Source organism: Dipteris shenzhenensis, chromosome 31 (assembly GCF_047967505.1).
Source record: "Dipteris shenzhenensis isolate YYH24624 ecotype China chromosome 31, Dip_SZ_1.0, whole genome shotgun sequence".
Lineage (NCBI taxonomy): Eukaryota > Viridiplantae > Streptophyta > Polypodiopsida > Gleicheniales > Dipteridaceae > Dipteris > Dipteris shenzhenensis.
This window is the reverse complement of record NC_141626.1, coordinates 49,788,529-49,850,636: the sequence shown is the minus strand read 5'-3', so window position 1 is coordinate 49,850,636 and position 62,108 is coordinate 49,788,529. Positions and strand designations below refer to the sequence as shown.

The 62,108-nt window shown below is 41.9% G+C and overlaps 1 protein-coding gene and 1 long non-coding RNA gene across 2 annotated transcripts; both read right to left on the bottom strand.

The window, feature by feature from the left end:
• Positions 1-14,550: 14,550 nt before the first annotated feature.
• Positions 14,551-15,366, bottom strand: LOC147881581 (uncharacterized). The gene has a single exon (XM_087402419.1). It carries the CDS (start codon positions 15,364-15,366, stop codon positions 14,551-14,553), a length of 816 nt encoding a protein of 271 aa, XP_087258545.1.
• Positions 15,367-15,393: 27 nt separating this feature from the next.
• On the bottom strand, positions 15,394-47,184 carry LOC147881580 (uncharacterized). Its single transcript, XR_015544011.1, has 4 exons — positions 47,147-47,184; positions 46,918-47,049; positions 46,678-46,705; positions 15,394-15,473 (listed from the first exon to the last, which is right to left on the bottom strand). It is a non-coding gene; the product is annotated as an uncharacterized LOC147881580 (long non-coding RNA).
• Positions 47,185-62,108: the final 14,924 nt, after the last annotated feature.

The window sequence follows — 62,108 nt, the reverse complement described above, 5'->3', positions numbered from 1 at the left end:
GAACACAAATTTCAATAAGAAATTAATTCAAATAGATTTCAAAAACTTTAACAATAAACTAATTGAAAAAGAATTGTAAGTAAAGAAAAAGAATTACAAGACGAATGAAAAAGAATGCAAGTACCTAGAAAAAGTGAAAAAAGTAAGGCTCCGCTTATCCTTTCTCTTCCGCTCTTGGTTGCTTCAATGAAATGAGGAGAGAATGAGAATGAATGAATGGAAAGAAGAGTATATATAACAAAAACTAGCCCACTCCTCCCACGCATAAATTTAAATTTTTAAAAAAGAGAGGGAAATTTGAATTCATTATAAATTTGAATTCAAATTTGTGTTCAACATTCTTCTTATACTTTCTTCTCGTATGTTCCTTTTGAATTCAAATTTGTGTTCAACATTCTTCTTGATACTTTCTTCTCGTAAGTCCCTTTCATTCTTCTCGTAAGTCAAATCTTATTTGTTGCTCTTGCTCTTGCTCGTGATAGTAAGTCAAATCTTATTTGTCACTCTTGCTCGTGATAGTAAGTCAAATCTTATTTGAGCAAGAATCTTATTTGTCGCTCTTTTCTCGTGATAGTTCTACTTTTAGTTGTAAGAATTCAAATTTGTGTTGAAGAGCTCGTGATAGTTCTACTTTTAGTTGTAAGAATTCAAATTTGTGTTTAACATTCTTCTTGATACTTTCTTCTCGTAAGTCCCTTTCATTCTTTTCCTAAGTCAAATCTTATTTGTCGCTCTTGTAAGAATTCAACCTCTCTCCCTCTACTCCCTCTATTCCCTCGCTTTCTCTCTCCCTCACTCTCTCTCTCTCTCCCATACCTTCCCCCCTCACTCTCTCTCTCGCTTTCTCTCTCCCTCCCCTCACTCTCTCTCTCCCTCCCCTCCCTCCTCTCCCCTCTCTCTCCTTCCGCTCCCTCCTCTCCCCTCCCTCTCTCTCTCTCTCTCTCCCTCCCCTCCCTCACCTTCCCCCCCTCACTCTCTCTCTCGCTTTCTCTCTCCCTCCCCTCACTCTCTCTCTCCATCCCCTCCCTCCTCTCCCCTCTCTCTCCTTCCGCTCCCTCCTCTCCCCTCCCTCTCTCTCTCTCCTCTCCCTCCCCTCCCTCCTCTCCCCTCTCTCTCCTTCCACTCCCTCCTCTCCCCTCCCTCCTCTCCCTTTCTGTCTCCCTCCCCTCCCCTCTCTCTCTCCCTTGCCTCCCCTCCCTCCCGTTCTGGCGGTCATGGCCACCAGGACACCTCCCCCCCTCCATCCCCTCCATCCCTCCCCTCCATCCCCTCCCTCCCTCGACCCCCCCTGCCCTCCCTCCCTCCATCCCCCCCTCCCTCCCATCCTGGCGGCTGCGGCCGCTAGGATCCCCCCCCCCCATCCCCTCCCTCCCTCTACCCCCCCCTTCCCTCATTCCCTCACTCCCCTCCTTGGGGTCTTGGCGACCGCAGCCACCAGAACCTCCCCCGCCCCCTCCCTCCCCTCCCCCCCCTCCATCCCCTCCTTCCCCTCCCTGGGGTCCTAGCGGCCGTGGCTGCTAGAACCACCCCTCCCTCCCTCGACCCCGCCCCCCGCCCCTCCCCCCCCTCCATCCCCTCCCTGGGGTCCTGGCCGCCGCCGCCAGAAACCCCCCCTCCATCCCCTCCATCCCCCCCGCCCCTCCCTCCCCTCCCCCCCCTCCATCCCCTCCTTGGGTTCCTGGCGGCCGCGGCTGCCAGAACCCCCCCTCCCTCCCTCGACCTTCCCCCCCGCCCCTCCCTCCCCCCCCTCCATCCCCTCTTTGGGGTCCTGGCGGTCGCGATCGCCAGAACCCCCCTCCCTCCCTCGACCCTGCCCCCGACCCCTCCCTCCCTCCCCTCCATCCCCTCCTTGGGGTCCTGGCGGCCCCCCTCCCTCCCTCGACCCCCCTCCCCTCCCCCCCCCATCCCCTCCTTGGGGTCCTGGTAGCCGCAGCCACTAGAACCCCCCCTCCCTCCCTCAACCACACCCCTGCCCCTCCCTCCCCTCCCCCCCCCTCCATCCCCTCCTTGGGGTCCTGGCGGCCATGGCCGCCAAATACCCCCCCTTCCTCCCTCGACCCCGTCCCCACCCCTCCCTCCCCTCCCCCCCTCCATCCCCTCCTTGGGGTCTTGGCGACCGCGACCGCCAGAACCCCCCCTCCCTCCCTCGACCCCGCTCCCCTCCCCCCCCTCCCCTCCCCCCCTCCATCCCCTCCTTGGGGTCCTGGCGGCCGCAGCTGCCAAAACCCCCCCTCCCTCCCTCGACCCCGCTTCCCTCCCCCCCCTCCCTTCCCCCCCCTCCATCCCCTCCTTGGGGTCTTGGCGGCTGCGGCTGCCAGAAACCCCCCCTCCCTCCCTCGACCCTGCCCCCGCCCCTCCCCCCCCTCCATCCCCTCCTTGGGGTCCTGGCGGCCGCGGCCGCCAGAACCCCCCCTCCCTCCCTCGACCCCGCCCCTGCCCCTCCCCCCCTCCATCCCCTCCTTAGGTTCCTGGTGGCTGCGGCCGCTAGAATCCCCCCCTCCCTCCCTCGACCCTGCTCCCCTCCCCCCTCCCCTCCCCCCCCTCCATCCCCTCCTTGGGGTCTTGGCAGCTACGGCAGCCAAAACCCCCCCTCCCTCCCTCGACCCCGCCCCCCACCCCTCCATCCCTCCCCCCCCTCCATCCCCTCCATCCCCCCTGCCCCTCCCTGTGAAGATAGTGGTAGAGAGGGAAGGAGTGTCACTTGCGGCTTTCTCACATGCACAATGGGGGAATACACACAAAGGTGGAGGCTGAAAACATTTTTCCTCTTCTTAGTTGTGAAAGCCAAAAGAACTCTTGTACAAAGAAAATAGAAGAACCCTATATGTGGGTCTCAAACCAAACTCAACTAACTAAGGTGGCATACTAACTGAGCCACAAACTAGAGTAGATAAGGATAGCTATCATCTAGCTATTATTCGTGGGCGGTGTACCAACCGCATCTCCAGCTAATAAGTCGGTGACATAAATGCACAACAATCACCCTGGCATATCGCGAGTGGAGCTCGATATCTCAACACTCCCTCCCCTCCCCCCCCTCCATCCCCTCCTTGGGGTCCTGGCGGCCGTGGCCGCTAGAACCCCCCCTCCCTCCCTCGAACCTGCCCCTCGCCCCTCCCTCCCCTCCCCCCCTCCATCCCCTCCTTCCCCGCCCCCCCTCCATCCCCTCCCTCCCTTGACCCCCCCTCCCTCTCGTCCTAGTGGCCGCTAGGAACCCCCCCCATCCCCTCCCTCCCTCCCTCGACCCCCCTCGGGCTCCTCCCTCCCTCCTTGGCTCCTCTTTCTCGTCCCCCTCCACTTCCCTCTTCCTCTTGGAGGCCGCGGCCTCCAAGGCTTCTCTCCTTCTCCTCTCTAAACTTTCTCTCTCTCTCGAGTTCCTCTCTCTCTTTCTTTCTCTCTCTTCAAATTAAAAAAAAAAACTCTAGATAAAGAATTCATCAAAAAAATTTGCAAGTACCTGGAAAAAGTTTGTAAGTTTGCTCTTTCTTGCTTTCTTGCTCTTCCTTCCTTGCTTTCTTGCTCGTCCTTGCTTTCTTGCTTCAATGAATGAAATGAGGGGAGAATGAATGAAGAAGGAAGACTATATATAAGAAAAATTAGGTTTTCCTCCTCCTCTCCTATTGGCTTTCCATTCCTCCCCTCTCTCCTATTGGCTTTTCATTTCTCCCCTCTCCCATTGGCTCCCATTACTCCCCCTCTCCCATTGGACCCCCATCCCTCATCCCAATCTTCCATTGGCCCTCCCCCCATCCATTTCTTCTTCCTCCCCCATTGCCACCACTCCCATCCCACATTCCCACCACGTCCCATACTCCTCCCATTTCCCAAAATCCCATATTTCCCCATCTCACCCTCCTCTTTTTCATCCCCTATTAACTCCCCTCACTCATTTCACTCCCTTATTATCCTACTCCCCTATTACCTCCCCCTCTCCCATTCCATTCTTCCCTCCCCACTCTCACTTCCACTTCCCATTACTCACTTGCCATTTGAAAACTATTAATATATTATTATACTATTTTTTATACTTATTATCATACACCCCTATTACTTCCCTCTCTCATTCCACTCCTCCCTCCTCACTCCCACTTCCACTTCCGATTACTCACTTGCTATACACATTTGCAAACTATTAATATATTATTATATGATTTTTTATACTATTTGCAAACTTACATGTGGGCAAAATCACAGGTGTCAAAGCGATCCTATTGTGGTCATACAACAACTGTACTTTTATTCAAGGGTGTAACTACAAGGGCGTATTTATCCTCATCAACAAGCTTATTTCAGCTTTTATTTTGACACAATACTCAAGGTATGAAGTGCATAATTTGTGCACTAGGTGTTTACTTTGTTGTATCAAAATTGTTTGCCACAGACACACATATACACATACCAAGAATTTTCTAATATTATCGCATCTACATTTCTCCGATGGGCACAAAGCTTTGTACACGCCTAAACCTAGGTCGTATTGACTTGCATACAAAGTGGTGCACCCATCCCATAAGTACTTGTTCAGATAACACACCTCCAAATGTATTTTATGATGATTGTGCATAACACTAGGAACAAAATGGTGTATAATGTGCGATCGACTATGCAAAGCATATCCAATGGACACAATACTTTGCACGTTTCTCAACCTAGGCAGTATTGACTTGTGTGCAAAGTGGCATCCCCATCCGATAAGTACTTGTTTGAAAAATACACCTAGGATCGTGTTTTTTGATGGTTGTACATGACACCAAGGCCAAAACAGTATTTAATACTCAATCTACCATGTAAAGCATATCCGATGGGCACAATACTTTGCACATGCCTCAAAAGCAGTGGTATGGTATTCCATGCAAAGTGGAACGCCCATTCAATAAGTACTTGGTATGATATTACACCTAAGAGCGTGTTCTTTGACGGATGTGCATATAACATTAGGGGGAAAACGGTGTATAATGTGTGATCCCCCATGCAAAGCATAATCAATAGACACAATACTATGCACGCACATCAACCTAATTGAAATTGACTTTCTTGCAAAGTGGCTCCCCCATCTGACAAGTACTTTTTAGAATATCACATCTAGGACCATGTTTTTTATTGGTTGTTGTCCATGACACTAAGGCAAAAATGCTATTTTATGCTTAATCGACAATGCAACACATATTCGATTGTCACAATACTTTGCACACATCTCAACCTAGGTATTATTGACTTACATGCAAAGTGGCGTGCCCATCCCATAAGTACTTAGTTGAATAACACATCTAGGACCCTGTTTTTTGACGGTTGTGCATGACACTAAGGCCAAAATAGTGTTCAATGCTTGTTCGACAATGCAAAGCATATTCGATGGGCACAATACTTTGCATGAGTCTCAACAATTCTCGTATTGCATTGCATGCAAAGTGGTACACCCATCTGATAAGCAGTTGGTCGGATAACACACCTAAAAGCATGTTTTTTTATGGTTGTGCATGACATTGAGGCACAAACGGAGTTTAATACATGATATACCATGCAAAGTACATCCGATGGGCACAATACTTTGCACCCACCTCAAACTAGGTGTTATTTAGTTGCATGAAAAGTGGCGTGTCGGTTAGATAAGTACTTGATCCGATAACACACATAGGACCGTGTTTTTTTACAAATGTGCTTGACACTAAGGCAAAAACGGTGTTTTATGCTTGATCAACAATGCAAAGCATATCCGATGGGCACAATACTCTGTACACACCTTCAAATAGGTGGAATTGATGTACATGCAAAGTGGCATGCCCATCCCATAAGTGCTTGATCAGATAACATACCTAGCAACGTGTTTTTTTACGGATGTCAAGACACGAGCAAAAATAGTATTTAATGGTCGATCGACCATGCAAAGGATATCCGATGGGCACAACACTTTTCCTACACTACAAGCTAGGTGGTATTGAAATGTTCTCAAAGAGGCACATCCATCCGATAAGTACTTGGTCAGATAACACACCTAAGGGCGTGTTTTTTTGCAGATGTGCATATCACTAGGAAAAAAACAGTGTATAATGCGTGATCGACCATGCAAAGCATATCCGATGCTGACAATACTTTGCACGCACATCAACGTAGTTGAAACAAACTTTCGTGCAAAGTGGAGCCCCCATCCGATAAGTACTTGTTTGATTAACACACCTAGGACCGTGTTTTTTCATGGTTGTGCATGACATAAAGGCATGCTTGATCGACAATGCAAAGCACATTCGATGGGCACAATACTTTGCACACACCTTCAACTACATGGAATTGACTTACATGCAAAGTGGCATTCCCATCGCATAAGTACTTGATCGGATAACACACCTAGCAGCATGTTTTTTGACAGATGTGCATGACACCAAGGCAAAAATGGTATTTAATGCTCGATCGACCATGAAAAGCATATCCGATGGTCACAATACTTTTCCTTCACCTTAACCTAGGTTGTATTGAAATGTTCTCAAAGAGGCACACCCATCCGATAAGTACTTGGTCAGATAGCATACCTAAGGGCGTGTTTTTTTGCGGATGTGCATATTACTAGGGAAAAAATGGTGTATAATGCGTGATCGACCATGCAAAGCATATCCGATGGTGACAATACTTTGCACGCACCTCAATGTAGTTGAAACGGTCTTGCGTGCAAAGTGGAGCCCCCATCCAATAAGTACTTGTTTGAATAACACACCTACGGCCGTGTTTTTATATAGTTGTGCATGACACTAAGACAAAAACGGTGTTTTATGCTTGATCGACAATGCAAAGCATATCCGATGGGCACAATACTTTGCACACACCTTCAACTACATGGAATTGACTTACATGCAAAGTGGATTTCCCATCGCATAAGTACTTGATCGGATAACACACCTAGTAGCGTGTTTTTTTACGGATATGCATGACACTAAGGCAAAAATGGTATTTAATGCTCGATCGACCATGCAAAGCATATCCGATGGGCACACTACTTTTCCTATGCCTTAACCTAGGTGATATTGAAATGTTCTCAAAGAGGCACACCCATCCGATAAGTACTTGATCAGATAACATACCTAAGGGCATGTTTTTTTGCGGATGTGCATATCACTATAGGAAAAACGTTGTATAATGCGTAATCGACCATGCAGAGCATATCTGATGGTGACAGTACTTTGCATGCATCTCAACCTAGTTGAAATAGACTTGCATACAAACTGGAGCCCCCATCCGATAAGTACTTGTTTGATTAACACACCTAGGACCGTGTTTTTTCATGGTTGTGCATGACACTAAGGCAAAAACGGTGTTTTATGCTTGATCGAGAATGCAAAGCATATTCGATGGGCACAATACTTTTCACACACCTTCAACTAGGTGGAATTGACTTATGTGCAAAGTGGCAGTCCCATCGCATACGTACTTGATCGGATAACACACCTAGTAGCGTGTTTTTTAACGGATGTGCATGACACTAAGGCAAAAATGGTATTTAATGCTCGATCGACCATGAAAAGCATATCCGATGGGCACAATACTTTTCCTACGCCTTAACCTAGGTGGTATTGAAATTTTCTCAAAGAGGCACACCCATCCGATAAGTACTTGGTCAGATAACATACCAAAGGGCGTGTTTTTTTGTGGATGTGCATATCACTACGGGAAAAACATTGTATAATGCGTAATTGACCATGTAGAGATCATTCGATGGTGACAATACTTTGCACGCATCTCAACCTAGTGGAAACAGACTTGCGTACAAACTGGAGCCCCCATCCAATAAGTACTTGTTTGATTAACACACCTGGGACCGTGTTTTTTCATGGTTGTGCATGACACTAAGGCAAAAACGGTGTTTTATGCTTGATCGACAATGCAAAGCATATTCGATGGGCACAATACTTTTCACACACCTTCAACTAGGTGGAATTGACTTACATGCAAAGTGGAAGTCCCATCGCATAAGTACTTGATCGGATAACACACCTAGCAGCGTGTTTTCTTACGGATGTGCATGACACTAAGGCAAAAATGGTATTTAATGCTCGATCGACCATGCAAAGCATATTCAATGGGCACAATACTTTTCACACACCTTCAACTATGTGGAATTGACTTACATGCAAAGTGGAAGTCCCATCGCATAAGTACTTGATCGGATAACACACCTAGTAGTGTGTTTTTTTACGGATGTGCATGACACTAAGGCAAAAATGGTATTTAATGCTCGATTGACCATGCAAAGCATATCCGATGGGCACAATACTTTTTGTACACCTTAACCTAGGTTCTCAAATAGGCACACCCATCCGATAAGTACTTGGTCAGATAACATACCTAAGGGCATGTTTTTTTGCAGATGTGCATATCACTACAGGAAAAACGTTGTATAATGCATAATCGACCATGCAGAGCATATCCGATGGTGACAATACTTTGCATGCATCTCAACCTAGTTGAAACGGACTTGCGTACAAACTAGAGCCCCCATCCGATAAGTACTTGTTTGATTAACACACCTAGGACCGTGTTTTTTCATGGTTGTGCATGATACTAAGCCAAAAACAGTGTTTTATGCTTGATCGATAATGCAAAGCATATCCGATGGGCACAATACTTTGCACACACCTTCAAATAGGTGTATTTGATCTACATGCAAAGTGGCACACCCATCCCATAAGTACTTGATCGGATAACATACCTAGCAGCGTGTTTTTTTTACAAATGTGCATGACACTAGAGCAAAAATAGTATTTAATGCTCGATCGACCATGCAAAGGATATTCGATGGGCACAACACTTTTCCTATGCCTCAACCTAGGTGGTATTGAAATGTTCTCAAAGAGGTACACCCATCCGATAAGTACTTGATCAGATAACACACGTAAGGGCATGTTTTTTTGCGGATGTGCATATCACTAGGGAAAAAACAGTGTATAATGTGTGATCGACCATGGAAATCATATCCGATGGTGACAATACTTTGCACGCACCTCAGCGTAGTTGAAATGGACTTGCGTGCAAAGTGTAGCTCCTATCCAATAAGTACTTGTTTAGTTAACACAGCTAGGACCATGTTTTTTCATGGTTGTGCATGACACTAAGCCAAAAACGGTGTTTTATGCTTGATCAACAATGCAAAGCATATTCGATGGCATAATACTTTGCACACACCTTCAACTAGTTGGAATTGACTTACATGCAAAGTGGCACATCCATCCCATAAGTGCATGACTGGATAACATACCTAGCAGCATGTTTTTTTACGGATGTGCATGACACAAGCAAAAATAGTGTTTAATGCTCGATCGACCATGCAAAGGATATCCGATGGGCACAACACTTTCCGTACACCTCAACCTAGGTGGTATTGAAATGTTCTCAAAGAGGCTTACCCATTCGATAAGTACTTGGTTAGATAACACACCTAAGGCCATGTTTTTTTGTGGATGTGCATATCACTAGGGAAAAAATGGTGTATAATGCGTGATCGACCATGCAAAGCATATCCGATGGTGACAATACTTTGCACACACCTCAACGTAGTTGAAATAGACTTACGTGCAAAGTGGATCCCCCATCCCATAAGTACTTGTTTGAATAACACACCTACAACCGTGTTTTTATATGGTTGTGCATGACACTAAGGCAAATATATGCTTCACCACATTATAGTCAATGTTACAATGAGTAAGTGGAATTTGTTTCTCGGACAGCAAATACTTAATGTCACTATGCACTGCATCATGCCTCACCTGTACATTGATGCATTCTTCCATGCAGTGGTCTTTGTCTTTTTTTCCAAAAAACCATTCTTTCTTTAAAATTTTTTGTGCTGCCATGATGCATACTTGTCAGCTAAGTACTTTATAGGCCTCCACATCCTTGCCGTCAACTCCTTCTTATCCATTATCTTTGACTTTTCGGAGATAAACAAAGGAGCTTCATAGGTCAACTGTCCACGCTCACAAGCAATGCACGTTTCAAGCATCTCATTGAACACTTCAATAGGACGAAATATGATAGAAGTATAGTCGGCATATCTGTCCCTCACCACCTTGAGGCTTATCATATTTTCTTCTCTCTCTTGAGTTCCCCTAGGCACAACTGCACTCAAAGAAGTATAGAATTTCGTGAGTGTGTCGGCGTCTGCTTTTATGACCTTTTGCTTCAAATCAGGATTTGGAGAACCAAATGTTGTCCATATAACCCTTGCCTTCTGTAAGACCTCTGATGTTGAGGATATCTTACGCCTTCCATGGACATAATGATTAAGTCTTTCGGACTCAATCAAATACTTGATCTCATGCTTGAATATACAGATTGTTGCAAGATAATAATGGAATGAACTTATCTTTGCAAATTGTTCTGAAGTGCATCTTTTGACCTCCTTTGCTTCCTTTGTGATCTAATTACAAGCATAAGCCCAATGTTGACCATCAATGGGCTGGAATCTACAATAAAGGAGGAATTCCTTCTTTGCTGTCAACACCCAAGGTAAAGCTATGGGCAAACAGGTGGATTAAAAAGGATGAAGATGGGTCAGAAATAGTAACCTCTTACATGAGAAAAGAAATCCCACAACAGGTGGTTGCATATGTGGAAAGATTAATCAGCGAGATAAGGATGCCAACAGATATGCACCAAAGCTTTCAATTCAATGTAGAGGTTACGGCAAAGTCTGGAAAGCTTGTGAACTTGAGGGGAGTCTCAGAAGATGACTTCATCAAGAATGAGTCAGCATGGGATAAGCCACAACTATTCTTTATCAATGAAGTTTCTAGCAATGATATCCATAACTTGATTGATAGAATAGTATATACCACCATTAGCAAAGTGGCAATTTGCAACATTGTCATTTTTGTTGATAAAAAAGACAAAGAAGCCATGCAGGTTACTCTAGAGCGAGCATATTCATCAGATTTGAAGATCTATAGTAGTGTTTATGCAGCAAAGAGAGGCAAGAGAGAATGTGGCATAGCGATTCAATCTCTTGAATCATTCTTTTTGTGTATGCAGAGTCCCAACCCTGATCACTCCTTACAAAAGAACATAAGAGGGAATTCAAATAATTTGAGATTGATGCTAGAAGAGCAAAATATTCCTAGGTCCATACACTATCAAAAAAACAACTATGGAAGTCCTGCAAAAAGTGGGAGTCTCTTGCATACCATGATGGAGAATTTGCTACCGGCAGGTTGGAAGGTCACCTTGTGCAGGATGGGATATTTATTTGAGGATCTCCTTAGAAAAGGCAACTCCATAAATATTATTGAAAACAAGCATTTCATGGCTTATTTTCAGCTTCAAGCAGATCTAACCATAGGCTATGAAAAAGAGATAGACCACAAGGACACTGATGACATGGATGATTAACTTGAAGATCATAATGTCCCTGTTGATGATGATGAAAAGATGGATTTACATGACCCATTGAGGTTGGTGGATGAAGACAAACATGATGATGCCTTCTTTGATAATTATGGCTCGCAGGGTTATGTAAAAAGGCCACTACGACAATACTTAGCAGTATGAACTCTCTATTTCTCAACTAAATACTATTTTTTAAATAAGATTTAAATTTAAAGATAATGAATCTAATCTCTCATATTTGTTTATAGGCAATAGAGGGAGAAGAAATGGATGAAGTCAATATGGAGGCACACCCTTCTACTTCAGCAATGCAACCACCTCTAAATTTGATTGAAGAATCCCATGAGCACAAGAGTTTTAAAGACACCGTGGAAAAGCAGAATGACTGCAAACATAGAATACAAGCTATGACAGAGACCCATTCTGCAAATTTAACGGCATTGGATAAAATGGAGAGCTCATTTGAAGTTAGGATCGTTTTGAAATGAGAATCTTAGTATTTGAGCTTTAGTAGAGAGGAGGTTTCAATCCTCTCCAATCCTTTAAAAGAGGTTAATGACAATGTTATCCTAGCCATTCTCAGGTAACGTTTGTTTATTTGTTGCTACTTCAATGAGCTAACATTTGTTTATTTGTTTACAGTGTAGTTATATCCCCCCTCCAATTGGACCCCCTATTGGCTTTTCATTTCTCCCCTCTCCCATTGGCTCCCATTACTCCCCCTCTCCCAGTGGGCCCCCATCCCTCATCCCAATCTTCCATTGGCCCTCCCCCCATCCATTTCTTCTTCCTCCCCTATTGCCACCACTCCCATCCCACATTTCCACCACGTCCCATACTCCTCCCATTTCCCAAAATCCCATATTTCCCCATCTCACCCTCCTCTTTTTCATCCCCTATTAGCTCCCCTCACTCATTTCACTCCCTTATTATCCTACTCATACACCCCTATTGCTTCCCTCTCCCATTCCACTCCTCCCTCCTCACTCCCACTTCCACTTTCCATTACTCACTTGCTATACACATTTGCAAACTATTAATATATTATTATATGAATTTTTATACTATTTGCAAACTTACATGTGGGCAAAATCACAGGTGTCAAAGCGATCCTATTGTGGTCATGCAACAACTGTGCTTTTATTCAAGGGTGTATTTATCCTCATCAACAAGCTTATTTTAGCTTTTATTTTGACACAATACTCAAGGTATGAAGTGCATAATTTATGCACTAGGTGTTTACTTTGTTGTATCAAAATTATTTGCCACACACACACACACACATACACATACCGAGAAGTTTCTAATATTATCGCATCTACATTTCTCCGATGGGCACAAGACTTTGTACACGCCTCAACCTAGGTTGTATTGACTTGCATACAAAGTGGTGCACCCATCCCATAAGTACTTGTTCGGATAACACACCTCCAAACGTATTTTATGACGATTGTGCATAACACTAGGAACAAAATGGTGTATAATGTGCGATCGACTATGCAAAGCATATCCAATGGATACAAGACTTTGCACGTTCCTCAACCTTGGCAGTATTGACTTTTGTGCAAAGTGGCATCCCCATCCAATAAGTACTTATTTGAAAAATACACCTAGGATCGTGTTTTTTGACGATTGTACATGACACCAAGGCAAAAACGGTATTTAATACTCAATCTACCATGTAAAGCATATCCGATGGGCACAATACTTTGCACATGCCTCAAAAGCGGTGGTATGGTATTCCATGCAAAGTGGAACGCCCATTCAATAAGTAATTGGTATGATAGTACACCTAAGAGCGTGTTCTTTGACGGATGTGCATATAACATTAGGGGGAAAACGGTGTATAATGTGTGATCCCCCATGCAAATCATAATCAATAGACACAATACTATGCACGCACATCAACCTAATTGAAATTGACTTTCTTGCAAAGTGGCTCCCCCATCTGACAAGTACTTTTTAGAATATCACATCTAGGACCATGTTTTTTATTGGTTGTTGTCGATGACACTAAGGCAAAAACGTTGTTTTATGCTTAATCGACAATGCAACGCATATCCGATCATCACAATACTTTGCACACATCTCAACCTAGGTATTATTGACTTACATGCAAAGTGGCGTGCCCATCCCATAAGCACTTAGTCGAATAACACATCTAGGACCGCGTCTTTTGATGGTTGTGCATGACACTAAGGCCAAAACAGTGTTTAATGCTTGTTCGACAATGCAAAGCATATCCGATGGGCACAATACTTTGCATGAGTCTCAAAAATTATGGTATTTCATTGCATGCAAAGTGCCACACCCATCTGATAAGTAGTTGGTCGGATAACACACCTAAAAGCGTCTTTTTTTATGGTTGTACATGACATTGCAGCACAAACGGAGTTTAATACGTGATATACCATGCAAAGTACATCTGCCGATGGGCACAATACTTTGCACCCACCTCAACCTAGGTGTTATTGAGTTGCATGAAAAGTGGCGTGTCGGTTAGATAAGTACTTGATCCGATACCATGTTGGAATACTGAAAGGAAAGAGTAGAGTGGACACAAAATTAGAATACTTGCTTATGGAATAAAGAAGAGTGAGGTCCTTAAGTAGGCACCTCATACAAGCTCACTGACATCACTGATGACCTCAGAGCTCCACAATCATCTCCTCAATCTGCTCCTAGATTCTCTCAATCATCCTATGTGGCTTTTCCACCACCTAACTGTGCTTGTGGGCACCTAACTGTGCCTCTAGCACTCACACATAGAAACATAAGGTGTGCCTGAGGCATACACCTTGAGATATCCCAACAAACCCCCCCTCAAGGAAATGCCTCAGGCTATGTCAAGGATACATCTAGTCTCATAGTTTCTCATGCCATCTCATGGTGGTCAAGGATATATCTATGGCTAGGTTCTCATGCTAGCAAGGGTTCCCTTGTCTATAAGGTAAACAAAAAGGGATACAAAAAGACTTTCCAATGGTTATCTCCCCTGCATGTACATGCACACAATGTATGCAGGAGGTACCATGGAACAAAACATACACATGGCCTACATCATAAGGTGACCAGAGGTGTTTACAAAACACACAAAAACACAATAGTTTATTTCATTCATTTTGGAGGACTATCCAGGCTCAGTACCTTGACTCAAACAACTAGGGGAGATACAAGTGGAGCTCAAAAAACATATTCATCATCAGAAGGGTCCTCATCCAGGAGAGGCCCATCAACTGAAATGAGATTTGCTGAAACGGTCTTTTCTTTGTCCTTTCCTGTCTCCTTGTTTTTGGCATAGCAATATTGCACCTTCCTTGAGACATTATGCTGTGCTGGAAATCTTGATTCTCCTTTACATTTCTTATCCTCCCAAGCAGTCGGATCAATATTTGATCCTCCAAAACTTGCAGCCTCAAAAATCCCATGAAGCTGATGAGTTGTGTAGTTATACAAGAACAAGGGAAGGCCAGGCTGTATGGCACGAATAGAGTCCCGATACCTCTGGGGTAAGCCTAACAGTTGTCGCTTCAAATCTTCTTGCATCGTATCATTATTGCAGACAAAAATGTAGCCACCTAACGTTTCATTTTGAGGCAAAGACTCGGCTGGGGGCAAAGATTTAAACCTTTTGTCAATACCATTTCCCAAGGGTGTTTGTGCAATTCCATTAGAAGCACCATTGATCAAGCTTGACTTCTGCCCAGTATCAGTAGAATTCCAATCTACATTCAAAAACTTATTCACTGTCTCGTTTTTTGCGTCTTGTCCCTTATATTTGTGCTTTCCTTTCGCAGATTTATCAGCAGAAGATCGTTTCAATTCAGCTTTGGTATTCCTTTCCACAGTAGATCGCATTTGTTCCGCAAATGCTAGCTTCGAGGTGACAAGGTTCCACTTTAAATCTTCAGCAGCAAGGTTCCGGTTTTGATCTTCAAAAGCTTTGACTTGTCCACACAATTCATCCCCATATTGAAAGAAGTTGTACAGATCTGCCATCGAAGTCTTGGAAAACACGCACAACTGCTAAACGAAAGGGACTCCCATCAAAAGGGAAATCTGGAGAAGGAAGGTAGAGCAGATTTGGCGATGGCAAGCAGAAAGCACTAAAATAGCACAGCACAGCAGAAGAAGATCAAGAAGGAAAAGGTGAGGCAATGGAGGAGGAAGAGCACAAGAAGAAATTCAGAGAGCAGACATAGTGAGGGAGTTCAGAGGTTGAATCGCCATAGTCAGGAAAGGGTGGAGCTTAGAGCTTGGAGGTAAGAGACATGGCACCTAGCTAGGGTTTAGGCTAAGCTAGGTTAGGTTAGGCTAGCCTGGCTCTGATACCATGTTGGAATACTGAAAGGAAAGAGTAGAGTGGACACAAAATCAGAATACTTGCTTATGGAATGAAGAAGAGTGAGGTCCTTAAGTAGGCACCTCATACAAGCTCACTGACATCACTGATGACCTCAGAGCTCCACAATCATCTCCTCAATCTGCTCCTAGATTCTCTCAATCATCCTATGTGGCTTTTCCACCACCTAACTGTGCTTGTGGGCACCTAACTGTGCCTCTAGCACTCACACATAGAAACATAAGGTGTGCCTGAGGCATACACCTTGAGATATCCCAACAATAACACACCTTTTTTTTACAAATGTGCTTTACAAATGAGGCAGAAACGGTGTTTTATGCTTGATCGACAATGCAAACCATATCCGATGGGCACAACACTTTGCACACACCTTCCACTAGGTGGAATTGACTTACATGCAAAGTGGCATGCCCATCCCATAAGTGCTTGATCGGATAACATACCTAGCAGCGTGTTTTTTTACGGATGTGCATGAGACTAGAGCAAAAATAGTATTTAATGCTCAATCCACCATGTAAAGGATATCCGATGGGCACAACACTTTTCCTACACCGCAACCTAGGTGGTATTGAAATGTTCTCAAAGAGGAACACCCATCTAATAAGTACTTAGTCTGATAACATACCTAAGGGCGTGTTTTTTTATGGATGTGCATATCACTACAGAAAAAACGTTGTATAATGCGTAATCAACCATGTAGAGCATATTTGATGGTGAAAATACTTTGCACACATCTCAACCTAGTTGAAACGGACTTGTGTGCAAACTGGAGCCCCCATCCGATAAGTACTTGTTTGATTAACACACCTAGGACCGTGTTTTTTCATGGTTGTGCATGACACAAAGGCATGCTTGATCGACAATGCAAAGCATATTCGATGGGCACAATACTTTGCACACACCTTCAACTACATGGAATTGACTTACATGCAAAGTGGCATTCCCATCGCATAAGTAGTTGATCGGATAACACACTTAGCAGCGTGTTTTTTTACAGATGTGCATGACACTAAGGAAAAAATGGTATTTAATGCTCGATCGACCATGAAAAGCATATCCGATGGTCACAATACTTTTCCTTCACCTTAACCTAAGTTGTATTGAAATGTTCTCAAAGAGGCATACCCATCCGATAAGTACTTGGTCAGATAGCATACCTAAGGGCGTGTTTTTTTGCGGATGTGCATATTACTAGGGAGAAAATGGTGTATAATGCGTGATCGACCATGCAAAGCATATCCGATGGTGACAATACTTTGCACGCACCTCAATGTAGTTGAAATGGTCTTGCGTGCAAAGTGGAGCCCCCATCTGATAAGTACTTGTTTGAATAACACACCTACGGCCGTGTTTTTATATAGTTGTGCATGACACTAAGGCAAAAACGGTGTTTTATGCTTTATCGTTAATGCAAAGCATATTCGATGGGCACAATACTTTTCACACACCTTCAACTAGGTGGAATTGACTTACATGCAAAGTGGAAGTCCCATCGCATAAGTACTTGATCGGATAACACACCTAGTAGCATGTTTTTTTACGGATGTGCATGACACTAAGGCAAAAATGGTATTTAATGCTCGATCGACCATGTAAAGCATATCCGATCGGCACAATACTTTTCTTTGCCTTAACCTGGGTGGTATTGAAATGTTCTCAAAGAGGCACACCCATCCGATAAGTACTTGGTCAGATAACATACCAAAGGGCGTGTTTTTTTGTGGATGTGCATATCACTACCGGAAAAACGTTGTATAATGCACAATTGACCATGTAGAGCTCATCCGCCGATGGTGACAATACTTTGCACGCATCTCAACCTAGTGGGAACGGACTTTCGTGCAAAGTGGAGCCCCCGTCCGATAAGTACTTGTTTGATTAACACACTTAGGACTGTGTTTTTTCATGGTTGTACATGACACCAAGCCAAAAACGGTGTTTTATTCTTGATTGACAATGCAAAGCATATTCGATGGGAACATTACTTTGCACACACCTTCAACTAGGTGGAATTGACTTACATGCAAAGTGGCACGCCCATCCCATAAGTGCTTGATCGGATAACATACCTAGAAGTGTGTTTTTTTACGAATAAGCATGACACTAGAGCAAAAATAGTATTTAATGCTCGATCGACCATGTAAAGGATATCCGATGGGCACAACACTTTTCCTAGACTACAACCTAGGTGGTATTCAAAATGTTCTCAAAGAGGCACACCCATCCGATAAGTACTTGGTCAAGTAACACACCTAAGGGCATGTTTTTTTGCGGATGTATATATCACTAGGGAAAAAATAGTGTATAATTGGTGATCACCCATGCAAAGCATATCCGAAGGTGACAATATTTTGCACGCACCTCAACATAGTTTAAACGGACTTGCGTGCAAAGTGTAACCCCTATCCGATAAGTACTTGTTTGATTAACTCACCTAGGACCGTGTTTTTTCAAGGTTGTGCATGACACTAAGGCAAAAACGGTGTTTTATGCTTGATCAACAGTGCAAAGCATATCCGATGGGCACAATACCTTGCACACACCTTCAACTAGGTGGAATTGACTTACATGCAGAGTGTCATTACCAACTCATAAGTACTTGATTGGATAACACACCTAGCAGTGTGTTTTTTTACAGATGTGCATGACACTAAGCCAAAAATGGTATTTAATGCTCGATCGACCATGCAAAGCATATCTGATGGGCACAATACCTTTCCTATGCCTTAGCCTAGGTGGTATTGAAATGTTCTCAAAGAGGCACACCCATTCGATAAGTACTTGGTTTGATAACATACCTAAGGGCGTGTTTTTTTATGGATGTGCATATCACTACGGGAAAAACGTTGTATAATGCGTAATCAACCATGCAGAGCATATCCGATCATGACAATACTTTGCACACATCTCAAGCTAGTTGAAACAGACTTGGGTGCAAACTGGAGCCCCCGTCCGATAAGTACTTGTTTGATTAACACACCTAGGACCGTGTTCTTTCATGGTTGTGCATGACACTAAGGCAAAAACAATGTTTTATGCTTGATCGACAATGCAAAGCATATTAGGTGGGCCCAATACTTTGCACACACCTTCAACTAGGTGGAATTGACTTACATGCAAAGTGGTATTCCCATCGCATAAGTACTTGATCGTATAACACACCTAGCAGCGTGTTTTCTTACGGATGTGCATGATAGTAAGGCAGAAATGGTATTTAATGCTCGATCGACCATGCAAAGCATATCCGATGGGCACAATAATTTTCCTACACCTTAACCTAGGTGGTATTGAAATGTTCTCAAAGAGGCACACCCATCCGATAAGTACTTGGTCAGATAACATACCTAAGGGCGTGTTTTTTTGCCGATGTGCATATCACTACGAGAAAAATGTTGTATAATGCGTAATCGACCATGCAGAGCATATCTGATGGTGACAATACTTTGCACGCATATCAACCTAGTGGAAATGGACTTGCATGCAAAGCGGAGCCCCCATCCAATAAGTACTTGTTTGATTAATACACTTAGGACCGTGTTTTTTCATGGTTGTGCATGACACTAAGCCAAAAACGGTGTTTTATGCTTGATCAACAATGCAAAGCATATTCGATGGGCACAATACTTTGCACACACCTTCAACTAGGTGGATTCGACTATGCAAAGTGGCACACCCATCCCATAAGTGCTTGATCGGATAACATACCTAGCGGCGTGTTTTTGTACGGATGTGCATGACACTAGAGCAAAAATAGTATTCAATGCTCGATCGACCATGCAAAGGATATCCGATGGGCAAAACACTTTTCTTATGCCTCAACCTAGGTGGTATTGAAATGTTCTCAGAGAGGCACACCCATCCGATAAGTACTTGGTTAGATAACACTCCTAAGGGCGTGTTTTTTTGCGGATGTGCATATCACTAGGGAAAAAATGGCGTATATTGTGTGATCGACCATGCAAATCATATCCAATGGTGATAATACTTTGCACCCACCTCAACATATATGAAGAAGACTTGCGTGCAAAGTGGAGCCCTCATCCGATAAGTACTTTTTTGAATAACATACCTAGGGCTGTGTTTTTATATGGTTGTGCATGACACTAAGGCGAAAACGGTGTTTTATGCTTGATCCACGATGCAAAGCATATCCGATGGGCACAATACTTTTCACACACCTTCAACTAGGTGAAATTGACTTACATGCAAAGTGAAATTACCATCACATAGGTAATTGATCGGATAACACACCTAGCAGCGTGTTTTTTTAGGATGTGCTTGACACTAAGGCAAAAATGGTATTTAATGCTCGATCGACCATGCAAAGCATATCCGATGGGCACAATAATTTTCCTACACCTTAACCTAGGTGGTTGACTTACATGTAAAGTGGCATGCCCATCCCATAAGTACTTAGTCGAATAACACATCTAGGACCGCGTCTTTTGACGGTTGTGCATGCCACTAAGGCCAAAACAGTGTTTAATGCTTGTTCGACAATGCAAAGCATATCCGTTGGGCACAATACTTTGCATGAGCCTCAAAAGTTGTGGTATTTCATTGCATGCAAAGTGCTACACCCATCTGATAAGTAGTTGGTCGGATAATGCACCTAAAAGCATGTTTTTTTATGGTTGTGCATGACATTGCGGCACAAACGGAGTTTAATACGTGATATACCATGCAAAGTACATCCGATGGGCACAATAGTTGGCACCCACCTCAACCTAGGTGTTATTGAGTTCCATGAAAAGTGGCGTGTCGGTTAGATAAGTACTTGATCCGATAACACACCTAGGACGGTGTTTATTTACAAATGTGCTTGACACTAAGGCAAAAACGGTGTTTTATGCTTGATCGACAATGCAAAGCATATCCGATAGGCACAATACTTTGCACACACCTTCAAATAGGTGGAATTGACTTACATGCAAAGTGGCACACCCATCCCAAAAAGTGCTTGATCGGATAACATACCTAGCAGCGTGTTTTTTTACGGATGTGCATGACACTAGAGCAAAAACAGTATTTAATGCTCGATCGACCATGTAAAGGATATCCGATGGGCACAACACTTTTCCTACACTGCAACTTAGGTGGTATTGAAATGTTCTCAAAGAGGCACACCCATCCGATATGTACTTGGTCAGATAACACACCTAAGGACGTGTTTTTTTGCGGATGTATATATTACTAGGGAAAAAAAGGTGTATAATTGGTGATCGCCCATGCAAAGCATATCCTATGGTGACAATACTTTGAACACACCTCAATGTAGTTTAAATAGACTTGGCTGCAAAGTGGAGACCCCATCCAATAAGTACTTGTTTGATTAACTCACCTAGGACCGTGTTTTTTCATGGTTGTGCATGACACTAAGGCAAAAACGGTGTTTTATGCTTGATCGACAATGCAAAGCATATCCGATGGGCACAATACCTTGTACACACCTTCAACTAGGTCGAATTGACTTACATGCAGAGTGTCATTCCCATCTCATAAGTACTTGATCGGATAACAAACCTAGCAGCGTGTTTTTTTACGGATGTGCATGACACTAAGGCAAAAATGGTATTTAATGCTCGATCGACCATGCAAAGCATATCCAATGGGCACAATTCTTTTTGTATGCCTTAACCTAGGTGGTATTGAAATGTTCTCAAAGAGGCACACCCATCCGATAAGTACTTGGTCAGATAACATACCTAAGGGCATGTTTTTTTACGGATGTGCATATCCCTACGGGAAAAACGTTGTATAATGCATAATCGACCATGCAGAGCATATCTAATGGTGACAATACTTTGCACACATCTCAACCTAGTGCAAATGGACTTGCGTGCAAAGTGTAGCCCCCATCCGATAAGTACTTGTTTGATTAACACACTTAGGACCGTGTTTTTTCATGGTTGTGCATGACACTAAGCCAAAAACGGTGTTTTATGCTTGATCGACAATGCAAAGCATATTAGATGTGCACAATACTTTGCACAAACCTTCAACTAGGTGGAATTAACTTACATGCAAAGTGGCACACCCATCCCATAAGTGTTTGATCGGATAACATACCTAGCAGCGTGTTTTTTTACGGATGTGCATGACACTAGAGCAAAAATAGTATTTAATGCTCGATCCACAATGCCAAGGATATCCGATGGGCACAACACTTTTTCTACGCCTCAACCTAGGTGGTATTGAAATGTTCTCAAAGAGGCACACCCATCCGATAAGTACTTGGTAAGATAACACACCTAAGGGCATGTCTTTTTGGGGATGTGCATATGACTAGGGAGAAAATGGTGTATAATGCGTGATCGACCATGCAAAGCATATCCAATGGTGAAAATTATTTGCATGCACTTCAACATAGTTGAAACGGACTTGCGTGCAAAGTGGAGCCCCCATCCGATAAGTACTTGTTTGAATAACACACCTAGGGCTGTGTTTTTATATGGTTGTGCATGACATTAAGGCAATAACGGTATTTTAAGCTTGATCCACAATGCAAAGCATATCCTATGGGCACAATACTTTGCAAACACCTTCAAATAGGTGGAATTGACTTACATGCAAAGTGGCATTACCATCGCATAGGTAATTGATCGGATAACACACCTAGTAGCGTGTTTTTTACGGATGTGCTTGACACTAAGGTAAAAATGGTATTTAATGCTCGGTCGACCATGCAAAGCATATCCGATGGGCACAATACTTTTACTACACCTTAACCTAGGTTGTTGACTTACATGTAAAGTGGCATGCCCATCCCATAAGTACTTAGTCGAATAACACATCTAGGACCGCGTCCTTTGACGGTTGTGCATGACACTAAGGCCAAAACAATGTTTAATGCTTGTTCGACAATGCAAAGCATATCCGATGGGCACAATAATTTGCATGCATCTCAACAATTGTGTTATTTCATTGCATGGAAAGTGGTACACCCATCTGATAAGCAGTTGGTCAGATAACACACCAAAAAGCGTGCTTTTTTATGGTTGTGCGTGACATTGAGGCACAAATGGAGTTTAATACGTGATATACCATGCAAAGTACATGCGATGGACACAATACTTTGCACCCACCTCAACCTAGGTGTTATTGAGTTGCATGAAAAGTGCCGTGTCGGTTAGATAAGTACTTGATCCGATAACACACCTAGGACCGTGTTTTTTTACAAATGTGCTTGACACTAAGGAAAAAACGGTGTTTTATGCTTGATCGACAATGCAAAGCATATCCGATGGGCACAATACTTTGCACACACCTTTAACTAGGTGGAATTGACTTACATGGAAAGTGGCACGCCCATCCCATAAGTGCTTGATCGGATAACATACCTAGCAGCATGCTTTTTTACGGATGTGCATGACATTAGAGCAAAAATAGTATTTAATGCTCTATCGACCATGTAAAGGATATCCGATAGTCACAAAACTTTTCCTACACCGCAACCTAGGTGGTATTGAAATGTTCTCGAAGAGGCACACCCATCCGATAAGTACTTGGTCAGATAACACACCTAAGGGCGTGTTTTTTTACGGATGTATACATCACTAGGGAAAAAACGGTGTATAATTGGTGACTGACCATGTAAAGCATATCCGATGGTGACAATATTTTGCATGCAACTCAACGTAGTTGAAATGGACTTGCGTCCAAAGTGAAGCCCCCATCCGATAAGTACTTGTTTGATTAACACACCTAGGACCATGTTTTTTCATGGTTAAGGCAAAAATGGTATTTTATGCTTGATCGACAATGCAAAGAATATCCGATGGGCACAATACCTTGCACACACCTTCAACTAGGTGGAATTGACTTTCATGCAAAGTTTCAAAGCATATCCAATGGAATTGACTTACCCTAAACCCTAAACCCTTAACTCTAAACCGGATAACATACCTAGCAACGTGTTTTTTTACGGATGTGCATGACACTAGAGAAAAAATAGTATTTAAGGCTCGATCGACCACGTAAAGGATATCCGATTGAATAACACACCTAGGGCCGTGTTTTTATATTGTTGTGCATGACACTAAGGCAAAAACGATGTTTTATGCTTGATCGACAATGCAAAGCATATCCGATGGGCACAATACCTTGCACACACCTTTAACTAGGTGGAATTGACTTACATGCAAAGTGGCATACCCATCCCATAAGTGCTTGATCCGATAACATACCTAGGAGTGCGTTTTTATGGATGTGCATGACACTAGAGAAAAAATAGTATTTAATGCTCGATCGACCATGCAAAGGATATCAGATGGGCACAACACTTTTCCTATGCCTCAACCTAGGTGGTGTTGAAATGTTCTCAAAGAGGCACACCCATCCAATAAGTACTTGGTTAGATAACACACTTAAGGGCATGTTTTTTTGCGAATGTGCATATCACTAGGGAAAAAACGGTGTATAATGCGTAATCGACCATGCAAAGCATATCCGATGGTGACAATAATTTACACGCGCCTCGACGTAGTTGAAAAAAACTTAAGTGCAAAGTGGAGCCCCCATCGGATAAGTACTTGTTTGAATAACACACCTAGGGTTGTGTTTTTATATGGTTGTGCATGACACTAAGGCAAAAACAGTGTTTTATGCTTGATCCACAATGCAAGGCATATCCGATGGGCACAATACTTTGCACACACCTTCAACTAAGTGGAACTAACTTACGTGCAAAGTGGAATCCCCATTGCATAAGTACTTGATCGGGTAACACACCTAGCAGCGTGTTTTTTTACGGATGTGCATGACACTAAGGCAAAAATGGTATTTAATGCTCGATTGACCATGAAAAGCATATCCAATGGGCACAATACTTTTCCTATGCCTTAAACTAGGTGGTATTGAAATTTTCTCAAAGAGGCACACCCATCCGATAAGTACTTGGTCAGATAACATACCTAAGGGCGTGTTTTTTTGCAGATGTGCATATCACTACTGGAAAAATGTTGTATAATGCGTAATCGACCATGTAGAGCATATTCGATGGTGACAACACTTTGAACGCATCTCAACCTAGTTGAAATGGACTTGCGTGCATAGTGGAGCCCCCATCCGATAAGTACTAGTTTGATTAACACACTTAGGACTGTGTTTTTTCATGGTTGTGCATGATAGTAAGCCAAAAACGGTGTTTTATGCTTGATCGACAATGCAAAGCATATCCAATGGGCACAAAACTTTGCACACACCTCCAACTAGGTGGAATTGACTTACATGCAAAGTCTCAAAGCATATCCAATGGAATTGCCTTACCCTAAATCCTAACCCCTAAATTGGATAACAGACCTAGCAGCGTGTTTTTTTACGGATGTGCATGACACTAGAGCGAAAATAGTATTTAATGCTCGATCGACCATGCAAAGGATATCTGATAGGCACAACATTTTTCCTACGCCTCAACCTAGGTGGTATTGAAATGTTCTGAAAGAGGCACACCCATCCGATAAGTACTTGGTCAGATAACACACCTAAGGGGTGTTTTTTTGCGGATGTGCATATCACTAGGGAAAAAATAGTGTATAATGCGTGATCGACCATGCAAAGCATATCTGATGGTGACAATAATTTGCATGCACCTCAATGTAGTCTAAATAGGCTTGCGTGAAAAGTGGAGCCCCCATCCGATAAGTACTTGTTTAAATAACACACCTAGGGCTGTCTTTTTATATGGTTCTGCATGACACTAAGGCAAAAACGGTGTTTTATGCTTGATCCACAATGCAAAGCATATCCGATGGGCAAAATACTTTGCACACACCTTCAACTAGGTGGATTTGACTTACATGCAAAGTGGCCTTCCCATCGCATAAGTACTTGATCGGATAACACACCTAGCAGCGTGTTTTTTTACGGATGTGCATGACACTAAGGCAAAAATGGTATTTAATGCTCGATCGACCATGCAAAGCATATCTGATGGGCACAATACTTGTCCTACTCCTTAACCTAGGTGGTATTGAAATATTCTAAAAGAGGCACACCCATCCGATAAGTACTTGGTGAGGTAACATACCTAAGGGCGTGTTTTTTTGCAGATGTGCATATCACTACGGGAAAAATGTTGTATAATGCATAATCGACCATGCAGAGCATATCCAATGGTGACAATAATTTGCACACATCTCAACCTAGTTGAAACAGACTTGCGTGCAAAATGGGGCCCCCATTCGATAAGTGCTTGTTTGATTAACACACCTAGGACCGTGTTTTTTAATGGTTGTGCATGACACTAAGGCAAAAACGTGGTTTTATGCTTGATCGACGATGCAAAGCATATCCAATGGGCACAATACTTTGCACACACCTTCAATTAGGTGGAATTTACTTACATGAAAAGTGGCACACCCGTCCCATAAGTGCTTGATCAGATAAGATACCTAGCAGTGTGTTTTTTTCGGATGTGCATGACGCTAGAGCAAGAATAGTATTTAATGCTCGATTGACCATGCAAAGGATATCCGATGGGCACAACACTTTTTCTCTTCCTCAACCTAGGTGGTATTGAAATGTTCTAAAAGATACACACCCATCCGATAAGTACTTGGTTAGATAACACACCTAAGGGCGTGTTTTTTTGCGGATGTGCATATGACTGGGGGAAAAATGGTATATAATGCGTGATCGGCCATGCAAAACATAGCTGATGGTGACAATAATTTGCAGGCACCTCAATCTAGTTGAAAAGGACTTGTATACAAAGTGGATCCCCCATCCGATAAGTACTTGTTTGATTAACACACCTAGGACCATGTTTTTTCATGGTTGTGCATGACACTAAGGCAAAAACGGTGTTTTATGCTTGATCGACAATGCAAAGCATATCCGATGGGCACAATACTTTGCACACACCTTCATCTAGGTGGAATTGGATTACATGCAAAGTGAAATGACCATCCCATAAGTGCTTGATCAGATAACATATCTAGCAGTGCGTTTTTTTAAGGATGTGCATGACACCAGAGAAAAAATAGTATTTAATGCTCGATCGACCATGCAAAGGATATCCGATGGGCACAACACTTTTCCTACACCTCAACCTAGGTGGTATTGAAATGTTCTCAAAGAGGCACACCCATTGGTTGGTCAGATAATGCACTTAAGGGAATGTTTTTTTGCAGATATGCATATCACTAGGGAAAAACGGTGTATAATGCATCATCGACCATGCAAAGCATATCCGATGGTGACAATACATTGCACGCACCTCAACATCATTGAAACCACCTTAAGTGCAAAGTGGAGCGCCCATCCAATAAGTACCTGTTTGAATAACACACTTAGGGCTGTGTTTTTATAAGGTTGTGCATGACACTAAGGCAAAAATGGTGTTTTGTGCTTAATCCACAATGCAAGGCATATCCGATGGGCACAATACTTTGCACACACCTTCAACTAGGTGCAATTGACTTACATGGAAAGTGGCATTCCCATCGCATAAGTACTTGATCGGATAACACACCTAGCAGCGTGTTTTTTTACGGATGTTTTTTCATGGTTGTACATGACACTAAGCCAAAAACGGTGTTTTATGCTTGATCGACAGTGCAAAGCATATCCGCCGATGGGCACAATACTTTGCACACACCTTCAACTAGGTGGATTTGAATTACATGCAAAGTGGCATGCCCATCCCATAAGTTCTTGATCGGATAACATACCTAGTAGCGTGTTTTTTTATGGATGTACATGACACTAGAGAAAAAATAGTATTTAATGCTCAATCGACAATGCAAAGGATATCCAATGGGCACAAACCTTTTCCTATGCCTCAACCTAGGTGGTATTGAAATGTTCTCAAAGAGGCATACCCATCCGATAAGTACTTGGTCAGATAACACACCTAAGTGCGTGTTTTTTTGCAGATGTGCATATCACTAGGGAAAAAACGGTCTATAATGCCTGATCGACCATGCAAAGCATATCCGATGGTGAAAATACTTTGCACGCACCTCAATGTAGTTGAAAAGGAATTGCGTGCAAACTGGAGCCCCCATCCCATAAGTACTTGTTTGAATAACACACCTAGGGCTATGTTTTTATATGGTTGTGCATGATACTAAGGCAAAAACGGTGTTTTATGCTTGATCCACAATGAAAAGCATATCTGATGGGCACAATACTTTGCACAAAGCTTCAACTAGGTGGAATTGACTTACATGCAAAGTGGCATTCCCATCGCATAAGTACTTGATTGGATAACACTCCTAGCAGCATGTTTTTTTACGGATGTGCATGACACTAAGGTAAAAATGGTATTTACTACTCGATCGACCATGCAAAGCATATCTGATGGGCACAATACTTTTCCTACACTTTAATCTAGGTGGTATTGAAATGTTCTCAAAGAGGCACACCCATCCGATAAGTACTTGGTCAGATAACATACCTCAGGGCATGTTTTTTGGCGGATGTCCATATCACTACTGGAAAAACATTGTATAATGTGTAATCGACCATGCAGAGCATATCCGATGGTGACAATACTTTGTGCGCATCTCAACCTAGTTGAAATGGACTTGCTGCAAAGTGGAGCCCCCATCCGATAAGTACTTGTTTGATTAACACACTTAGGATCGTGTCTTTTCATGGTTGTGCATCACACTAAGCCAAAAACGGTGTTGAATGCTTGATCGACAATGCAAAGCATATCCGATGCGCACAATACTTTGCACACACCTTAACTAGGTGGAATTGACTTACATGCAAAGTGGCACACCCATCCCATAAGTGCTTGATCGTATAACATACCTAGCGGCGTGTTTTTTTATGAATGTGCATGACACTAGAGCAAAAATAGTATTTAATGCTTGATCGACCATGCAAAGGATATCCGATGGGCACAACACTTTTCCTACGCCTCAACCTAGGATGTATTGAAATGTTCTCAAAGAGGCACACCCATCCGATAAGTACTTGGTCAGATAACACACCTAAGGGCGTGTTTTTTTCGGATGTGCATATCACTAAGGGAGAAACGATTGTATAATGTGTGATCAGCCATGCAAAACATATCCGATGGTCACAATACTTTGCACGCACCTCAATCTAGTTGAAAGATACTTGCATACAGAATGAAGCCCCCATTTGATAAGTACTTGTTTGAATAACACACCTAGGACAGTGTTTTTTTATGGTTGTGCATTACACTAAGGCAAAAAAAATGTTTTATGCTTGATCCACAATGCAAAGCATATTCAATGGGCACAATACTTTGCACACACCTTCAACTAAGTGGAATTGAATTACATGCAAAGTGGCATTCCCATCGCATAAGTACTTGATCAGACAACACACCTAGCAGCATGTTTTTTTACGGATGTGCATGACACTAAGGCAAAAATGGTATTTAATGCTCGATCAACCATGTAAAGCATATCCCATGGGCACAATACTTTTCCTATGCCTTAACCTAGGTGGTATTGAAATGTTCTCAAAGAGGCACACCCATTCGATAAGTACTTTGTCAGATAACATGCCTAAGGGCGTGTTTTTTTGCCGATGTGCATATCACTACCAGAAAAATGTAGTATAACGTTTAATCGACCATGTAGAGCATATCCGATGGTGACAATACTTTGCACACATGTCAACCTAGTTGAAACGGACTTGCGTGCAAAGTGGAGCCCCCATGTGATAAGTATTTGTTTGATTAACACTTCTAGGACCGTGTTTTTTCGTGGTTGTGCATGACACTAAGGCAAAAACAGTGTTTTATGCTTGATTGAAAATGCAAAGAATATCCGATGGGCACAATAATATGCACACACCTTCAAATAGGTGGACTTGACTTTCATGCAAAGTGGCACTCCCATCCCATAAGTGCTTGATCGGATAACATACCTAGCAGCATCGTTTTTTATGCATGTGCATGACACTAGAGCAAAAATAGTATTTAATGCTCGATCGACCATGCAAAGGATGTGTTTTTTAAGTACTTGGTCGGAGAACACACTTAAGGGCATGTTTTTTTATAGATGTGCATATCACTAGGAAAAAAACAGTGTATAATGCGTGATCGACCATGCAAAGTATATCCGATGGTGACAATACTTTACATGCACCTCAACGTAGTTAAAACCGACATAAGTGCAAAGTGGAGCCCCCATTTGATAAGTACTTGCTTGATTAACACACCTAGGGCGGTGTTTTTATATGGTTGTGCATGACACTAAGGAAAAAACGGTGTTTTATGCTTGATCCACAATGCAAGGCATATCCGATGGGCACAATACTTTGCACACACCTTCATTTAGGTGGAATTGACTTACATGCAAAGTGGAATTCCCATCGCATAAGTACTTGATTGGATAACACACCTAGCAACGTGTTTTTTTACGGATGTGCATGACACTAAGGCAAAAATGGTATTTAATGCTCGATCGACCATGCAAAGCATATCCAATAGGCACAATACTTTTCCTATGCCTTAACCTAGGTAGTATTGAAATGTTCTCAAAGAGGCACACCCATCCGATAAGTACTTGGTCAGATAACATACCTAAGGGCATGTTTCTTTGCGGATGTGCATATCACTATGGGAAAAATGTTGTATAATGCGTAGTCGACCATGCAAAGCAAATCCAATGGTGACAATACTTTGCACGCATCTCAACCTAGCTGAAATGGACTTGCGTGCAAAGTGGAGCCCCCATCCGATAAGTACTTGTTTGATTAACACACTTAGGACCGTGTTTTTTCATGGTTGTGCATGACACTAAGCCAAAAACAGTGTTTTATGCTTGATCTACAATGTAAATCATATCCAATGGGCACAATACTTTGCATACACTGTCAGCTAGGTCGAATTTACTTACATGCAAAGTTTTATGCCAATCCCATAAGTGCTTGATCAGATAACATACCTAGCAGCGTGTTTGTTTACAGATGTGCATGACACTAGAGCAAAAATAGTATTTAATGCTCAATCGACCATGCAAAGGATATCCGATGGGCACAACACTTTTCCTACACCTCAACCTAGGTGGTATTGAAATGTTCTCAAAGAGGCACACCCATCCGATAAGTACTTGGTCAGATAACACACCTAAGGGCGTGTTTTTTTACGGATGTGCATATCACTAGGGAAAAAACAATGTGTAATGCGTGATTGACCATGCAAAGCATATCCGATGGTGACAATACTTTGCATGCACCTCAATGTAGTTGAAAGAGACTTGCGTGCAAAGTGGAGCCCCCATGCGATAAGTACTTGTTTGAATAACACACCTAGGGCTGTGTTTTTATATGGTTCTGCATGACACTAAGGAAAAAACGGTGTTTTATGCTTGATCCACAATGCAAAGCATATCCGATGGGCACAATACTTTGCACACACCTTCAACTTGGTGGAATTGACTTACATGCAAAGTGGCCTTCCCATCGCATAACGACATGATCGGATAACACACCTAGCAGCGTGTTTTTTTACGGATGTTCATGACACTAAGGCAAAAATGGTATTTAATGCTCGATCGACCATGCAGAGCATATTTGATAGGAACAATACTTAATGTTCTCAAAGAGGCACACCCATCTGATAAGTACTTGGTCAAATAACATACCTAAGGGTGTGTTTTTTTACGGATGTGCATATCACTACGGGAAAAACGTTGTATAATGCGTAATCGACCATACAGAGCATATACGATGGTCAAAATACTTTGCACACATCTCAACCTAGTTGAAACGGACTTGCGTGCAAAGTGGAGCCCCCATTCGATAAGTACTTGTTTGATTAACACACCTAAGACCGTGTTTTTTTATGGTTGTGCATGACACTAAGGCAAAAACGGTGTTTTATGCTTGATCGACAATGCAAAGCATATCCGATGGGCACATTACTTTGCACACACCTTCAAATAGGTGGAATTGACTTACATGCAAAGTGGCACACCCATCCCATAAGTGCTTATCAGATAAGATACCTAGCACTGTGTTTTTTTCGGATGTGCATGACGCTAGAGTAAAAATAGTATTTAATGCTTGATCAACCATGCAAAGGATGTCCAATGGGCACAACACTCTTTCTATGCCTCAACCTAGGTGGTATTGAAATGTTCTCAAAGAGGCACACCCATCCGATAAGTACTTGGTCAGATAACACTCCTAAGGGCATGTTATTTTGAGGATGTATATATCACTAGGGAAAAAACGGTGTATAATTGGAGATCGACCATGCAAAGCATATCCAATGGTGATAATACTTTGCATGCAACTCAACATAATTGAAACGGACTTGTGTGCAAAGTGGATCCCCCATCCGAATTTACTTACATGCAAAGTGGCACTCCCATCCGATCAGTGCTTGATCAGATGCTTGATCAGATAACATACCTAGTAGCGTGTTTTTTTACGGATGTGCATGACACTAGAGCAAAAATAGTATTTAATGCTCGATCTACCATGCAAAGGATATGCGATGTGCACAACACTTTTCCTATGCCTCAACCTAGGTGGTATTGAAATGTTCTCAAAGAGGCACACCCATCCGATAAGTACTTGGTCAGATAACAGACCTAAGGGCATGTTTTTTTGCGGATGTGCATATCACTAGGGAAAAAACGGTGTATAATGCCTGATCGACCATGCAAAGCATATCCAATGGTGACAATACTTTGCACGCATCTCAACGTAGTTGAAGCGGACTTGCATGCAAAGTGGAGCCCCCATCCGATAAGTACTTGTTCGAATAACACACCTAGGGCTGTGTTTTTATATGGTTGTGCATGACACTACGGCAAAAACGGTGTTTTATGCTTGATCCACAATGCAAAGCATATCCGATGGGCACAATACTTTGCAAACACCTTCAATTAGGTGGAATTGACTTACATGCAAAGTGGCACGCCCATCCCATAAGTGCTTGATTGGTTAACATACCTAGCAGCGTGTTTTTCTACGGATGTGCATGACACTAGAGCATAAATAGTATTTAATGCTCGATCGACCATGTAAAGGATATCCGATGGGAACAACACTTTTCCTACACCGCAACCTAGGTGGTATTGAAATGTTCTCAAAGAGGCACACCCATCCGATAAGTACTTGGTCAGATAACACACCTAAGGGCGTGTTTTTTTGCAGATGCATATATCACTAGGGAAAAAACGGTGTATAATTGGTGAAAAATTGCGGATGTATATATCACTATGCCTCAACCTAGGTGGTATTGAAATGTTCTCAAAGAGGCACACCCATTCGATAAGTACTTGGTCAGATAACACACCTAAGGGCGTGTTTTTTTGCAGATGTTTTTTGCGGCGTGTATAATGCCTGATCGACCATGCAAAGCATATCCGATGGTGACAATACATTGCATGCACCTCAGCGTAGTTGAAATGGACTTGCATGCAAAGTGGAGCCCCCATCCGATAAGTACTTCTTTGATTAACACACCTAGCACCGTGTTTTTTCATGGTTGTGCATGACACTAAGGAAAAAACGGTGTTTTATGCTTGATCAACAATGCAAAGCATATCCGATGGGCACAATACCTTGCACACACCTTCAACTAGGTGGAATTGACTTACATGCAAAGTGGCACGCCCATCCCATAAGTTCTTGATCGGTTAACATACCTAGGAGTGCATTTGTTTACGGATGTGCATGACACTAGAGCAAAAATAGTATTTAATGCTCGATCGACCATGCAAAGGATATCAGGTGGGCACAACAATTTTCCTATGCTTCAACCTAGGTGGTATTGAAATGTTCTCAAAGAGGCACACCCATCCGATAAGTACTTGGTCAGATAACACACTTAAGGGCGTGTTTTTTTGGCATATCACTAGGGAAAAAATGATGTATAATGCGTGATCAACCATGCAAAGCATATCCGATGGTGACAATACTTTACATGCACCTCAACATAGTTGAAACTGACTTAAGTGCAAAGTGGAGCCCCCATCCGATAAGTACTTGTTTCAATAACACACCTAGGGCTGCATTTTTATATGGTTGTGCATGACACTAAGGCAAAAACGGTGTTTTATGCTTAATCCACAATGCAAGGCATATCTGATGGGCACAATACTTTGCACACAGATTCAACTAGGTAGAATTGACTTACATGCAAAGTGGAATTCCCCGCATAAGTACTTGATCGAATAACACACCTAGCAGCATGTTTTTTTATGGATGTGCATGACACTAAGGCAAAAATGGTATTTAATGCTCGATCGACCATGCAAACCATATCCGATGGGCACAATACTTTTCCTATGCCTTAGCCTAGGTGGTATTGAAATGTTCTCAAAGAGGCACACCCATCCGATAAGTACTTGGCCAGATAACATACCTAAGGGCATGTTTTTTTGCAGATGTGCATATCCCTACGAGAAAAACATTGTATAATGCATAATTGACCATGTAGAGCATATTTGATGGTGACAATACTTTGAATGAATCTCAACCTAGTTGAAAGGGACTTGCGTGCAAAGTGTATCCCCCATCCGATAATTACTTGTTTGATTAACACACTTAGGACAGTGGTTTTTCATGGTTGTGCATGACACTAAGCCAAAAATGGAGTTTTATGCTTGATCGACAATGCAAAGCATATACGATGGGCACAATACTTTGCACACACCTTCACCTAGGTGGAATGAATTTACATGCAAATTGGCATGCCCATCCCATAAGTGCTTGATCGGATAACATACCTAGTAGCGTGTTTTTTTACGGATAACATACTATTCAAAATTTTTGGACTTTCTCTCTTGCTTTGGACTTTTTTTTGGAGCATATCCTCTCCACTCAACTTCACTTAGTGAGCTAAAAATTTGGGTTTTTTTGAGCACTTAATGGGTCACTTATATACAAATATGGCCTTATTAAGCTAGTAAAAAGTCAAGTGGTAACCTCTAATTTAAAAAAAAATGGCTCACTGAAGCTATAATTCCCAAACTCATGCATGGTGCCCCCATCCAATAACTATAATAATAATAATAGTAGTCTCCTAACTCAAGTTCAATTTTAAGACTATGAAGTGAAAATATGACACCATATGAAAAGAGTTTGTTGAATTCAACATATAAGTGGTGTATAGATACACCATTTTTTTGAGAAAAAAGAGTTTGTTGAATTCAATACATAAGTGGTGTATAGATACACCTTTTTTTAAAAACAAACCATACAATAAATTATCTTATTGGTGGTGTATAGATACACCATTTGTATGGAAAAAAGCATACAAAACATTATCTTATGCATCTGAATCTCGTTCAGAGTCATCAGATTCATGTAATGTATTTGAGCTTGATGGGTCAAGTCTTGCCAAATGATGTTTAATCTGGACACGACTTGGATCAGGGATTGTGATACATTTTTCAACATTGTATCCATGCTTCTTTTTAAAACTTCGTGTCCTCGATTTCTAGCAATGAATAATGCTACTGACTTCCACCTCTGTTAATCCCTCATTATTTGGAACCCATTCACATTTCTTTTGCAAGCATCCCTCATAGAGTTGTTTTATTGTATATCTTCTCGGGAGATTTTTTAATGGCTTTGGTTCATACCATAAAGCTGTAAATGTTATAGGAGTTCCCTTGTCATCCCTTTCTATCTTAGTAACCTTTGCAACCCAAATTGGGCCACCTTGGTCATCCAACTCTGAACCCGGATCAGATGCCCAAACTGCAACAAATAGACCCTCTTCAACCTCATTACATGGTATAAACTCTGGTAAGGGTTTGTCTCCCTTCCTGCCATAATATTTTCGAGGCAAAAGGCATTCCTCTGCTTCCTCCATATCTACTAACATATTTATATCCAAAGGAAAACTTGGTGACCTAGCTTGTTCCGACCAAAAGGATTCAGAGTATTCAATGCTCATTAAGTTTTCTTGTCTTTCTAAAGATTGGATAAGTGCTTCAGTTGATTTAATTGTCTCCAAATTCTTAGTCGATTGCTCAAGATATTTCTGCATCATACTTTGAAGATGATTAATGAAGGCTTTCAAGCCTTTCATTTCATCGATGTCAAGTGATTTGTTTTTTGCAAGAACAAATCTAGTTTCCTCCAATGGAATTATTCGTTGTAATAAAGCATATGACTCACTTCATAAATGATCTCCATCTACTGAGTAGTGCTTCCATTGCATCACTGGAATATTGTTATGCATGTGAAACCAAAAGTAGTGTGGATTTGTGTGTCCTATTAGGGCATCATATCCTATTTGTAAATGTGGCTCTATGAATGCTCTCCAATCTACCATCCTCTCTAAGATAGCCACTTCAGATTCTTCCTTGTGAGAACCTCCAATTTTTTTCCCAATTCGAAATAGCATATCCTCCATTGTCAAAACATCCATTGCCTTCAACTCACCAGAGATAACACTGAAGATTTGATCTATGTCTTCATGTGTATGGCCGACAAGAAGAAAGCCAACTTCCACTTCTTCAAATATTTTCAAACCAACCAACATAGAGCATAAAGCAAATATATATTTATTCTTGTTCTCTCTCCAACAATTATCAGCTTGTATTCGCAATGTGTTAGGCAAACATCCGCGAGCATCTCTGACCTTTCTTATTGCTTTCATGATTGATGTAACAACCTGGTTACTATCATGGTCATGCAAACTATCAATCCATAAATCACAAAAGATTCGGTATCCATGTACTAATACTCCACACAAGTGTGTTTTTAGTCCACGTTTGCCCTCCAGTGCCAGTGGGATACGTCTATATCGTGGCAAAGTGGTTGTATTATGGTCCATGCCATCAATGGTGATGCACATGGACTTATCGACATGTGAAATAGCTTCCTCTCTCTAAGAAGCATACAACTTTCGAGCATCCTGCACATGACGTAAATGGATTGATCGCCATTTAATATATCTTCCTCGCTGCTGCTCACATTTACTATGTTCAATGGCATTTTTTAATTCATCACATGTCTTACATTTTGACATCCTTTGCTTTGATGGTGTCTTGACATGGCAAAAATCTCTACGCCAAATTTTGTACAAGGTTGATCGTGAAATCATGCTCTCATCTCTGTCTTGTAAAGTTTTATTGACAGTTTCTAGGACGACCTTCTTTGTCATTCCCAAAGGAAGATGTTGTTGGCATTCGACACATCCATCTAGCATTGTTTGTTGAAGATGAGGCTGCGGTAATGCATGGTCTTTGAGAACTTGATTTAATGTTGCGGTTGCATTTATAGTGCTTCCATGGCATTTAAGCTTGTAGGTATTTCCATGAATTGTATGAATAACTTTTTCTTTCACCTCTGCCCAGATGGTCCAGTATGTGCCATGTGATAGTCCAGTTAACCATTGATATCCTAGATTGCAAATGGATCTCCCATTAACCATGGGTTTTAATCTAGGTTTACAGTGTCCTGTGCTCAAATCTTGATTAGTGCCTTGATGAAGAAAGCATGAAAACTCTTGAAGAAGATAGTTATGTCTATTAGGCACTATCTTACTCCAAATACCAAGGCGTATGGCTGCACAATCATCTTTCCCAACTTTTCTAATGCAAAGTCTCTTGCAACAAACTCGCATAAGCATCCTTTCCATATTCTCCTCGGATAGCATCACATGTCTCTTTGGTTCTGGAATTGATGCCATGATTCTTCGCCTCTTCACACTCACATACTTTCTTTTTGTAAATAGTGTCTTGCGTTTTCTAGTTGTAAGACCATCAAACCTCGAATCCATTTCCCTTGAATCTTCATCTTTATAATCAAATGCTGTGTAGGCTTGAGAATTATTTGATACCTTATAATATCTTGAAAATGGCAATCTGGTTGACATGTTCATTGATGTCAATTTGTTGCCAATGCCTCTTGAATTTTGTGGTTGAACTATTTCTCCTTCGTAACTCAAGATTCTCCCATCTATATTCTCTAGCATGCTAGCAACAATATTCTCAGATTCTCTGCCCCTTTTGCCTTGTATTCGAGTGGTAACATCATGATCATTGCCACTAATATCATCAATTCCTATTATTGCATCACTTATCCCATTGATCTTTGCGTGTATTTTTCTTTGTGGTCCCATCTTATTATTCTCAACACATCTTCTGTCTTTTATATCAATAAGCATGTTTGAGTCACTTGCAGCACAAGACAAGTCTTCTATACCAGTGAGCCTGTTCGAGTCACTTGCAACACAGGATGAATCTTCTATACCAGTGAGCCTGTTCGAGTCACTTGCAACACATGACAAGTCTTCTATACCAGTGAGCCTATTCGAGTCACTTGCAACACAAGACAAGTCTTCTATACCAGTGAGTATATTTGAGTCACTTGCAACACAAGAAACCTTTTCTACATCAACATCTGTTACTATAATGTCCTCGATACCTGTGAGCATGACACTATGATACTCTTGATTACTACTATAGCTTCTTATCAATTTGGATCCCATTTGTGTTATAGTCTTTTTCTTCTGATAATATTCTGTTGTGTCTTCCATGACATTGAAGGAAACTGTCTTGGGCAAACTTGATTTCAAGAAAGCTAACCCCCATTTACAAGTACTATGAACTTATAGTTGAGACGTAGTATTATGGATGTCTAATTGTGAAGTACTATCCATTGCATTTTGAATGACACCTGCACTAGTCAACTTAATTATCTCCACTATACAGAGAAAACTCTGAGCATAGCCCTTAAAGTTGCCAATTGCTAAAACTTCTCCGGAGCAAGATAACATCTGTACTTTTTCCCCCTGGATATAAGTTTTCTTGATATCTTGAAAGTATGTCTTTGGAACAATTTCGTCTTGGTCCCAAAGTGTTCTGTGTGCTTGCATATCAAATATGTCACATTGTAAGATATCTCCCAATGTTTCAAAGTCTCCATGTGGATATTTTAAATGTACTTCAGGATTTACAACGTTGGTGATTATCACTACACATCTTCTCTCACCACAACATTGAAAATGACACACATTCATAGGATCAAGACTATGAATTCGTCCAAAAGCCACCACTTCATTCTTCTTATATAACACCACATCCATACCCTCTGTTAGGGTAAATACCTGTTTTATGTATAAAAGTAAATTAGCAACTCAAAATGAACATTTAATAAATAATCATTGAGCTTATTATTACTTAATAACTTCTATATCAAAACTAGCAAAGAAGGCATTAACCTAAACCCTACATCCTGAACTTTAAATAATTAATACCAAAACATCTTAACCACCGTAAATCCTAAACTTTAAACATTTAATTCCTAAACCCTAAATCCTAAACTCCTAAACCTTAAACCCTAAACTCTAAATCCTAAACCCTAAATCTTAAATCCTAAACCCTAAATCTTAAATCTTAAACCCTAAACCTTAACCCTAAAATACAACCAAAATTTAATGAATTTTTTTAATTTGTGCAATAGGTTGGATATATCCCCCAACTTGTTGCTTGAGCAACCAGTTGGATATATCAAGCAAGAGGTTGGGGGATATATCCAACTTATTGCACAAATCAATAATTTTTCTTGTTTGTGCAACAATTTGATATACAATTGCGGAATATATCCAACCTACAACTGAAAAATCTTGATTTGTGTAAGGTTGAGCAGTAGTTGGATATATCCCCCAAGCAACAGGTTCAACAGTTGGATATATCCCCCAAGCAGCAGGTTGGAGGCCTGTTGTTGGATATATCCCCCAACCTGTTGCTTGAGCAACAGGTTGGGTGGTATATCCAATTTGTTACACAAATCAAGAAAATTCTCGATTTGTGCAACAGGTTGGATATACCCCCCAACCTGGAGGCCTGTTGTTGGATATATCCCCCAAGCAACAGGTTGGAGGCCTGTTGTTGGATATATCCCCCAACCTGTTGCTCAAAAATTCTATTGTTGCTCAAAAATTCTAGATTTGTCCAACAGGTTGGATATACCCCCAACCTGTTGCACAAATTGAGAATTTTCTTGATTTGTGCAACAGATTGGATATACCCCCAACTTGTTGCTTGATTGCACAAATCAAGAAAATTCTCGATTTGTGCAACATGTTGGATATACCCCCAACCTTGGGGGTATATCCAACATGTTGCACAAATCGAGAAAATTGAGCAATAGGTTGGGGGTATATCCAACCTGTTGCACAAATTGAGAATTTTCTTGATTTGTGCAATCAAGAACAGGTTGGGGGTATATCCAATCTATTGCACAAATCAAGAAAATTCTCGATTTGTGCAACATGTTGGTTATACTCCTCAACCTATTGCTTGAGCAACAGGTTGGGGGTATATCCAACCTGTTGCACAAATCAAGAAAATTCTCGATTTGTGCAACATGTTGGATATACCCCCAAGGTTGGGGGTATATCCAACATGTTGCACAAATCGATAATTTTCTTGATTTGTGCAATCAAGAACAGGTTGGGGGTATATCCAATCTGTTGCACAAATCAAGAAAATTCTCGATTTGTGCAACATGTTGGATATACTCCTCAACCTGTTGCTTGAAGCAACAGGTTGAGGAGTATATCCAACATGTTGCACAATTCAAGCAACAGGTTGAGGAGTATATCCAACATGTTGCACAATTCAAGCAACAGGTTGAGGAGTATATCCAACATGTTGCACAAATTGAGAATTTTCTTGATTTGTGCAACATGTTGGATATACCCCCCAACCTGTTGCTTGAGCAACAGGTTGGGGGGTATATCCGACCTATTGCACAAATCTAGATTTTTCTCGATTTGTGCAACAGGTCGGATATATCCCCCAACCTGTTGCTCAAGCAACAAGTTGGGGGTATATCTTAGCATGTTGCACAAATCGAGAAAAATCATAAAATTTTGATTGTATTTTAGGGTTAGGGTTTAGGTTTAGTATTTAGGGTTAAGGATTTAGGGCTTAGGATTTAAGATTTAGTGTTTAGGGTTTAGTATTTATGATTATATTTTTAGGGTTTAGGATTTAGGGTTTAGGGTATAGGGTTAAAAATATAGGGTTTAGGGTTTAGCTTTTAGGGTTTATGATTATTGTTTTAGGGTTTAGGATTTAGGTTTTAAGGTTTAGTATATAAGATCATGAGCTTAGAGTGTAGAATCTAGGGTTTAGAATTGAAAATTAGGTTTTAGAATTTAAGTTATAGGGATTAGGATTTAAGGTTTAGGGATTATAACTATTATATAAGTTTAAGAGCTTAGATTATATAACCTAAGATTTAGGAAACTTTAGGATTTAAGATTTAGGGTGTAAGATTTAAGATATATAGACTATATAAAATATGCATTCTAGAGTATTTAGTTTAGATATATATAGACTATATGTTATATGCATTCCAAAGTGTTTTGTTTATAGGTACGATACATTGCAAAGGTTTTACTTTAAGTAAGTATAAGTCTACCTAGTCAAAGTATCCTACTGATTAGGGACAAGTACATAGGCTAAAAGCACACCGATTCATATTTTTTTACATTCATGCTGCATGGTGTATCAGAAGGTACGATCCTTTGCAAAGGCTTTACTTTAAGTAGTTACAAGCCTACCTAGTCAAAGTATCCTACTGATTAGGAACAAGTACATAGGCTAAAAGCACACCGCTGCATAGTGTATGAGAAGACATGAAAAAGTATGTGATAAGAAATATTCGAAGAAATATATATTCCATATCATGGACATTCTAAGAAATATGTATTCCATATCATGGATACCATGGATATCTGGTGCTTGCTAAAGTAAAAAAAATGATATGGATGCAATGATACTGTAGTCTTCTAGATTCTATGGTTTTAAATACCTACCTTACAAATACATTATCTAATTTTGCATTCTTCGACTAACTAACAAGTATTATACACATGGAATCATGGATATCTGATGGTTACTAAAGTTAAAAAATGATATGGATGCAATGATAGTGTAGTCTTCTAGATTCTATGGTTTTAAATACCTACCTTACAAATACATTATCTAATTTTTCATTTTTCGACTAACTAACAAGTACTATACACATGGAATAAAAGCATACATGCTAAAAGTAAGTGTGTAAATTTTAATATTTTCTTATTTTTAAAATTAATTTAATTCTTTTATTGACTACTTTTTAAAATTGAAAGATTATTAGTATATAATCTACATAATTTTAAATGTTATTAATGTATAATATTAATTATTTATATATTTATTTAAATTTATATAATAATTAATTTATATTTATATTAGTTTTTAAGTCAATAATGTATAGAAGAGCAATATATTCACTAATTCTTCATTGTTTTAAGAGTAAGTATTATATAAAGCACATATGCTAGAAGACCTCCTTTCAACTTTTTTCTTAAATTAATGTATTTATATATTTATTTATATAATATTTATATTAATTTATAGATTAATAATATATATTTTTAGCAAAATTATATTTTAACATTAGTTAATAAAAATTTATTATATTATGGGGTAAAAATATTATAAATGGATTTCTTATATTAATAAAGTGTAGTGAGAAGAGTTTTTTGAAAAGATTTATGATTAAATTTTGTTTTGAAGCTGTTGCGTACGCAATAGGTAGGACATTTGAGTGGTTTTGAGGTTGATAGAGATATTTGTAATAAAGTGTCATGAGAAGAGTTTTTTGGAGGATTTGTGATAAAGTTTTGTTTTGAAGTTGTTGCGTACGCAATAGGTAGGGAGGTTTGAGTGCTTTTGAGGTTGAGAGAGAAATGTGTAATAGATTGTTTTTTTTTTAAAAGGAGTTTTTTGGAGAGATTTATGATTAAATTTTGTTTTGAAGTTGTTGCGTACGCAATAGGTAGGGAGGTTTGAGTGGCTTTGAGGTTGAGAGAGAAATTTGTAATAGATTGTTTTTTTTGGTTGATGAGTTTTTTTGAGAGATTTATGATTAAATTTTGTTTTGAAGTTGTTGCATACGCAATAGGTAGGGTTTGAGTGTTAAATTTTGTTTTGAAGTTGTTGCATACGCAATAGGTAGGGAGGGGTTGTGAGAGTTTGATGAAAGAGGAAAATTTGTGGAAAAAAAGATTTAATGCTAAAATGGTTTTTTAAGTTGTTGCGTACACACAAGTTTTTGAGAAAAAGATCGGATTTGAAAAAAAATTCAAATTTATAAAAACTTGATTCTTAGAAGTTCTTGCGTACGCAATAGGTTAGAAATGAACTCACCTCTTGCAACATTTTGAAAATTTTTGCGAATCCTGCAACAGGTTGATGAGGGTGCATACATATTATGAGCAGAAACCCTTGAGCGGATTATCCGAGCAACACTCAATGGAGTTATACTTGAATGAATGTTTTTTTATGAAATATCTTTTTTTAAAAACCTCAATCGACAGCTCTCATATTAGCTGCATGCATGTACCAAGGTACAAAGAGCCAAAGACATATACCCTTGGTTTGAATGCTCTCAAGATGCAATTGTGTGTATTATATTTGCACATTCATTGTATTTTCTATAAGCCTCAACATGCCAACAAAATTAGGACTAGTGGCATTGTTCACTTTTAAGTAGATATGCTTATTAATACCTCCCCTCAAGCTTGTGAGATTGCCAACAATTATTTGTTTTTAGTCTTTCGAAACTCAATAGAGGGACAGATATATATTTTAACAATCAAAGATGTAAACTATGAATTCACCTAAAAATTCAATCCTAAAAATTACAACTTGCCATACATTTCCAAAACAACTATGACATGTTCATATTATTAGGTCAAAGAACATTAAAATCACATGATTCAGAAGCCATAATCTATCAATCCATAAGAAGTTAAGGTTTGCATAAGAAGGTAATGGCTATCCTGTTACAATCCAAGAGCATGTGCCTAGCGTGCCCCCCGCCAAGACCGCTAGCACCTCACGGAAGTGCACAACCTTCATGGCCACTACGGAGGCTCTGGCATGTGTGTATGGCAGGTCCCCACCCTTGCCATAAGGCACCCTTGCCTAGCCAGCCCTCCAACCTCCACAAAAGGCAAGCTTGGGGGAATTGAAGATAGGAGGGGCAACTTGGACTATTTATGTCCCTTCATCTTCCACACACCTTTGTATGTGGGATAATTCAACCCTTTCTCCTTCTTCTTATCCCCTTTGTCCATGAGAGATTTGCACCTCCAACACCCCCCTCCAATCGATCATGGAGAGAGGTGGCCGGGGATCAGACCCGGGCTCTGATACCATGTTAGAAAATAGTACGCATGTGCCTAGCGTGCCCCCCGCCAAGACCGCTAGCACCTCACGGAAGTGCACAACCTTCATGGCCACTACGGAGGCTCTGGCATGTGTGTATGGCAGGTCCCCACCCCTGCCATAAGGCACCCTTGCCTAGCCAGCCCTCCAACCTCCACAAAAGGCAAGCTTGGGGGAATTGAAGATAGGAGGGGCAACTTGGACTATTTATGTCCCTTCATCTTCCACACACCTTTGTATGTGGGATAATTCAACCCTTTCTCCTTCTTCTTATCCCCTTTGTCCATGAGAGATTTGCACCTCCAACATATCCATCCATAAGAAACCAGGTCTACATGAGATGATAATGAAAACATGAGAAATTAAGTTTTGCATCAATCCATAAAAAGCCAGGACATGCTCTCTAGACCTCATCAGCCAAGTCATCTATGTAGTCTAGATGTCCATGATGCTCTCCACCAACTCATAATCGAATGTGCTATCTCCTACCATTTGGGTAGCCACATCTTCTGCATAGCAAGGCAGAACACTAAGCTCAATTAGTCAGTATCTAACCATGCTTAAATTATACACATAGATCAAATAAATTACTCACTAATCAAGAGGTGCATCAAAGTCATAGTCTGTCTCCTCATCATCTATCATGAGGACTGCTTGATTCACACTTGAAGGCCCTGCCTCTGTGAAGTTGTCTCTAAGCATGCCTTCTAAGTATCCTGTGCAAATCTCTTTGTCATTGTCCACTGCCATGCATGGACGTCCTGAGTGAATTGCTGCTTTCATCCCAGGTGCTGTACCTACACCAAGCTCAAGCATAGAGCCTCCAATCGGACACAACAACTCCATGAACATCAACATCATGGAGCTACTCTTCTCCAACCCACCACGCCACTGTCCACCCTTTCCCTCTTTTATGCACCGTACACTTGAAGGCAAGTAATGAGTGATGAAATAATTGTCCATGCACACCTTAAGGGACTGGGAAACTTTATTTGCCCTATCAAGATAGTGATGTGCCTTCTTGCTAATCCTAGAGAACAATAGGATTTGAAAGGCAGTAATCTACATAAAACATAGATTGAAAAAGTTAATGGAGAATGCTAAAATACGAACAAACAAGAACATGACAATCATGTAAATAGCCAAATGACATACCTTGACACCAAAGCCAACATTATCCGCAACATCAATGCAATCTCCCGTCTCCACGATCCATCTACATGTACTAACTATAAGATACCAATAGCTGAATGCAATTCACATAAACAGACATTATCAACTGTGATATATTGCTCACCTACAAGAAACCTCTAGTCTCATTTGTCTTGCCAAACGCTCAATGAATGAAGTGGATACAGGTGAACACATCACCAATGTCCATCCATAATCATCCATCACAGATGAAGCAATAGCAAGTGAGCATGAGATATGCTCCTCATTTAGAATGTTCCATCCAGGGATTCCACCCTTGATTCCACTCACTATAGATCCTGTAGGAAGGTCAATCAAGCAAAATTCCACACTCCATGCAGCATTTTTTCCATTGCGTGACTTCTTCATGCCACCAAGTTCATGGTAAAAATTTCTTATGATTTGAAAAGCCCCATCGTACTTGTATTGCTTAACTTCTTTTCCAAGTGATACATAATCATACTCCCAAACTTTGTAGTTTTCTTGTGAGATACGAGTTGCAAATGATGAGAAAGTGGACAAAGGAACATAAACCATATCTGTATTACACACTTTCTTGCTAAGAAGAGACTCCTCCTTTCGTGGATCATTGTCTACAATAACAAAGAATCCTAAATTAAATTTGTAGGAAGCTTCTAATCACTTTGAAACATGAAAGAAAGAGTTATAAGAAAATAGACCTGTGTTAGAAGTGCCCGTTGGTTTAGGTCTTCCACCTCGTTTGTTATTTGGAGTCACATGACTTGCCTTTTGCTTTTCTACTATTGCTTTTTGCTCCTCTTCAAGCCTCTTCTTTTGTGCCTCATCCATGTTGCCCGACGAACCCGAGTTTGACTTGCACTCACCTTTTAAATGGCGATCATAAGTTTCCTTCTCTTCCTCGATACATGTTCCAGCCTTCATCTCAATCCACCAAGGGCAGTGCTTGCTTTCCCACTCTGTAAGCAATATATGACCATCCTTATGCTTATTCTCTCTAAAAATATGAGAGGTGTACATGCAATAAGTAACAGGTGCAAGCATAGTCCAAGCCTTGCAAATGGATGGTACCACCTGAAGACTCTTATTTGCAGCCAGATAATGGAGATACCTAAATGATTTTTAGGATAATATAAGAGAATGCAAGGTATTACAAAGATATCTTTCCATTGAAAACGAAAGCCAAAACGCACCTGTAAACCAATCGTCTGCTGGCATTTGTAAGATCAACTTGCTTGGATGGAACAACAGCAACTGTCATCAATGAAGCAAAAGGCTCAAACAAAAAAGGCCTGTGTCTCACTATAATGCCATCAAAGTATTCCAGAATAGAAGGACTGTCTGGAAGTGTAGCTGCACCCTCAATGCTTGATGATTTCATCACTTGGTCAAGCAATCGCCTAGCATCTGCCAACACATGGTCCATCCATACTTCTTTTGCAAGCCAAGGTATGAAACCATGGTCAGTCATAGGCATCCCATAACTCTCCTTTAGATTGTCATCTGCACCAAGAAGAGAAAGAATAGATAGTTGCTTTGCCTTGGAACAGGTTGCAATTGATACTTGGTAAAGCTTCTCCAAAGTGATCTTCATTGATGTATCCTCAAATGGTAAATTCCAAAGGATATTAAACCACTCCTTGCCATGGGAAGGATTGACTATTGAAAGCATCTGCCAAAGAGTAAAGTTTTAGAAGAGACTTTGATACACACAACAAACCATATATTAAGGTTTATGAGTTGTAAAATTAGAATTTGGAAACTATAAATTCAAATTTGCAAACTATAAATTCAAATATCTGAGATATAAAACGTAGAATTTTGTGGACTACAAATTCAAATTTGTGATCTATAAATACAAAATTTGGTAAATTGAAAACTTACCCGTGTAATTTTTCTTCGATATGTTGCTCCCACAGTCTTTTTAATCTCATGAATCTTGGACTCTCTCTCATCCTTTGGCATGGAAGAATGCAATTTCTTGCATTGAGCCTCAAAATCTGATTTCCATTTCCCCTTTCAACATAAACAGATAATCTCATCATAATGTTATTGGAACACAAAGCAAAGTCACAAAAAAAGAAAATATATAAACTAAAGAACTAATACTTACAGCAAATACCATCCTCCCAAGAATAGTTTGGGTGAGGGGATACCACACCCTTCGTCCACTTCCAACCTCTTTCTGTCTTGCCAACTCAATAGCTTTTTTCTCCTCCTCACTAAAATCCTGAGTAAAATATTGAGCATCACAGGATACAAGTGTGCTTGTGTGGTACAAATAATCCTTGAGATTAGTAACAACAATTGCATCTTCATTAAGCCTGCAACCATTGACTTAAATGGATCAAAATTGGTTTCATTTACAAGCACTTACCATCTCAATATAGTAAACATAAACAACAAGGCTTACAAGTTAAATCTTTGCAGAGCAGCAACAAGCTTAAGCTCATCCTTTGCTTCCGGTTCAATAATTTGAGCTTGCACTCTAATGTGTCTAGACTTGATATTTGTGTAAATCTCTTCTATGATTTCCATCCAAGATGCCGTACGATGATTTCCTTCCCACACAAAGAACATTTTGTTTGATAGAAAGCTCCATGGTGTGCCAATTATCTCTGATTCAAACTCATCATAAACTAAGCTCCAATTCTTGTCCCAACGTTCTCTTGTGACATCATCAACATCCTTGGAAGACCCATCAGGCATTTTGATAGATAGAATAAAAGATTCTTTTGTCGGAATGTATCCCTCTATTTCAAATGCTCTTTTCAAAATGGTCAAATCATTCCTAATTTGACGCACAACTGGGTTTATGAGACAACGACACAAGGGAATTCGAGGAGGTGGAATTTCTTTAGTTACTGTAAGAAGCTCTAAAATATCTGCACCTGAAGGTCTCTCAACACACTCTGGAATGATATCCTCCACATCATCTTTAACTCCTACTTTGTTGGATGGATCATCTATAGTTTTATCCTTGTTGTCCTCAGGATCCTCAATATCATTTTCAATGTCAACTTGCTCAAGCTCCTTCAGTTCATTCTTGACCTCTGACTCTTGCTTCTTCCTTTTGCCACCTTTCCTTGTGATAGGACTAGACACATCACGTTTCTTTCTCTACATGTTTGAAGAACTCAATTACAAGATTTGCAAAAATGCAAAGGTGAAATGCAACTAGAAAAAGAAAAAGAAACCAAACTTACTGGAGGCATTTGTTGCACAACTTTCAATAAGCTCACCTGCACAAGAAGAAAAACAAATAAATGACATAGTGAAACCATCTTTGAAATGATTAAATGAAAAATGACAGAGTGTAACCATCTGAAAAATGACAGAGTGAAGGCACGGGAGAAATTCTGCTGAACAGAAGAAAGCATGGAAATTCAGACTGATTCCCAAATTTCGTATTGTTGCCCTTTCTCCCGTGATGCTTATTCGAAGGCCAGAGATGCATATGTTCGCATGATGCTGGCTAGCCTGTCCCAAGTCTGGGCTCTGTTTGGCTCTGGGCTGAGCTGTTTGCGCTCTGCGCAAATGGCCCCGTCCTCCCTTCGCCAAACTATCCATATATGGCATTTGGTCCTTCCAACACTCGTTTGCGCCCAGCGCAAAGTCTTGTCAAGCCTCCAAAGGGAGAAGGGGCCATTCGGTTCTGCCAATTTGCGCTCAACGCAAATGGAGAGTCGAGCCACCACAAGGCCTTTTGGCTCTACCAGGAGACATTTGTGCCCAGCGCAAATGGGCAGTGCTTCTAGCACTCTCTCCCTCTCCAAATCAAAGTGCCGCCATCGCTCATCTTACATCAAATGGACTCCAAATCCTCTGAAAGTTCTTTATCATCCATTTGAAGAGACAGTGGAGCTGGCATAAGCCTCGCACAATAACTGGTTCAGACTCTTATCTTGCTCTTTCTCCATAAGGCTCAAGACCTGCAGTGATGTGACTCACGCAATGTCTCTGAATCTTGTGTCTCATACACAACATACCTTAGCAGGACCCTGGAGATAGAAGCCAGTAGCAATCCAATGAGCCATAAGTCAAAAATGCCAAGTCAAGAGTAATTAAGGAATTGCCTTGCTGCTAGAGGGCCGGATAGTGTCAATCGGATGAACACAGAGGGCGGCTATGCAGAGCATTCTTTGCATTCGTGAGGGGCATACAAGCCCTTCAGGTTAGGATCCTTCGCCTAAAGATTTGAAACCAATGAAGTTCCTCAATATTCAGGATTTACGCTGTGCGAAGAGCGAGATTATGAAGAGCAAACAAGACAAAATCTGCAGAACATATCAGAGATAGCACAGAATTATGCGCACATCCTAAAGCTGGAGTCTCCTTTAGTTCCCTTTAATCCTTGCGAACAAGCCCGTGAGCAATCTGTCACTTACATAGAGAAAGGGAAAACTTATGCAAATCTCTAAACAATTACAACGTAAGGTTTCTTTACTCTTGTCCATCAACAGCTCAGGAATGGAAATGAAGGCGAGAGGCCACTTGTTCTTACTATAAATAGGTAAGTGGTTCTTCGTCATAGAGTAAGAGAACTTTCTGCCGACCTCTTAATGAAAGGTGAACGATAAGTCCCTTTACTCGTCTCACAGATGGAGGGTCGTATCAATGATGAAGCTTGAAGTTCCCTAGTAATCCCTATCCATGAGCAGGAGATCAGCGAGCTCCAAAGATCTTGAGGATGAGAGAATCTTTACCCATGAGACAAGATTTTCTTCTCCAAAGGACTGAATTGGCCGCTTTCCATCGAGAAGGAGAAGGAGAAGGAGAAGGAGGGTCGAGAAGGAGAAGGAGGGTCGAGAAGGAGAAGGAGAAGTAGGCGGAGAAGGAGGGTCGAGAAGGAGGCATGGGCGTAGGCGTGGGCGAAGAAGGAGAAGTGGAGGAGTGATACTGAAGACGGAGAAGTGGATGACAGCAACCGAAGAATCCTGATGCTGAATCAGTCAAAGGCAGAGAAGGTTGAAAGGGAGCTCAGGAACAAATCCGTCGCTAGTAAATATGCCAAGACACCATGAAGGTAGCGAGCAAAGAAGTTAAGAGAAAACAATCTTAAGGAGCCGAACCATACTAAGAAGAAGAACGTCAAGGAGCTGTGAACCATGAAGGCAGGAAATACCCTCGAAATGCCGAAAAGTAGGAGCGACAAGAAGAAACTTCCCATAAGTAGAGTACTAAATGCTTGAAGACATGAAGGAAGGTTAAGAGAGTAACCTGCGAACAAGCTTGAAGACGTGAAGGAAGGAAGTAGGAGCCAGCGAAGTAGCTGCAAGCGCAAGGAAGCCGAGGCTATGGTAGAGGAAACAGAGCATGGAGAGTTGGGTGAGCATGGAGAGTAAGCGAACTATGTGAGTGGAGAAGCGAAAAAAGAGCATGCAAGCAAAAAAAGAGCATGCAAGAAGCGTGGGCGTGGGCGCTGGCGAAACTAGTGTTCACTAGTTTTGCTAGCGAAACTAGTGAAGGCATGAGATAACACTCACAAGAAGCGTAGGCGAAAAAAGAACTAGGCGTAGGCGTGGGCGTAGACTCTGGTTCCGCCTACGCCCACGCCTACGCCTTCACTAGTTTCGTTGGAGTCGAAACTAGTTTCGCCAGCGAAACTAGTGAACACTAGTTTCGCTGGCGAAACTTATAATGGAATTGTTTGCATGGTGCATTCAAGGGTTCCTGTAATTTCAAAAGGTTTCTAGAAATTGAAAGTTTTAAGGTCCTAGAGTTATTTTAAGGGAACAAATAGGATTTGAACGTATAACTATTCGAACAATTTTAATAACAAAATTTTTTAAGTTTCCAAATATTTTTATTGAAGGTTTTAACATTATAAAATATAAATAAATAATTTTTAATTAGCTAAATCATCCATTATAAGTTTCGCCAGACTAGTTTCGCCAGCGAAACTAGTGAAGGCGTAGGTGTGGGCGTAGGCATAGGCGTGGGTGCAACCGGAGTCGTCTTCACTAGTTTCGCCAGTGAAACTAGTGCCAACGAAACTAGTCTTCTTTGCCTCTTTCTCTGGCTCTGCCTCCCCTTCTCTTTCTCTGAACTAGTTTCGCTTCTTTCTCTGCCTCTGCCTCTTCTTCTCCCTCTCCCTCTCCACCCTCCTTTCTTCCACTTCCGTTTCCCTTCGACCTTCCTCCTTCGCTTAGTTTCGTTTTTTCTGCCCCGTTTAGTTTCGCCAGCGAAACTATAGTTGTGAACTCCAAATGAAATGGCCTCCAATTGTGTTTCGCCAGCGAAACTATGATGTCTTTACTTTTTCCTACCACCTTCAATCCATTAACCTTCTTGAGCTCTATTATTTCATTAGATCTAATGATGGCATCATGTCCATGATTTTTCTCTCGCAACTATTCCATCCTTTGGTATGATTAATTTTAGAGTAAAAATTATACTAGGGATACACACCCATTTAAGGCCTCTTCGGCAAAGGTATCCTAAAGATGATGTTTCCATTGTTTAAAGTAAAGTACTGACATTTTTATATTTTTCATTGCTCAAAACATTGGGCATGAGATTTTAAAATATTATATGATTGAGAGTCCTAATTTGGCCCTTATTCCTTTGGGCATTGGATACTACTCGGTGCATCTAGTACTTGTCAATCGCAAAGAGTCATTAGCCTTAGCCTACACAATCTATTAACATAATTGATAAGAACACACATAGCATACATCCCTTTAGTGCTATTCAAAATGGTTTAAAAAATGCCCATAGCGTACTACTTAAATATTGTCGCCGAAACTGTAAGAGATATAAGCAACAGCTCCCATAAACTTGAAACTTGCTAGTGTAGTGAAATTGACAAACCCTCCATCCAAGCTTCTGTCAGCACCTCCCATCCATTCTTTGAGCTAGTTGCATCTGCTAATATAGTTTCGCCAGCGAAACTAACTTGTAGTGGTTCTTTTTTGTGTACATTAGCCTTGGAAAAATCAACCTTGAGTAACATGACTCTTTTATGACTCCCCATCCTCTCCATCCTAGAGAAAGTTTCAATGAATGATAAGTGGGGTGCCAACTTGAGTGCTTGGAACGTGGGCGGTCAGACTGAATGTTGTGAATTGATTATATGAGTAGAGTGCCAACTTGAGTGCTTGGAACGTGGGCGCTTGGGACGTGGCGGTGGCAATGAATGTGGTTATATTATGAGTTTGATCGTCTAGCTGATTTAGTATCAAAGAACAATGATGGCCTCTTTCTATGCTTTTGCACTACAAGTGCAGAGTTGGTCAGTATAGAGTTCGAAAGGAGACAAGTGCGTGAACTACTGTTGCTCACATGCTTACTCACTTGTGCCTCGTTTTCTAGCAATAGATCTCAAAACTGGTAAGACTAATTTTCCTTTCACTTGAAGGAAGGGAGATTGTGTTCCACAAGCTCCATGGATTTTGCAATTGTGTCCAATGACAATAGGTCGAAGACACTGCAAGTTGCAACAACTAATGGTGTTGCACGCATTAGTAGGGAATACCTTCACTTAGCATTTGGACTTTCACCGAGCTCAATCTCTTTGCATCAACTACTTGATAGCAAGTGTGACGACTTGTCCTTTGAGGTTCCTTTTGTAGGTGAGGAGTCCTTGTTTCATCTTGACACTCAGTTTGGAACCACCTTCATTGTTAGAGGTGTAAAGCTTTTGACAGAAATCAGTAAGGAAGTGTCGGATAAAAAACAAGTAGATGAACAATCCGATAAGACCATGAGTTTGGTTCCTCTCTTGAAAAACCTTCCTGCAAGAAGTGCACTCAAAAAAGCTATGGACATTGTAACAACAATACAAGAAGTTGATGCACTTCCAGTAAAGTATGATGGCAATATTTTGTTTGAGCTTCCCGCTTCGGACCTCCCTAACCGTGCTGAGGGGACAGAAACCAAATACGACAGCCATGTTTGGACGGATGATATAACAAGTAATATGACAGGATTTGATGGTTTAGTTAGAATTCGAAGATGTGGTGGGCATCTACAATGCAAAAACATATTTTGTCCTTACTTGGAGAGAACCAAAGAGGCCAATGAGAAGCATTGGCAAGGGAGACTTTCATGAGTGTGTCCTCAAAGATCATATGTTGGTGAAAATAGTACTCTTAAGTGTTTGCATTGTGGTGCTCGTCCTTTCTGCGAGCAAGAGTGCCCATGTAGGCTATTCTTATGTTACCCACACCCCAAGGGTGATACACAATTTAAGAGGTGTGTTATACACTCAGGGTATCATTTGCATCCTGTTGGTGAAGGAAGTTCTAGACGAGCTATGAAGGAAGTTAAGGCTAGGTTGACTAAGCTCATACAAAGAGATGGGATGGGAAGACCTAAAGCCTTGCAAAAAACATTAGCAAAAAAAATAATATTGGATGCCGTCATTCAAGATGATCCGAAAGCCATGAGTGATGCTGAATTGACATCATTACTAGAGAAGATTACTCCAACTTTGGACAAGAGAAGGTATGTGCATACTTGTCCTTTTAATGTGATTAAAAGTACTCAAGTTTTTATGAAAAATAAGTAATGGGATTTTGATGCTACATGTTCTTAACTGTAGGCTCGCACGTTGGAAAAGGGAGGCCCAAATTGAAAGTGGATCCTTTGCAGATGGTTATGATGCTCTTTTACAACTGAAAAGAAAGTGTGTATATGATTATTCTCAGAGCATGGTGTTCCCTGGACAACTTGAATTTTCTTCATTTGAAAGATGTCATGTTTTCAAGATGTCTACCAAGGGACATGGTAGTGGTGTTGATCTAGTGAACAAGATGAGGCCAGGTGGAGAGTTAGGATTGTGCTGGGTTTGCTTTGATTTTGTCAAACGTATGCATGATTGGAATACAATGGCATGCCATGTTTACAACCCTTTTGTTCAAGAGCTACAGACTATTGCTATTGGGGATTTCAAGGTTGAGGATACAGAAGCCCAGATCCTTTTTTGGGAAATGTTAAATAGAGTCATGGAGAAGGAGGGATTCCCAAAGCCTCAATTTAAAGGGTTTATGGCTGATGAGGCACAAGCAAATTGGCGTGCAATTAGAATGGTATTCAATGGTGATGCCAATAAGGTGCTCAAAGATAAAGAGAGATCTTGCTTATTCCATTGGGAGCAAAGCTTGGAAAACCATGCTAAGTTCCTTCCATCATTTGATCGTGAGGAGTTCAAGCTAAGGTGTAGACAGTGGAAGAATGCTCCATCTCAAGAAGCTGCAGACATCGAGTTGAAAAACCTCCGTTCGTGGTTCAAGCATCATGCACATAAGAAGGACATCTCCATTTTAGAAACATGGATTGTGTGGTGGCACGCAAGAGTGGCTCATTGGGGAGAATACATTCTCAAGGTAGGTCTATTGTTATTTCATTCACAACTTTATTGTTTTTTGATTATTGGAAACTAATCTATGTTGTGGCACAGGGCATGGAGGACCAGTTTTTAGTTCCTAGAGCCAACCTTGCAGAGTTAGTCCATGGAAGTTGGTTGGCATCGAATGACGGAGTGAAATATGTCACACTAAAAAATGCTTGTGAGACAGATATGACGGGTGCTTTGCTGCAAACTGCAAGATACACAGAATATCTAAAGGGACTACACTTGGGTTGTGGACCTAGTTTGGAAAAGCTATCTCGAAGGCACTCTTATGGGGACATAGGGAGCAACTCATGCAAGTTCATTGATCTCAGTAATGAGGTGGCTAGCAAGGTGGATGCAACTATTGGAGGTCAAGATTGTATGGGTGATTTGAAGACTGTGAGAAGGAAGCGGTCAAAATCTTTCTCAGAAGCAGTGTATGCAAATGATTCACATCGTCCAGAATACCAGTATGTAAATCAGCCAAGAAAGAGAAAACAAAATACCACACCAATCTTGAAAACAAATCAATATGTTGAAGAAGAGGTAGTACACAAGACTATGTGGGCTATAAGAAGAACTAATGCAGGTAGTGAGGTGAGGTGTCAAGGATACTTAGAGGACAAAGGAATCAAATGCCACAAATTGATAGATCACAAGGGTAGGATGGGAAAGAGACGTGTTCCTGCACCTAGCTTTTTTGGGAGAATCAACACCAAAGCAGGCATTCGAAGGCAATTGATTTGGTTTTGTGGGGATAACATGGACCACACATGGACACCATCAAATTGCATTGAAGGAAAACCACCTGAGGTGCCGAGGGAGTGGCCTATTGAGAAGGGGATAAGCCTGGATGAGGAAGAAATGAGGTTATTAGTAGCTGGAGGATTTAGATTAAAAAAGCAATGCACTAGGGCGAAATCTGCTGATTTAACAAGTAGACCGAGCACAAGGGATGGCATGGTTGTGGAATGGGTAACTGAGGTGACATGTGAAATGAGAACAAGGATAGCTAAGTCTATTTCCTTGGAATGTGTTGTTCACAATGTTAATATAGTTGTCCCTAGAGAGCATGTGGAGTACCTAGTTTCCACTCCAGGATCACGTAGAAAAGGGAGCAAGTACAATGTTGTGGTTTCAGTGTTTCCATCATGCACATGTCTGGACTTTATGGGCCATTCTCAAGGGCAAAACAGATATATCCCATGCAAACATCTGTATTACATTTATATAGCAATACTTGGGTCTAGATGAGAAGATACACATGTTCATTCACCAATCTGCACTAAGTAGGCAAGAACTCTACCAAGCTCTACCTGCTTGCTAAGAAGGGCGTTTATCTCTACTTGTGGTTATATCAAAGGAACTTGCATAGGTGCATACAAATATTGTATGACCATTGTAGCTTGTGTTGACTTTTTGGGTGCATTTTGATAGTCATTTGCTTGACACAATATAGCTATATGTATGTAAACAGTATTTTGTTGCCCACAACTTCTTTAAGAGTTGTGTATGAACAATGTATTACTCACCACACTATAGTTTTCGGTGACCTTTTGGTGTGTTTGAATAGTCCTTTTATAGAAATCTATCCATGTCTCTCAATTCAATCTTCCTGAGATTCTAGACCATTTGACTATAAATTGTTTGGAAGAAATATTATTTTTACTTTATTTTTTTGCACATGATGTTTATTGAAAAAATATATATATTGAAGGTATCAAATTAGACTTAACTAAAGGTCCACTGCTCAGATCGCTCGTACGTTTTTGCTCGGAAAATGCTCGTCCCCGGTTGATAAGAGGAGAGAAGCGTGGAGTGTAAACGAATGATCTTTGAATGAAAGAGAGAATGAAGAATGTTCTACTTATAGTGAACCTAAAAGAACTAAAAAAACCTTAAAAACTAAAAAAAGTTGACTTGACCTAAAAGCTATCCATTTCCTATAAAACTCTACTTCTCCTCATTCTGTCTCACAACTCTCTTATTCTCTCTCACAACTCTTCTGGAGCTCCACCACCTCTCCACTTAGGTACTCCCTCCCTCCCTCTTCTCCAACTTCCTCTCTCCCCTCCCCTTCCCCTCCCTTCCCCTCTCCTCCCTCTTCTCCCACCCCTTCCCTTCCCTTCCCTTCCCCCTTCCCCTCTCCTTCCTCCCCAAGGCCCCTTCCCCTCCTCTCCTTTCCCTCCCCGTCCTGCTGCCTTCCCCTCCCCTTGCCCCGCTCCCTTCCCTCTGCTCGTCCTGCCCCGTTCCCCTTCCCCTCCCCTTGTCCCCGCCCTGCGCTGCCTTCCCCTCCCCCTTGCCTGCTCCCTCCTCCTTCCCTCCTCTCACCCCCTTCCCTTCCCCCTGTCGCTGCCCCTTCCCCCCTCCCTGTCGTCGCTCCCCCCTTCCCTCCACCCCCCCTTCCCTTCGCCCTCCCCACGCCCCCCCCCGCCCGCCCGCTCCCTTCCCTCCACCCTCCCCATGCCCCCCCCCCACGCCCGCCCCCTACCCCCTTCCATCGACCCCTCCGCCCCCCTTCCCTCCGCCCTCCCCATGCCCCCCCCTCCCCCGCGCCCCCCCTGCCCCCTTTCGTCGACCCTCCCCACCCCCCCCCCGCGCCCCCCTGCCCCCTTCCGTCGACCCTCCCCACGCCCCCCCCCCACGCCCCCCTGCCCCCTTCTATCGACGGAAGGGGGCAGGGGGGGTGCGGGGGGGGGGCGTGGGGAGGACGGAGGGAAGGGGGGGTGGGGGGAAGGGGGCACGAGGGCGTGGGGAGGGCGCGGGAAGGGGGGGGGCGAGGGCGAGGGGAGGGGGGGTGGGCGAGGGCGGGGAGGGGAGGGGGGCATCGCCCCCCCTCACCTGTTGTGTGCACAACAGGTGGGGGGGGGCGAGGGGAGGGGGGGCGGGCGAGGGGCAGGGAGGGGAGGGGTGAGGGGGCGGGTGGAGGGAGGGGGGGCGGGCGAGGGGAGGAGAGGAGGGGCAAGGGGGAGGGGGGGCGAGGGGGCAGGCGAGGGCGAGGGGAGGGGGGGCGGGCGAGGGGAGAGGGAAGGGGGGCGAGGGGGCGGGCAAGTGGGCGAGGGGAGGGGGGGTGGGCGAGGGGGCGGGCAGAGGGAGGGGGGGCGGGCGAGGGGAGGAGGGGCAAGGGGGAGGGGGGACGAGGGGGAGGGTGAGGGGAGGGGGGGCGGGCAGGGGGAGGGGGAAGGGGAGGGGGGGCATGGGGAGGGCAAGCCAGCGAGGGGGGCAGGGAGGGGGGCATTGCCCCCCTCACCTGTTGCGCATGCAACAGGGGGCAAGGGGAGGGGCAAGGGGAAGGGGAAGGGGAAGGGAAGGGGGGGCGTGGGGAGAGCAAGGGGGTGGGCAGATGGAAGGGGGGGCGTGGGGCAGGCGAGGGGCAGGGAGGGCAAGGGGGTGGGCGAGGGGCGGGGGACACCTGTTGCGTGCGCAACAGGTGGGGGATTCCCCACCTGTTGTGTACGCAATAGGTGCGAGGGCAAGGGAAGGGGCAAGGGGGAAGGGAAGGGGCATGGGGAGGGCAAGGGGGCGGGCGGAGGGAAGGGGTGGGCATGGGGAGGGGAAGGGGGCGGGCGAGGGGCGGGGAGGGGGACATCGCAAGGGGGCAGACAAGGGGTGGGCGTGGGGAGGGTAAGGGGGCGTGGGGCAAGGGGGAGGGAGCGCGGGCGGGGAGGGGGAGGGGCTCACCTGTTGCGGGGGAGCAATGCCCCTTCGCCTCCCCCTCCCCGCCCGAGCCCCCTCCATCTCCCCCTTGCCCCACGCCCCCTCCTCGTCCCCGCCGTCGCCCCCTCCCGTCCCCTCCCGCTCCCCCTCCCCGCGCTTAACCTGCGTCCTGTCCCGTCAAAATTAAAAAAAGTTAAAATAAATAAAACTTAAAAAAAATCAAAAAATTAAATTAAATTTTAAATATAAAAATAAACTAATTAATTAAAATAAAATAATTAAAAAAGAAAAAATATTTTATTTTAAAAAATAAAAATAAATAAAACTTAAAAGAATATTTAATTAAAAATTTATTTAATATTTTGTGTTTGAAAATCATTGTATTTCTAATTTTTTATTTTTGATTGTTTTTCAAAAAACTATAGCTTCCATGGCTTCCAGTTTTGGTTCCAAGGTGTCTTTTAAATACCGTGAACATGCTTGGTATTTTATGGAGCACAAATCAAAGTATTTTTTGGTGATCACTTCAGAGAACATATCAAGCCCGAAATATTCTGCAGAGGCAGTAAGAAATGGTGGCATGGTATCAAACATCAATATTAAAGAAAACAATTTGATAGAAATTGTGTGCCAAGGAAAGAATGACGAGGTGGTTTACAAGTTACGAGTTACTCCGAAGCACTTCTTGAAGCCGTTACCAGATTCAATTGAGGGATCCCAAGAATTACTTAATGCCTTAGAAGCATTGAAGAAAATGTGGGATGCATTTCCAAGTGGTGGTGTTGAACCTTCAGTAGCACTAAGTATGCCATCTATAACATATAACCCTCAAGTACCGTCAATATCTGTGGCGGTAACTCCGGTAACTCCAGCAAGTGTAACTACAGTATCTCCAATTGTACCTACACCATCGACTGCTGCAACTACAGGAACAAGAAGGAGTGATCGTGGAGTAGACTCAAGTCCTATAGCTATTCCCAGAAAGAGAGCAAAAATAACTCCTACTCCACATGCAGATCGCTCAAGTGCAGGCTATTTAAAACCAGGCGAAAAATTGGATAGCGATGAAGAGAAAGATCAGCAAGAAGAAGATACAAGTCTCGAAGACTTTTCTATAAGTGTGGCGGACTTACATCCTCCAGAGGATGAGGGATACATTTGGGGATTTTCACAATTCAGCGTGGCCACAATGCTTATTGATCGAGCTTGATTGTTCACAAATCAAAGAAAGCTCGATAAGATATTTGCACGCAAATTGTATGAAGATACAAGGAAAACAAGAACTCCCGTTGCCACTAATATCACTCTTCGTCCTATGGCGTTTAAGGGACTTCAAGAAGATGATCCTACATTGCCTGATGTCACATTTCAAAAGCGCGTGGACTTTCTTGATGCTTTTGAGAACTTTAGAAGGAGTGACTTTGTTTGTGGAGAGGCTTCGTACCAAAGCCGATATGGGAGTGACATCGAGAAGAGATACATGCTGGCAAAGAATAGATTCTTAGAAAGATGCAGGTTTGAGCCCATTGATGGGCAACACTTTTGTGAGGCTTGCAGGATCACCCTTGATGAGGGAAGAAAAGGAAACTTGCCACAGATTGAGTGGATGGAAAAGTTTCAACGGGTCATTTGTCATATATGCATATTTAATGATGACTCGAAGTACATTCTAGAATCAGAGAGGCTGAATTCTGCTCCATTTAGGTTGAAAAAAAGCTCTTCTCTTTTTGAGATCTTGATAAAGGCAAGGGAGTTATGGATGGGCTGTGGAAAGCCACAAACAGTGAGGGGCAGGAGACCTACATCAGAGTACATGGCAAAGAGGACTCGGTTCTATAGATGCTTGAAAGGTGTTGTAAGCAATACGCAAGGCATACCAGGTAATAAGGTTGAGGCAAAGGATTTGAACACCGCCGTTGCAAGATACAAGGATGTTACCTGCATTGTCTTCCATGAGGACTCAGTGTTTCAGAGCATCGTGGATGTTTGCCAAGCATATGATACAGGAAAGATATCCTTTGAGGCACCAAAGCACATTGCAACTCAGAGGAAAGAAATAAAGAAACCGATGTCTATTGTTTGGTGGAGAGCTTTAAGGTTTGTTCCAGATGCAATAACAGAAGAAGTATGCAAGAAGATACTAAGTGGTGACTGCTTCTTTGGAAAGAAGAGCAAGCATAGCAACTTAGATGAAGTGGTCACCCGAATGATTCAAAGTGAGGCTGCTCTCTCGGCACTATTATTTTTATTGAAATCTGAGTTAGCTGGCAAGTCAATTGATGTGGATAAGTAGAAAGCACTTAGCCTAGGTCAACTCCTTGATAAGACATGGGCTAGAAAGTGGTTGGCTTCAATGGATGCAGATGCCACACCAACAAAGGATCTAAGAGCTAAAATGCCAAAGGTTGTTGAGACAGAATATATGGACATTAAGAAAAAGGCCTTGCAGTCCAGTACCAAAGGTAGAGCAATTGGTGGTTTAGATGATGGTTCTCCGTTCAGCTTCTCTTATGATATCCTGCTATCAGAGAATGATACAAAATTTGCACACATCAATGGCATTGATACGGAGCATTTCATAACAATGAGCGGTCATGCTTGGGAGAAGCCATGCGTATTTTTCATAGATGAATTGCAAGACCTTGCAGTGTCACGGATAGTTGAACTTGTGCGGTTTATTGTTGAAGGTCCTATGGCAGATAAGAAAAGATCAACGTTGGTCCTGTTCGTGACAGAATCACAAAGGGATGCCCTATATGCGAGTTTGACATCTTCATTTGGGTATTTACTTTCAAAAGTATACCATGGTATAGTCCTGCGTAATCATATGACTGTCTTGGAAGGCACTGCCATTCAAGTCTTGCAGCCTTTCTTGATGTGCTTCTTATCGAGGGGTGGTGGTAATCTAATCCAAACTCCTTTAAGGACTCTCGAGCTTCATTACTTTGAGGACCATAAGGTTAAGCTTGATGCAGTAATGGTGGATTACATAAAGCCGATGGATCCTGATGTGATACTAGAGATGAAAAAGAATTTATTGAATGATGGGTGGGAAGTAGCATTGTATCGAATGGGTTTTGCTGCTGAGAAATTGCTACGCCAAGGTAGAAATGTAAATGTCATTGATACCCCCCATCAAATTGAGTTCTTTGACACATATTACAGTTGCACTACTTTCTTTGAGGAGGAAAATGTCAAAGAAGAGGGTAGTGAGTCTGAGGGTGATGATTCTAGCTCAGGTGATGATGAGGATGAAAGCTCTGCATCCGATGACTTACAGCAAGAAGAAATCCGCACAAAGAATAAGGGTGATCAATTGTCAACTAGAGTCAAGGAGGTTCCACTCATCATACAGGAAGGTTCGCGGCAGTAAGAAGTTACAGTAGTACAGCACGTCACAGGTAAAGGTAAGGCTAAAGAGGTGGAAGCACTTCCCTTAAAATTAAAAGTGAGGAAGGCACCCTTGATCTTGGATGAAGGACAGGCAAGTGGATCGATCTTGGGTGAAGGACAGGCAAGTGGATCAAGCAAGGAAGCCTTACTCAAAGAAGGTATGGACGAGGCAAAGCATGACCAGGAGGAGTTACCAAGAGGCATAGATGGTTCTTCAACCATGACCTTATAGACTCCAGAGTAGCCTACTAGTCAGGAACCTAGTAGCCAGGTCCCTACTTACCAAGAACTTGGTCATGAGACTCTAGAGCAGCCTAGTAGTCAGGTGCTTGGAACTGAAGAGCAAACTAGTAAGGACCTTGCTACTGAGACTCCAGCAGCCTATTAGTCAGGACCCTGGTAGTCAAGGGCCTCATTGAGGACATTGGTACTGAGTAACATGTTGGCTAACGGCTTTGTAATCACAAGTTTTGAACTTCTATGTAAAGCTAATATCTAATAAAAAGTTTACTACTTTTTTGATTTCTTTGCTCTCATTATTGTGTATAAAGATTGTTTATGAGGGCCATTTTATACTTAACGGTGTTTTTTAATACCAAGTGGTGGTCATAAAGGTGTGTGCACACCACTTATACATAAAGGTGTTTATTTACACCACCTTTCCAAGAGAATTGGTCATCTATTATTG

Coding starts and splice junctions, on each gene's coding strand:
- LOC147881581 (XM_087402419.1), bottom strand. CDS start 15,366: ATGGCAGATCTGTACAACTTCTTTCAATATGGGGATGAATTGTGTGGA.